Source organism: Hyperoodon ampullatus (genome assembly GCF_949752795.1).
Source record: "Hyperoodon ampullatus genome assembly, chromosome: 7".
In the NCBI taxonomy this organism is placed as follows: domain Eukaryota; kingdom Metazoa; phylum Chordata; class Mammalia; order Artiodactyla; family Ziphiidae; genus Hyperoodon; species Hyperoodon ampullatus.
Window position 1 is genome coordinate 62,420,636 of NC_136920.1, and position 72,089 is coordinate 62,492,724.

Below are 72,089 nucleotides of genomic sequence, written 5' to 3' on the forward strand. Positions count from 1 at the left end.
TTTTCCTCTTGCTATTGAAAAGCAGCTCTGCCTGATTCTCCCCTACCCTCTGCTGTCAGCCCTTTGGTCTTCACTGTTTCCCCCAGCTTGCATTGGTTCCACCATCTCCCCTTAAACAGGCAGAGAGCTGGAAGCATACTAGGATTCTTGCTTTGAGGAATGCCTTCAAAAGCTTCTTGCCTGTGAACATGCTTTGGGTCTAGGGGATGTGAAGGAAACCAGACTGTATGGTAAACTGTTCCAGGAATGCTGGCACTGCTGCCTCCAACCCCTTGATGAGTTAGAGCAGATGGAGAAGAGTGGATCCAGCTACATTCAGTGCTGTCCTTCTAGTCCGGAGGAGGATACTAGCCTCCACTGCTGGTGCCATCACTTGTATACCCCATACTCCAATCTTCTTCCCATACAAGTCAGGCATGGTGGCTTCCCATATGACCCAGCCTTGGTCAGTATCCAATTGGCTCAGTACCTCCTCTGTGACTCCTTTTGTTATGGTACAGATTTGGTGGCCATGAGAGTGAGTACATAAGGATATAAAATACTCATGTGAGTATATCCATGATGTGTAGATGTCTGTGTGTTTGGTGAGATATTGCTTGTGAAGCTGATTGAGTAGGTATATGTAGCATTGTTGTGTGTGTATGACAAAAAATAATTCCCATGTATGCAGGTGTGTGCACGTGAGACAAAGTCATTAAGAGACGATATCTGGATAAGCCATACCGGTTGCAATGTTATTAGGGCCTCAGAGGTATAAAAGATTCATTGCCTGTCCTTTTAGTTTGGGGAAACAGCCAGACTTATAGATCTCTTCCTGTAGTCCCTTCCTTCTGCTGCTTTTCTCCACATCTCTGGATTCCTGTTCTCTATGTTCAGCTTCCCCTCCCTGCTTGCTTCTAACTTTTGTTCCCATTATTTTATTTTTCCTACCCATTTTTCTTCCTAATTTTCTCTCTGTATTAAAGAGAATTAATCAGTCAAGTTGACAAAGTTATATGAAAATTTAGAGTGTGAAAGAATAATTATCCCTGACCTTCCTTGGAATACAAATGATACTACAGTTCATCTTATTTGGCTCCTTTTTCACTCAGGTATCTCCTTTCCTGCCTGGAGATTAAACCGCATTCTTCCCCAACCCACATATACACACACATGTACATTAAATATACAAATCCTACCTTTGACAGATAGATAACCATTCTTTACAGTTCTACCTGGATTCTTAGTTGTTTTTTTGTTGTTGTTGTTGTTTTGTTTTGTGTTTTTTTTGCGGTACGCGGGCCTCTCACTGTTGCGGCCTCTTCCGTTGTGGAGCACAGGCTCCGGATACGCAGGCTCAGCGACTATGGCTCATGGGCCCACCCGCTCTGCGGCATGTGGGATCTTCCCGGACCGGGGCACGAACCCACGTCCCCTGCATCGGCAGGCGGACTCTCAACCACTGCGCCACCAGGGAAGCCCTGGATTCTTAGTTTTATTGTGTGTTAAAAGTTTATCAATGTGGTAAGGATGTTATTTAAAGGAATCACTGAGAGAGAGAGAGAGAGAGAGAGACACACACACACACACACACCCATACATGTTATTTTGTAACCCACTTTTTTAACTCAATTGTGTGTCAGACATCTTTCTGTAGAAAATATCGATCTACTTACCTTTTAATGGCTTATGGTTGTTGCATCATCATCATTATCATCATCATCATAACCATAGCAGGCATTTTTTTAATGTAGCTGCCAGACATTGAGCAAACTATTTTCCATTAAGTTCTTAATTAAATCTTTACATTTGTACAGTGAAGTTGTGATGTTATGTTCATTCTACATTAGGAAACTGTCACATACAAGCAAGAGCTAAATAAATTGTCCAAGGATACAGATCTAAAAAACGAGGTGAAAAGGATCCAACCCATGTCTGTGTGACTCAGACATCTTCACTTTTACCTGTTTCTCTGTACTGTATAGATTATGTTAAGTAGGAAATCTAAAATTTATTTAACATATCATCTATTGTTAGACTTTAGGTGTTTTTTTCTGGAAACATTTCTATATGTGAATATCCTTTGAAACAAAAATTTTGCATATCTATAATGCTTTCCAAAATATAAAGTCCTAAAATTAGCATTGTTCAGAAAAAAAAAGCTTATTTTGGAATTTTGTAATATTTTCAGATTACCTTCCAGAGAGATTTTGTAAATGTACATGCCTACATAGTTCATGTCTGTTTGCCCCACTCTCCAATATAGAGTGGGTGGTTTCAATCTATTTTCACCTTTGCTAATCTTCTTATACAGGATTACATTCTGAGCTGGCTGTTGTCCAATGTCTGAAAGTGACTGTTCTATACTTTGTTTTATATTGGGGGTTTTTTTGTTTGTTTTTTAAGATTTTTTTTGATGTGGACCATTTTTAAAGTCTTTATTGAATTTGTTACAATATTGCTTCTTTTTTTTTTTAATGTTTTGTTATTTTGGCCATGAGGCATGTGGGATTTAGCTCCCTGCCTAGGGATCGAACCCGCAACCCCTGCGTGGGAAGGCGAAGTCTTAACCACTGGACCACCAGGGAAGTCCCTTGTTTTATATTTGCTTCTAGCAAGATGGCTAGTCCTATACCACTTACTTTATCAAGGCTAAAAGTAGAAGCAATAAAGTGACTTTAGTTTAAAGCATCCTCAGTTAAATACTGTTGAGATTTTCCTATTTTTATATTTTTCCTATATTGTAAATTTATATATGGCCTTTTAAAGAACAACTTTAAAGCACCAAAACATTAGAAAAGAAGAAAAATAAGCCACCTATAATTCCATACCCAGAGTAAACCACTCTCAACATTTTGGACATTTTTTGTTCAGTCTTTTCTGTACATTTTGAATATATATATTAGCATTGGTCCCTAAGGCACTAGCAAAACCACTTTTGGTAAGTACCAAAGGAAGATTATTGTCATCATTATTATTATTGATATTGATAACCATTATTTGTAGGGTACAGAAGAAATGGTGCTCAGATAACACCTAAGCAACAAGAGAAGGGAAAAAAGAAAATGACAGACTTTACTTTGAAGCTGACAGTGCTGAGAACAGGTAAGTTATTCCCTGTGGAATTTCAGAAACAATTGTGGGAGAGGAAATTGTTCTTTGAATAACTGTAGGAACTATGCTGTACAGTACATCTCTAGGACCTACTCACCTTGTATAACTGAAGCTTAGTATCATTTGACTAATACCTTCCCATTTCCTCCTCCCCATGGCCCCTGGCAACTACCATACATACCACTCTTTGCTTCTATGAGTTTGACTATTTTAGATTCCTCATATAAGTGATATTACGTAGTATTTGTACTTCTGTGTCTGGCTTATTTAACTTAGCATAATGTCTTCTAAGTTCATCCATGTTGTCACAAATAGCAGGATTTCCGTCTTTTTTAAGGGTAAATAATGTTCCATTGTATGTATATCCAACATTTTCTTTATCCATTTTGTATTGAAGTATAGTTGATTTACAATATTATATTAGTTTCAGGTGTACAACATAGTGATTCAATGTTTTTATAGATTATACTCCAATTAAATTTACTATAAAATGTTGGCTATATTCTCTGTGCTGTAAAATATATCCTTGTAGCTTATTTACTTCACGCAGAGTAGTTAGTTCCTGTTAATCTCCTACCTCTGTCTTGCCCCTCCCTCTTTCCCTCTCCCCTTCAGGAACCACTGGTTTGTTCTCTATATCTGTGAGTCTATTTCTGTTTTGTTATATTAGATTCCACATATAAGGTTGCCTATCTCCACTTCATTTAATTGTTTTTCTGGGCTTTTATCTTGTTCCTTCATCTGGTACATAGTCCTCTGCCTTTTCATTCTGTCTATCTTTCTGTGAATGTGGTTTTCGTTCCATAGCCTGTGGGATGGTAGTTCTTCCTGCTTCTGCTGTCTGCCCTCTGGTGGATGAGTCTATCTAAGAGGCCTGTGCAAGCTTCCTGACCGGAGGGACCGGTGGTGGGTAGAGCAGGGTGTTGCTCTGGTGGGCAGAGCTCAGCAAAACTTTAATCTGCTTGTCTGCTGATGGGTGGGGCTGAGTTCCCTCCCTGTTGGTTGTTTGGCCTGAGGCAACCCAGCACTGGAGGCTACAGGCTCTTTGGTGGGGCTAATGGCAGACTCCAGGAGGGCTCATGCCAAGGAGCACTTCCCAGAACTTCCGCTGCCAGTGTCCTCATCCCCGCAGTGAGAAACAGCCACTCTCTGCATCTGCTGGAGACCCTCCAACACCAGCAGGCAGGTCTGGCTCAGTCTCCTATGGGGTAACTGCTCCTTCTCCCTGGGTCTTGATGCACACACTACTTTGTGTGTGCCCTCCAAGAGTGGAGTCTCTGTTTCCGCCAGTCCTGTTGAAGTCCTGCAATCAAATCCCACAAGCCTTCAAAGTCTGATTCTCTGGGAATTCCTCCTCCCATTGCCAGACCCCCAGGTTGGGAAGCCTGGTGTGGGGCTCAGAACCCTCACTCCAGTGGGTGGACTTCTGTGGTACAATTGTTCTCCAGTTTGTGAGTCACCCACTCAGCAGTTATAGGACTTGATCTTGTGATTGCACCCCTCCTACCATCTCATTGCAGCTTCTCCTTTGTCTTTGGATGTGGGGTATCTTCCTTGGTGAGTTCCAGTATCTTCCTGTCAGTGATTGCCCAGCTGTTAGTTGTGATTCCGGTGCTCTTGCAAGAGGGAGTGACTCAAATATTAACCTTTTATCTGATATATGGTTGGCAAATATTTTCTCCCATTCCACAGGTTACCTTTTCATTTTGTTAATTGTTTCCTTTGGAATGCAGAGGCTTTTTAGTTTGATGTAGTTTCACTTGTCTATTTTTGCTTATGTTGCTTGTGCTTTTACTGTCATATCCAAGGAATCATTACCAAGACTAATGTCCAGAAGCTTTTTCCCTATATTTTCTTCTAGGAGTTGTTTTAATTTATTTTGAGTTAATTTTTGTATATGGTGTGAGATAAGGGTCCAATTTCATTCTTTTGTATGTGGATATCCAGTTTTCCTGACACCATTTATTGAAGAAACTATCCTTTCCCCATAATGTATTCTTGGCACCTTGTTGACCATATATGTATGGGTTTATTTCTGGTCTCTCTATTATGTTTCATTGGTCTGAATGTCTGTTTTTAACCATTATTTCATGACTATGATGTGATAAAATATTTTCTTGTGAATATTTTCTGCAATTTAGAGTATTTATTTAGAATGGACTCCTAGAATTGGATTTAGAAATTGGGGTAATGTTTGCGAGTAGTAGATGATATTAGACCTCGGGGATTCAGGAACTCCTAATACTACTCTATTCTTAGTCATTCCTCTCTTTAGAGTTATACAAAAGAAATGTGAAGTAATGAAAAATAAGACACTACTTTTTATTAACCAAGCTAGTCCCTAATGTCACTGAAGTTCAGAGCTCTGATAAGCATGGATTGGGCTATGTGGTCTAGTCTACAGTCATTTAAGACTCCCTTATGGCTTAAATCCATATTGTATCATCATATTACCTTCTGGCTGGCAACATGATACACAAGAACAAAGTGATGATGAGTACACCTAGGAACTATTCAAAAATGAGAGAATAGAGCAAGTAAAGTTCTTAAGGGGGACCTTGTTCAACTTAACAGTCCAGTCCCGGGAAGAAGAGAAGTAGAAATGTGCATGACGTTTTAAAGCGCAGTAATCCTACCCAGTAGTAATCATGGACCAATCAACATCCTCAAATGTTATAAATCAGATTTTTACTCCTCATGGGGAGGAAGGACTAGTAAAAAAAAAAAGGAATTTCTCCCTTACCCATACTATTGAGAACTGGGTCAAAGCATATGAATATTTGAGTCATTTAATATATTTGACAAAATTGTTTCTCAGAAATGTTGTACTAACTTTCCTACTCACTTGCATTGTACAAAAATGTCTTTTTCTCTGCACCTTGATTATACATTATACAGCTAATTAATTCTGCCATTTATTAATTGCGTGATTTAACCTCTCTTTGCCTCAGTTTTCTTATCTGCAAAATAAGATAAATAGTGTCTACCTCATAATGTTATCAGGACAATATAATAATATAAAACCCTTATAGAAATGCCTGACATGTATTAAATGCTCAATAAAATACTAGTTATTATTTTTTGTTGTGATGTTGCTATTAAAATCTTAGCTAATTTCCCGGGTAAAAACTGTATCTCTCACTGTTGTAATTGTATTTAGTCATAATAATATTGAATATTTTTCTTATATTTAGTAGCTATTTGCATTTCTTCTTTGTAAATAGTCTTTTCATGTCCTTGGACCATTATTTCTTGGACTCAACAATTTTCATAGTGTTTTATATGGAATCATAATGTAATAAAGTATTTTAACTTTTGTCTGATGTCTCCCTAAAATATTTTTCTCAGTTTGTAGTTTATCTTTTAATTTTATTCATGATATTATTATCTCACAGAAATCTTTCAGTTTATGTTGTAAACTCTACACATGTTTTCCTTCATGGTTTCTTAGAAGGCTTTTATGATTTTCAAGTCTGATCCTATCCATATATCACAACAACTTTAACCTATTTTTCCTTTTTTGTATTGTTTTACTTTTAATATTTCATTCTTTAATCCAAACAGAATGGTCCTTAGTGTTGATATGCCAAAGCTTTGTTTTTAAACCCAAGAAAATTTTGTTGTTTTTTAAGAGGTCAAATTAAATTGATGCCCCAAAACTGTTTCATGTTTCTCAAGCATATGTTATAATTAAATATGTGGTATTTTGAACAGTTAGTGGTGCAGTTTTATGCAAGGTGGTAGTCCTAATAGTATACATGGTCATTTCCTAATAATATGTGTATAGCAATTTAGTAAAATCCATAGGAACTCTAATATCCTCATATCAGAAGTAGCCAAGAAGGCTTTAACAACGTCATATTCTATCTATAAATAAGAGGCACTGGGGAGAGGAGATTTGGGGAAAATGAGGTGGATTTAAATTACAATCAACTAATAAGAATAAAAATATTCTACTTAGTATCAATTAGAACAAGCTGGATAGCAAAAAGCTAGAAATATCTAATTGGGTTTTTAAATTGAGCTTTAAATGAGCCTCTTCTACAGGACTTGATGTCATAAACCCAAAGTCTGTTCTTTTTGTTTGTGCCAAACAGGTAAACAAGCATAAATCTCAATGGGAGAAGAAAACCAGACTTTTATGGCTGAGTTTATCTTCCTTGGCCTTTCACAGGACTTGCAGACCCAGATCCTGCTGTTTATTCTTTTTCTTATCATTTATCTGTTGACTGTGCTTGGAAACCTGCTCATCACTATTCTCATCTTCATGGATTCTCGAATTCACACCCCCATGTACTTTTTTTTTTTTTTTTTGCTGTACGCGGGCCTCTCACTGTTGTGGCCTCCCCCATTGTGGAGCACAGGCTCCGGACGCACAGGCCCAGCGGCCATGGCTCACGGGCCCAGCCTCTCCGCGGCATGTGGGATCTTCCCAGACTGGGGCACGAACCCGTATCCCCTGCATCGGCAGGCGGACTCTCAACCACTGCGCCACCAGGGAAGCCCCCCATGTACTTTTTTCTAAGAAATCTCTCTTTCACAGATCTCTGTTTCTCTACTAGTATTGTCCCTCAAGTGTTGGTCCACTTCCTGGTAAAGAGGAAAACTATTTCTTTTTTTGGGTATATGACACAGATCTTTGTTTACCTTCTGGTTGGGGGCACAGAATGCGCACTGCTGGCAGTGATGTCCTATGACCGGTATGTGGCTGTCTGCAAGCCCCTGCACTACTCCACCATCATGACCCCACAAGTGTGTCTCCAGTTGGCCATAGGGTCCTGGGCCAGCAGCGCACTAGTGTCTCTGGTAGATACCACCTTTACTTTCCAACTTCCCTATCAAGGACAGAACATTATCAATCACTACTTTTGTGAACCCCCTGCCCTCCTGAAGCTGGCTTCAGCAGATACTTACAGCACAGAAATGGGCATCTTTGCAATGGGTGTGGTCATCCTCTTAGCTCCTGTCTCCCTGATCCTTGTCTCCCACTGGAATATCATCTCCACTGTGATCCAGATGCAGTCTGGGGAGGGGCGGCTCAAGGCTTCCTCTACCTGTGGCTCCCATCTCATTGTTGTTGTCCTCTTTTATGGATCAGGAATATTTACCTACATGTGGCCAAATTCCAAGACCACAGAATGGGATAAAATGATATCTGTGTTCTATACAGTGGTGACTCCAATGTTGAACCCCATAATTTATAGCCTGAGAAACAAGGAAGTCAAAGGAACTCTCAGGAAACTGGCTGGAAGAAAGCCCTTTTCTCAGAGACGGTGACCTCTAGGTCTGACTTTTTGAGCTATAGTAACATCCTTAAAAGAGGAGCAGGATTTCAGTCGACAGTTACAAGTTAGGTCATTTCAGGAAGAAGCATAAAAGTAAGGAACATGTTCCAGAAACTGTGAATACACCACCCTAAACATAGGGAAGAAATAAAAGGATGAAAAGTTAGGTTATTTCTTGATTATGAAAAGCACTAAATGCTATTTTGAATGAGTTTTTGGTTAATTCAGCTAACGTGGACATGTTTTAAGCTTGACCACCCTTGAATTTAAGAGATTTAAACTGGATTATCCAGAGATAATGTCTAATATGAATTAAATACATGATTCTAACATTAAAGACATTTCAAGTTTGGATGTCCCAGTCATACAAAACCAGGAATAGTCTAATCAAAACCATCAATGTATTTAATACTGGTCTCATTCACGGCCCAAAGCATTTCAGCTTGTAAAAAGGTACCAGAGGCCACACTACTTCCTAGTTCATGATGTTATCTCCTGAAAGCTCCAGAAAATGAGTTTTTATATCATCACCCCAAAGTCCATATAAACACAGACTATCAGAGTAAAAAGTGAATTAAACCACTCCATAATATTGCCATTGAGTAATTGTCCAGCATTTGCATAAACAAGAATGGTATAGCTAGTGCTCTATGTTCTAGGATCATTCCCTTTCATATGTAGATAGTTTTCTTACTGTTAGAAAGATCTTCCTTATGGTAAGTCAAAATCAATTTTCCTATATCTTCAACCCACTTTCCCTAGTTTTACTCCTAGAATAATTTTCATTATCCTTCTATACCACAACTCACTGAAGTCAGTTTCTATATTTGTCCAACTTCAGTTTTCACAGCCAACCACCCACTTGTTCCTTTAAAATTCCTTTATCTAACATGCTTTGGTATCCAATATTCATTCAGGTCATCTTCCTCTGTATGAACCCAATTAACCCAATGAATATCTCTTCTGAAAGCAAAATGAATTAGAATTTTAGAAATTGGAGTTTACCATCCCTAGACTGACCCCTTAAGCTTAGATGCCTCTAACCACATTTCACTGTGGCTCAGCTTGTCTAGAATGGTCAATTCTAGAGTCCACTTTAGGTTCTCATAAACTCTTATTCCAAATAAACAGACTGACAGCTGCTTCGCTCTTTTTTTTTTTTTTTTTACTCTTTATAATATAACATTTATTCACTTAAAAATACAGTAGATACAAAAAATAAAATGAGGGTTTCCCTGGTGGTGCAGTGGTTGAGAGTCCGCCTGCCGATGCAGGGGACACAGGTTCGTGCCCTGTTCCAGGAGGATCCCACGTGCCGCAGAGCGGCTGGGCCCGTGGGCCATGGCCGCTGAGCCTGCGCGTCGGGAGCCTGTGCTCCGCAACGGGAGAGGCCACAACAGTGAGAGGCCCGCGTACCGCAAAAAAAAATAAAAAATAAAAAAATAAATAAAATGAGGGAGGTGGAGGGAATGGACTGGGAGTTTGGAAGTAGCAGATGAAAACTATTATATATAGAATGGATAAACAACAAGGTCCTACTATATAGCACAGGGAACTATATTCAATATCCTGTGATAAACCATAATGGAAAAGAATATGAAAAAGAATATATGTATATAAATAACTGAATCACTTTGCTATAAAGCAGAAATCAACACAACATTCTCTATCAACCATACTTCAATAAAATAAGTTTTAAAAAATTGAAATTGAAAACAAAAGTTTCCCGTCAGATAACCCTTGTTGTTTAAAAAGCTACAAAAATATAGAAGTAGAAATTTTGAATAGTACAGAAAGATATAAAACAAAACATGATAGCCACTCCCTTCTTCCCATGTCTTTCTCCCCATAGATCAATACTATTCTGGGAAAGATAATTTTCTTGCTCATTCTGTCTCTCCCTTTCAATTTTAATTGGAAAATAGAGCACATGGCTTATAAAATGGGGATATGCCCCTCTATTTTTGTCATAGTTTTTATATGACTTTTAGATAATTTTAGAAAGTCCTTTTTTGTTTGTTTGTTTGTTTACTTTTATTTTTTAATTTTTTAGAAATATCTTTATTGGAATATAATTGCTTTACAATGTTGTGCTGGTTTCTGCTGTATAACAAAGTGAATCAGCTACATGTATACATGTATCCCCATATCTCCTCCCTCTTGCATCTCTCTCCCACTCTCCTTATCCCACCCCTCTAGGTGGTCACAAAGCACCAAACTGACCTCCCTGTGCTATGCAGCTGCTTCCCACTAGATATCTATTTTACATTTGGTAGTGTATATATGTCACTGCTACTCTCTTGCTTCGTCCCAGCTTACCCTTCCCCCTCCCTGTATCCTCAAGTCCATTCTCTACATCTGCGTCTTTATTCCTGTCCTGCCCCAGGTTCATCAGTACCATTTTTTTTTAGGTTACATATATGTGTTAGCATATGGCATTTGTTTTTCTCTTTCTGACTTACTTCACTCTGTATGAGAGACTCTAGGTCCATCCACCTCACTACAAATAACTCAGTTTTGTTTCTTTTTATGGCTGAGTAATATTCCATTGTATACATGTGCCACATCTTCTTTATCCATTCATCTTTTGATGGACAATTAGGTTGCTTGGCTATTGTAAACAGTGCTGCAATGAACATTGTGGTACATGTCTCTTTTTGAATTATGGTTTTCTCAGGGTATATGCCCAGTAGTGGGATTGCTGGGGCATATGGTAGTTCTATTTTTAGTTGTGTAAGGAATCTCCATACTGTTCTCCAAGGTGGCTGTATCAATGTACATTCCCACCAACAGTGCAAGAGGGTTCCCTTTTCTCCACACCCTCTCCAGCATTTATTATTTGTAGATTTTTTGATGATGGCCATTCTGACCTGTGTGAGGTGATACCTCACTGTAGTTTTGATTTGTGTTTCTCTAATGATTAGTGACGTTGAGCATCCTTTCATGTGTTTGTTGGCCATCTGTATATCTTCTTTGGAGAAATGTCTATTTAGTTCTTCCACCTGTTTTTGGATTGGATTGTTTGCTTTTTTGATATTGAGCTGCACGAGCTGCTTGTATATTTTGGAGATTAATCCTTTGTCAGTTGCTTCATTTGCAAATATTATCTCACATTCTGAGGGTTGTCTTTTCATCTTGTTTATGGTTTACTTTGCTCTGCAAAAGCTTTGAAGTTTCATTAGGTGCCATTTGTTTATTTTTGTTTTATTTCCATTTCTCTAGGAGGTAGGTCAAAAAGGATCTTGCTGTGATTTACATCATAGTGTGTTCTGCCTGTATTTTCCTCTAAGAGTTCTATAGTGATTGGCCTTACATTTAGGTCTTTAATCCATTTTGAGTTTATTTTTGTGTATGGTATTAGGAAGTGTTCTAATTTCATTCTTATGAAATTAGAACACTCCCTAACCACTTATTGAAGAGGCTGTATGTACTCCATTGTATATTCTTGCCTCCTTTGTCAAAGATAAGGTGACCATATGTGCATGGGTTTATCTCTGGGCTTTCTATCCTGTTCCATTGATCTATATTTCTGTTTCTGTGCCAGTACCATACTCTCTTGATTATGTAGCTTTGTACTATAGTCTGAAGTCAGGGAGCCTGATTCCTCCAGCTCCGTTTTTCTTTCTCAAGATTGCTTTGGCTATTCAGGGTCTTTTGTGTTTCCATACAAATTGTGAAGTTTTTTGTTCTAGTTCTGTGAAAAATGCCAGTGGTAGTTTGATAGGGATTGCATTGAATCTGTAGATTGCTTTGGGTAGTAGAGTCATTTTCACAATGTTGATTCTTCCAATCCAAGAACATGGTATATCTCTCCATCTGTTTGTATCATCTTTAATTTCTTTCATCAGTGTCTTATAGTTTTCTGCATACAGGTCTTTTGTCTCCTTAGGTAGGTTTATTCCTAGATGTTTTATTCTTTTTGTTGCAATGGTAAATGGTAAATGGGAGTGTTTTCTTAATTTCACTTTCAGATTTTTCATCATTATTGTATACGAATGAAAGAGATTTCTGTGCATTAATTTTGTATCCTGCTACTTTACCAAATTCATTGATTAGCTCTAGTAGTTTTCTGGTAGCATCTTTAGGATTCTCTATGTATAGTATCATGTCATCTACAAACAGTGACAGTCTTAATTCTTTTTTTCTCTGATTGCCGTGGCTAAAACTTCCAAAACTATGTTGAATAATAGTGGTGAGAGTGGACAAGCTTGTCTTGTTCCTAATCTTAGAGGAAACGATTTCAGTTTTTCACCACAGAGAACAATGTTGGCTGTGGGTTTGTCATATATGGCCTTTATTATGTTGAGATAGGTTACCTCTATGCCTACTTTCTGGAGAGTTTTTATCATAAATGGTGTTAAATTTGTCAAAAGCTTTTTCTGCATCTATTGAGATTATCATATGGTTTTTCTCCTTCAATTTATTAATATGGTGTATCACATTGATTAGCATATATTGAAGAATCCTTGTATTCCTTGGATAAACCCCACTTGATCTTGATGTTTGATCCTCTTAATGTGCTGTTGGATTCCGTTTGCTAGTATTTTGTTGAGGATTTTTTCATCTGTGATTATCAGTGATAATGATTATCAGGCCAGTGTGACGTTGCACCAGCCTGAGGCTCGCCGTGCGTTCTCCCGGGAAGTTGTCCCTGCATCACGGGACCCTGGCAGTGGCGAGCTGCACAAGCTCTCGGGAGGGGAGGTGTGGACAGTGACCTGTGCTCGCACACAGACTTCTTGGTGGCAGCAGCAGCAGCCTTAACGTTTCATGCCAGTCTCTGGGGTCCGCGCTGTTAGCTGCGGCTCACGCCCGTCTCTGGAGCTCCTTTAAGCAGTGCTCTTAATCCCCTCTCCTCGCGCACCACGAAACAAAGAGGCAAGAAAAAGTCTCTTGCCTCTTCTGCAGTTCCAGACCTTTTCCCGGCCTCCCTCCCGGCTAGCCGTGGTGCACTAGCCCCTTCAGGCTGTGTTCACGCAGCCAACCCCAGTCCTCTCCCTGCGATCCGACCTCCGAAGCCCGCGCCTCAGCTCCCAGCCCCGCCCACCCCAGCGGGTGAGCAGACAAGCCCCTCGGGCTGGTGAGTGCTGGTCGGCACCGATCCTCTGTGCGGGAATCTCTCCGCTTTGCCCTCCGCACCCCTGTTGCTGCGCTCTCCTCCGTGGCTCCGAAGCTTCCCCCCTCCGCCACCCGCAGTCTCCGCCCTCGAAGGGGCTTCCTAGTGTGTGGAAACCTTTCCTCCTTCACGGCTCCCTCCCACTGGTGCAGGTCCCGTCCCTATTCTTTTGTCTCTGCTTGTTTTTTTCTTTTGTCCTACCCAGGTACGTGGGGGAGTTTCTTGCCTTTTGGGAGGTCTGAGGTCTTCTGCCAGCGTTCAGTAGGTGTTCTGTAGGAGCTGTTCCACATGTAGATGTATTTCTGAAGTATCTGTGGGGAGGAAGGTGATCTCCACCTCCTACTCCTCTGCCATCTTGAAGGTCCCTCTGCTTGGCTCTTTTACCCAAACGTTAATCAATCACGCATTTAGAGGGGATTCCATGGTAACCATTCTACAGTTACCTTGAACATAGGTCCAGGAACAACACACCTCAGATTGACTTTGCAGGGGAAGGCCTCCCCAGTGAACAGAAATCTAGTAACCAAAGTTCTTATTTCTTTCATTCATGCATCCATGGAATCATTTAAAAAGTATTTATTGAGCTCTTATTTCATTTTATCTTACCATTTTATCAGAGCAATGACTGACACATAATGTGTTTTAATACACACTTCTGCATTTGTTACTATCCTTTTAAAATTACTGGAACTGCACTACAATAGACAAACTCTAATCTGGGGTAGGAGGATCAGAGAAAACCCTCACTCAAACAACATGTGCTAGATGAGGTGATGTAGACAAGGACAAAAAATTAATAGTTGAAATTGGTGACTTGGCTGTCATTGATGATCTAGATGAGAGCTACTTCAGTAACAGCAGAAAAAATAAGAACATGTAAGAAGAAAGTACAAACACTACCTTAAATATTGCCATTACCGATCCTTGCCATCTCCACCTTCCAAATTCTGGAATCCTGAGCAAATAAAATGATGGCTGTTTTAAGGCACAGAGTTTTGAGGTGGCTTGTTGTGCAGCAATGGATAACTGAAACTCTGAGAGAATTGTGCTCCGTCACATTCAAATAGATTCCTGTGGGGCTTATTCACATTACCAGTAAAAACTACTACCCACCCTGGTGGCGCAGTGGTTGAGAGTCCGCCTGCCGATGCAGGGGACACGGGTTTGTGCCCCGGTCCGGGAAGATCCCACGTGCCGCGGAGCGGCTGGGCCCGTGAGCCATGGCCACTGAGCCTGCGCGTCTTGAGCCTGTGCTCCGCAACGGGAGAGGCCACAGCAGTGAGAGGCCCGCGTACCGCAAAAAAGCAAACAAACAAACAAACAAAACTACTACCTCTCCTGCTATGGAGGGAGAGGGGGAATAAAGGGCCAAGAAGCTTCTAAAGAATCATAATAAAGATGATGTATCAGTCAGGGTTTGTAGTTGCAAGTAACAGAAACTGACTATGCATGATTTAAGCTAAAAGGAAAAATACTGAATAATAGTAATTCCGATTCTGCAGCCAGAATCACGGGCCAAGTTCATTAACACAAATTCATTAACACAATGTCAGCTAAGGACATCACTGCCATTCAGCACTAGGTGGCGCAGTTTACACTGCCAACACCCTCAGCACAGGCCCTGCTGCTGGAGCTGCTAATTCCCTGAACCTGGAAATCGGAATGTTGCTGCTCTCTCTACCGCTGACAAAAAAAAGAGAAGAAATTGCTGACACTACCTCAGCCAGGTGACAAAGGTTAACATAAATAGTGTTAAGTCCTGTTGTTAGTGCGTTCCCTTGAGATGATATGATGGAAATAGCACTTTATGATTGGAAGATCCCTCAAACCCATAACCTCAGTCTAATCATGAGAAAAACATACAAATTCTCATACATGGGCTCCCTATAAATATACAACCTGTACTCCTCAAAACCGTAAAGGTCATCAAAAACAAGTCTCAAAAACTGTTACAGCCAGGAGGAGCCTAAGGAGACAAAACCTAAGCAAATTCAAACAAAGTATAAAGTTTAGTTAATAATAAGGTATTAATCTTATGTTCTTAATTGTAGATGTGCCATAATAATGTAAATAATAATAATAACAATGTAAGTCGATAGTAGGAAAAGGGGGGTATATCAGAACTCAATGTACTATATCTTCTCAATTTTTCTGTACGTCTAAAACTGACCTAAAAAATAAAGTCTGTTTTTAAAAAAGAAACTTTTTGATGTCCTTGCTTTTTCATGTCACTAGCTCTTAACTCAAAGTCTAGACTGGGTATATCTAATTGATCAAGTCCTAGCTGCAATGCAGACAAAGGAAGTTAATATTAGATGTATTCAGTTTCCATGGATGGAGACAGGCTCCAACTCCCTCACAAGACTCAACAGAAGATTATAATTTTAGACAGTGTATGCAAAGGATCAGAAGCCAAAAACTGACAAATGTTCATAACACATGGCCCATGAAACCAAATCACCCCTATTCATATCTTGACTATCTACAAATTCCAGACTGACCAATGCAACTCACAATCTACACAACACAATATTCTGAGGATGTTCAGAACACAGAACATTGGGTGAAGAAATACAATAGCTTAGCATATGGAATGCTTCCACTGGTCGTTAAGGCAGTCTTCATTTGATTGTGTTTACTAATATATTTTCAATTGCTAGTACAGTATTGGCCACATATTAAATTCTCAATAAAAATTGGCTGAATGAATATATAAGTGGTCTAGGAATAGTGTTGGCTTAACGCAGGTCAAGTTTTCTCTATATTTTTTTCTTAAATACAGAGAAGATCTGGATTTCACAATGATAGAAGAGAATGGAGTTTGTAGCAAACAAGTCTTTGCATCATCTTAAGGATCTAATCCCAGATGGCTTTACAATGAAAGTCATACATTGAGAGAAACCTTTAAAATTGTGCCATTAAAAAATAGCTGGACTTTAGTGAGGTGACTGCAAACTGAAAATGACCTTTCTTCAATTAGAAAGCAGTGTCTAGGCCTCTGTGGACTTTTGAAGACACGTGGTCAGAAACCTCATACCTATAAGGTATGAGAGGAAGACTGGTCATTCGCTTCATACTTGGCACCCTTTCCATTTCCCTGAAATCTTAAGTAGCTAAAGACTATGTTTGAGCCTGTTTACTGGCAATACTCACAAGTTAAAATTTTTATTTTGCCTAGATATTAACTGACTTTTATAAAGGTCAACCCCATCACAAACAATTCATGGCACACACCATACTCCTAATCTTGGAAAATATCATTCCACAATTCTGGCACATCTTACTAATGACCCTCTAAATCTTGAAGTGTTGAGTGAGTAGCAGTGGGACAAGTACGAAGTGATCTGAGCTTGAAGCTCAGCTTCGCTATCTTTTAGTTTCCATAAATTTGGGGATGATAATCTCTTCCTTATAGTGTTGTGGTGATGAGTGAGATGACATTTATAATTTGCTAATGATAGTAATGAGTACAGAAGAGGTTGGTTAAAACAAACAAAAATCTGGTTCCTATCTTGTTTGATCTAGATTTAAAGCCCCCTTCCTGGGAGACAGTCCCTGATTTACTAGTTTGAGTTCTTCCTCTGGGGCTCAGTCCTAGACTCCTCCTCCTCCTACTGTTTTCTCTCTTTCTCTCTGCAGTCTCATTCTCCCCCCCGCCCGCCCATAGTATGGAGTACCATCTACCCGTTACTGACACAAATTTTACAAGTCTGGCCCCATACACTTCTAAGCTCTCACTTACATCCAATTTGACAATGCTTCTTGGATGTCACAAACTATCTCATATGTAACAAGCCAAAACTGGACTCATGATCTTTTGCAAGATTTTCTACCGTGATGCAAAATTGAATAAATGAGTGAATGAGCGAATCAGCAAGTCAGTAAAAACCATGTTAAACCATGTTATATACAATACCATATCTTTTCAAAATTACTTCACTGTTTTTTGATTCCAAGAAAATGGGGGAGGAGGGTGGGTGGAGGTGGCCAATCATTTTGGCCAGTTCTCCTAGATGGGGATGGAGGAAGCCACAGAAGTTTGACAAGACCTTTTCCCACCTACCCTAAGCATGGCCCTCGGTTCCTGGCCTTAGGGTTGGACACAAGTCGATGAAGTGGGCGGGGCCTGGGAAAGGGGCGGGACGGGCAGAAGCCCCACCCCGTCTACTTTATAAACTTGGGCCGCGGGGGCTTCTGGGGGCTTCCACGGATGGTGCGCGTGCGCGGGAGTGCGCCGGCCTGCGTCTTGGTATTTAGTAGATACTGAGCCGGCGCTGGCGTGTAAGGGACAGGTGTGGCCCGCGCTGCTTAGTTGTGGCGTGATTACTAACGCAAGCTCCCTCTCTGGGCTGGGAGGGCGACTTCTGCGGCTCCTCTGAACTGGCTTCTGGGTGTGACTGAACCCAGCCCTGGCTGGGAGCGGTGTTTGCAGGTATCACGCGGGTCAGCGGGCAGTGAGGACGCGGGTGAGTGGAATTGGGAATCCTGCTTGAGGGCGTCCACGCGGTCTCCTCGGCTTGTTCGCTGTTACCTGGATTCCAACTCTGTGCCCTGCAGTCTCTGCGGGAGAAGCTGGAGGAGGGCGCGAGCTGACAGAGATGGAGGCGTGGGCTGTGGTAGGAAGTTAGTGCGTGAGAGAGGAGAGGTAAAGAGGGCTGGGGTGGGAAACAGGACGGTTAGGTTCCAGATCCAGGTCTACTGTCTCCTCTTCCATTCTGTGATGGGGGCAGTCTCCAGGCGTTTAATCTGGTAAATATATCTTGCTCAGCTGGTTTTGGAATGCCTGATATGGATTCCCGATCCAGTGTGACTGGATCAATCGACTGGAAAAGAAAATGGAGAAAAGTTCATTCCAACTTGCCGTGCTGTCCCACTCATTCCTGGCCACTCACTAAAACCTCTTTATTTCAGATGCTCATTTGCACACTGCTTTATGCTACTTTTTACAAGCTAATCTCGGAAAGCGAAAGATTCTCCTTACCTCAGGCTACTGCTCTGCCTATGACCTATTTGATTAAAACAACCCTTTTTCACAGATACTACCTTTCCCCCATAATTAGTGCCTGTTCAAGTTCCTTGACGCTGTAAAATCCTATGAACTTGTGTCAGCTGGTTATTTGATCTAACTCTCCAGATTCCTGCCACCTGCGCCTTAGTGAGCCCTTCCTTCCATTGGTATTGGCTCAGCGTCTTCAATCTTCATTCTGAGTCCTACCATCATCCTTAAAGGTGTCTGTTTAGTACTTTAGAGTTTAAACTTTAACAGTTCTTGACTTTGTTTATTCCACTGGTGGTCACTTACAGACCACTTAAGCTATTCTCAGTCACAGTCATACCTTGGACCATTTATCATCCAGACTCTTCCTCCTTCGAAATCTTAAGTGCTAGCATATCATCCTGAACATCTCTAACCTGTCCTCCTAGCTCTATAATTATTTATACTGAGTAATTTATTAATTTTTAACCTATAAACTCCTAATATATTTTGTTGCTTTTTCTCACTTTGAGTTGAACGTTTAATTCATCTCATTCTTGTTTAATTATATATATAAGGCTTTGCTATTGCCTAACAGCAGAACTTGAGCTATTAGATTTTGAAGTGCAGTGTTTTTAGTGTTTTTAATTTGAGTTGTTTTCTAGAAGCAAAAGTTAAATTTCAAAGTAGTTGAGATTTTTTTTCTATTTCTACTTGATGTTAAGATCTAGTTTTCATTCTGGTAATAAATGTGGTTTGTACTGCTTTTATTTACTTTATATTTATTGAGTTTTTTGGTAGCTTAATAAATAGCAGCTTTTGTAAGCATTCCCATAAGTGCTTGAATAGAAACTACATTCTTTCTGGTTTTATATATCAGGCTAAGCATGTTATTTGTGTCCTCTATACTATCAATTTTAGCTTACTTGTTAAGGACTGAGAAAGTTGCCTTAGTCTCCCATTTTTGTGGTGTTATTGTTGCTTGCATCTCTTGTTTTCTGAGGGTTTTGCTATAAATATATTTCATTGTGTTATTTGATACACTTAGTAACAGTCATATTTCATTATGAGTTGTACCTTCAATCATGTAAAGTTTCCTCTTTGTCTCATTTTATTCATTTGTGCTTTTAATTCAATATACATCTTAATTCAGTATATCCCTGCATATTATTGTTGTTTACATTTGTTTTTTTTCTATCATCCCTTTAAGCTTTGGAGTTCTTTTGTTTTGGATGTCCCTTAATTTTTTACATAGTTGAGTTTAAATTTTTACCCAGTGCATTTATTGTTACAATGGATATTCTTGTTGTTAAATCTTTTTTTTTTTAATGCTTACTTGGTTTTTTGTTTTGTTTTTAATATGTGATCTGTGAACTTTTTTTCCCTCTTTCTCCCTGTATGTTAATTCTGAAAGTATCTGGGCCCATAGTTCATTGTTCTGCTGGAACTCAGTGAGTGATACCTCTTAAGCACTTCGGAACTTTCTTTTCTTTTTTTGGTAATGAACGTGTACTTTCCTTAAGCTTTGGAAAAGGTTTGTGTTGGATCTCAGAATGTTCCTTCAGTTGTTCCACTTTGCCCTGTGTCCCCATGTAATGGGGATACTAATGAGTATATAGATGGCGTCAATACATTTCTACAAGACAGAAAGTGAAAATATGGTTTACAGAAGCAGTGTAGAAAAGGTCACAACTTAGAATATGCTAGGAGGTGACCACAGTGGAGGTGGAAACCCATCTGCCTATGAGAATCTTAAGCTGTTCCAACAGAGTATGGCAGTGAGAGTTAAATAGAACATAGGAATCGAGTGAAGGGTTACATGTGAAACATCTATTCCAGTCATCTCCCCAGCCTCCCAGCCCTCTTCCCACCTACACAGAGAAGCAGTTTAGCTCCAGTGCCTTCCTCCCACAAAAAGTTCTTCCCTAAATAAATTGAATAAACCGTCTGAGGAGAACGAAGGCTTTTAGGTTAGGTGTTGACATTTCATAGTAAAACCTTTTCACTCTGTTGTGTGGGGAGTCCACAACTTGACAGGCTGCTCCTCCACTCACCCTAAATCAAAGTCTGCCAATGTGTTTGTCTCACTGATATTCACATGGCTCTTTGTAAGTCTCCCATTCAGGGTAGACACCCATTAGGAAACCAATCTACTGATACAGAAGAAGTAGAAATTCATATGATGATCTGGAATAATCAACCTAACACTTGATGCTTAAATATGAGCAGAAAACTAGGGAATACCAGATGTCTAAAAACCAAGATAAATAGAAACCCTGACCACAGAATCAAAGGGAATTTAGGAAACAGAAAACTCAAATTAGAATCTTCAGAGAAATTTGAAACGATATTGTAACTGTACAAGCACAGTGCTATGGAAAAAGAACCACTGGCCTAGAGGCTTATAATAAAAATGACTCCTGAATGGTAAATTTCATCTGGACTGGGAGAACTGTAAATCAGATAGAAAGCTGGATCTGAACTTCCCTGAATGTAGTGACTCATAATCTGGCACGCTCTTTGGGGAACCCTGAGAGCTGCACTCGTAGAGTTGTTAGATATCAGCTCCTGTAGAAGGCTTTTCAGTCAAGATGCTTTCTGCCCAACCTACATGGTCCACATCTCCTTGCACTTGAGCTATACTCTGTGAGAACTGCCACTGAAGAAAAATTCCAGTTACTCACTCGTCTGTTAGCAAGCTTTGTTTTCTGTCCAATAGCCTTCTTAGTAACCTAAGTGCCAAATATGACCTGTGGTAGTCCTGCAATGTTTAAATGTTCTGTTGAGCCTAAGACCTCCCTGATTGATGGGCATGGCAGACTGGCTCATAGTGAATCCTAACAAATTAAAACTTTTGATTGTTATAGTCTGGGAATGCACTTTTTGACCTATCCATGTTCATTATCTGTAGGTCATATTTGTGTCTTTTTTTCAGTCTCTTGGGTGCCTGAATATTGGCTCTGCATCTGAAGCTCCTGAAACTTTTCTCACTGCATATATATGTATATAGTACACAAGTGCTTAGCCCAAGCACGAGAATTATTGGAATCCTCTGATAAGACAAATTTGAACTTCAGCGGGAGCTCTGTGTAGGAAGATGCAGCCTTTGAACAAGTTGACGGCTTTCTCAAAACCTCAGAACCTGGCTCCTCATGAACAAAGTGAGGTCCTGAGAGCAGATGTGTCTTGGCAGCCGGAATCCATCCCAGTCGTGGAGACAGATGACTGTGAAGCCTCTCGTCTAAAGTTCAGACATTTCCAGTATTTGGAAGTGTCTGGGCCTCATGAAGCCCTGAGCCAACTCTGGGAGCTCTGTCTTCAGTGGCTGAGACCAGAAATTCATACAAAGAAGCAGATCCTAGAGCTATTGGTACTGGAACAATTCCTGACAATTCTCCCTGAGGAAGTCAGGACTTGGGTGAATTTGCAACATCCAAAGAACAGCACAGAAGTGGTGAGCCTGATAGAGGATGTGATTGATATGCTTAAGGATGAAGGTGAGAATATAGAAAATTGGAGGTAGAATAGTTGACCCTTCCCATATGAAGAAAAATTATCTTTTAAAAAAAATTTTTTATGGATGCATAGTTGATGTACAGTATTTATGTGTTACAGGTATATAACATAGTGATTCATAATTTTTAAAGGTTATTCTCCATTTATAGTCATAAAATATTGGCTGTATTCCCTGTGTTGTACCATATATCCTTATAGCTTATCTTATACATAATATTTTATACCTCTTAATCCTCTATCTCTTCCCTCTTCCCACTGGTAACCACTAGTTTGTTCTCCTATATCTGTGAATCTGTTTCTTTTTTGTTACATTCACTAGTTCTATTTTTTTGATTCCACATGTAAGTGATATCATAGAGTATTTGTCTTCCTCTATCTGACTTATTTCACTTAGCATAGGAACTTTTTCTGAAGCTAGAAGGTGTCAAGGGCCAGATCCTGAAGAACTTTACTATATTAAGAAGGCTGAACTGAGATCTCACAGATTGAGTAGGGGAGTAAAATAATTTGATTTACCTTTCAAAAATACTGTGTTGCCTTCAGTGTAGAGCAGGCATCAGCAAACTATGACCACAGGCCAAATATTTTTGGAAATAAAGTTTTACTGGAACACAGCCACACCCCATTCATTTACATTTTGTCTACAGCTGCTTTCATACTATGACTAGACTTGATTAGTTATAGCAGAGACTGTATTTCCTGCAAAGCCTAAATAAAATATTTACAATCTGGATCTTTACAGAAAAAGTTTATCAACTTCTGCAGTAAAGGATAGCCCTGAGAGCTCTGAATATAGGAAAACCAATTAGGAAGTATTGTAGTAGATCAAGTGTTAGAGAATGAGGAAGCATTTGGGAAAACAGAGGAGTTTGAACCTAAAGGGTTATACATATTAGGTGTGAATGGGATAAATGTTCTGGCTTGCATGAATGGAGCGTAAGTAACAGTTTTTGTTGGAGAGGAGATTGATATATTAATTATGTGGCATGTTGAATTTGAGGTCTTTGTGGGACAACCACAGTGAATAATCTAATATATAGTTAAAAATATGGCTTTAGTGTTCAGAAGTATAGCAATTTCTGTTGCTGCTGTAACACATTACCATAAACTTTGTTGCTTAAAACAATATGAATGTATAGTCCTACAGGTTTGTAGATCAGTGGGTCTCTCTGGGCTAAAATCAAGAAAGAAAAATATGGAAACTTATAGGTATGAATGGAAGTAGGAAAACTACAAATCCTTAGGAAGAACCAGTATTTAAGAGCTGGCATAGATCTAACTACCAATTATAGAGAATAGAGGAACATGTTAAACTATACCATGGGAATGCCATTACTAAAATCCAATCTGTGGGAAACTGCAAGACAATCCAGCTTCTAAAACAAAATAATTGTAAGGGAGTAGGGAGGGTCTATGGAAGAGGGATTTAGAGATTAAAAGAAACATAAAAGATGTGTAATTGATCATGTGAATGTGTGGACCTTATAAGACATGAGGCAATTGACTGGGTATTTGACTAGGCATTATTGATTAGAGAGAGTGATGATACTGGTATTGGGATTATATTTAGTCCTTAGCCAAAAAGGAAATAAAATGAAGTACTGAGCAAAATAAGAAAACTCAGGGAAGCAAGCTAGAAAGGAGTAATCTAGAAAGCAAGGAACCAGGAAAGATTGGTATCTTGAGCTAAGAAAAAAATCTTCAAGAAGGGAGTGTTCAACAACATTGCAACAAAAAGGTCCTGTTAAGATGAGTATTGAAAATAATTTATTGAAATTGTTGATTAGATCAGTGGTCCAACATGGGTCTCCCTGGGCTAAAATCAAGACATCAGCAGGAATTCATTTCTTTCCGGGCCTCATGCTCCCTTTCCCCCATCTTCAAAGCTGGCAGTGGTGAGCCAAGTCCTTTTCACACTGCCATCTCTCTGACACTCCATTCTGTTGTCATGGTGTGTGCTGGCATACATGCACATGCTCACACTCACTCTTTCACTCTCTCTGTCTCACTGACCACAGCTGGGAATAGTTCTCCACTTTTCAAGATTAATGTAATTTAAGACCACCCAGATAATCCAGGATGATTTTTTTTTAATTTTTATTTTTTTGGCTGTGTCGGGTCTTTGTTGCTGCACGTGGGCTTTCTGTAGTTGCAGCGAGCAGGGGCTACTCTTCGTTGCAGTGCTCGGGCTTCTCACTGTGGTGGCTTCTCTTGTTGCGGAGCACAGACTCTAGGTGTGTGGCCTGCGGTAGTTGCAGCACGTGGGCTGAGTAGTTGTGGCTTGCGGGCCCTAGAGTGCACGGGCTTCAGTAGTTGTTGCGCGCGGGCTTAGGTGCTCCGCGGCATGTGGGATATTCCCAGACCAGGGATCAAACCCGTGTCCCATGCATTGACATGTGGATTCTTAACCACTGCACCACCAGGGAAGTCCCCAGGATGATTTCTTCATCTCAAGGATCTTTAACTTTAATATTGTTGAGTCCCTTTTTTTTTGGCCGTGCCATGAGGCTTGTGGGGTCTTAGTTCCCTGACCAGAGATTGAACCCCGGCCCTGGCAATGAAAATGCTGAGTCCTAACCACTGGACCTCCAGGGAATTCCCTTGCTGAGTCCCTTTTGCCATGTATCCACGGATTAGGGCATGGACATTTCAGGGGGCTATTCTGCCTATCACATGGTCAAAAAAATATGAAGTATGAGGTGGGAATGTGATAATCATTATAGACTATTCTTGAGAAGTTTGGGAAGAAAATGAGAGGTTTCAGGGTAATACAGGATTGAGAAAGGCTTTTGTTTTCTTTTAATGTGCCATGGATCCCTGAAGAACCCACTTAAAGGGTTTGCCCATATTTTACCTACCTTAGACCTCTCAGGGCTGAAGTGGCTACCTGGCTAGCATTTGTCAGAAACATTTAATGAAAAATGTGTTAGCCACTGCTACCTGGGACAGAAAATAAACAGTTGGGACAAACATAGACTAAACAAAAAGATGGGAGGAAAGGTGCTTTAGAGAGTAAGGGATTTGAAAGCTCCTACATATTCTTAGAGATCTAGAAGGCTGGGTACATGTTCAGAAAGACCTGAGAATTCCCTGATTCTCACCTCTGGCTGGTCTTCAGGCTCTGCTCGAGCAAGAAATGAAGACTAAGGCAGGGTGAAAACTGTCTGGCTAAGTATTGAAGGCATTTCCTGATGCAGACAGCCCATCTGCAAAGGTTAGGAAATGATTTTTGTTTTTCTGGTTTCAAGCATTTAAGGAAATCTCTGGAATCGCTAGCTAACCACTAAGTTAAGGAAACAGACTTAAGTGGGCACACACGACAAAGAATATAGACTTTATAAATTCAAAAAAAGGTTGAAAACATCAACAACATTGATAAAAGTTTAGCTACAATGACCAAGCAAAAAAGAGAGAAGACCAAAATAAGGAATAAAGGTAGGGATATTACTACTGACCTTGCATAAATCAAAAAGATTATAAGAGAATACTGTGAAAACTTAGATGAAATAGAAAAACTCCCAAACTACCAAAATTGACTCAACTCATCTGTAACAACAAAAGAGACTGAATCAGTAATTTAAAAAATTGCAACAAAGTAAACCCAAGGACAACATGGCTTCACTGGTGAATTCTACCAAACATTAAAACAATAATTAACACCAAACTTTCTCAGACTCTTCTAAAGAATAGAAAAGGCAAGAATACTTCCTAACCTATTCTATGTTGGGAGTTTTAATATGATGCCAAAGCCAGAGAGAGACATCACAAGAAAAGAAAACTAGTGAACCAAACCCAGCAGCATATTAAGAGGATTATACACCATGATCATGTGGGATTTATCCCAGAAATACAAGGATGGTTCAAATGTGAAAATCAACATTATACACCATACCAATACAATGAAGGGGAAAATCACATGATCATCTCAATTGATGCAGAAAAAGCATTTGACAAATTTGTATATGAATGTTCATAGCATTATTCATAATAACCAAAAAAATGGAAGCAATCCAAAAGTTCATCAACTGATGAATGGATAAACAAATTGATATTCATACAGTGGAGTATTATTCAGCCATTAAGAGGAACAAAGAACTAACACATGCTACAACATGGATGAACCTTCAAAATATGCTAATTTAAAGAAGTCAGACAAAAAAGGTCACATACCATATGACTGAATTTACAGGGAATGCCCAGAATAGGCAAATCCAAAGAGACAGCATGGAGGGAAGGGGAATGGTAGGTGACTCCTTAATGGTATGGGGTTACTTTTGGGGGTAATGAATATGTTCTGGAATTAGATAGTGGTGACAGTTGCACAACACTGTGAATGTACTAAAAACCATGAATTGTGTACTTTAGAATGGTTAATATGGTGAATTTTTTGCTATGTGAATTTTACCTCAATTTTTTAAAAAGGTAAGGTAAAAGAGATTACTGGATCAAGCTAAGATTGGATGTTAGATGTAAAGGATCAGTGTTCAAGGAATTTGAAGTCTGAAAAGAGTAAATCTGCAAGTGATTTACCCTAAAATCCAAGCTGTGTAGAAAAGAAAGTGACTTCACAAGAGGGATGATAGACTGGGAGAAAATTAAAGAAGCAATGTACTATGGTGGAACCTTGATGAAAGGATAGGAAAGCTGAAAGGATAGGAAAATATAGTTAGGGCTTGATTCTTTCAAGTTTGTTCTCAGAGTAGAACAATCTGAAGTATATAAGGACCCCAGTATGAAAAAGGAAGTAGCTTGATTGCTGATGGTTGTTAGAAATAAGGTTGTCAAGGGTCTTCAGGCTGGGTTGTTGAAAAGATTATGATTTGGTGTGGAAAGCAACAATTTTAGCTAAGTAAAGTTTTTACTGACCTAGTACAATTACTTATTTAATGTCTGTCGTTCACGTCAGACTATAGGCTCCCTGAGGGCAGGCATTTGTATGCCTCACACATGGGAGGTACTCAGTAAATACGGGCTGAATAAATGAATTTGCAATAGCTTAGTGTATTACAACATCAAGAAGGCCCTAGCTAAATGACATGAACCACTATGAAAAAATTTTTGTGTGAGCTTAGGAAAATCTTTATGAGGAAATGGGAATGGAGAAGTATGAATAAATCAAAACAACTACCAAGACCATAGTACTGGAGGATGAGAAGAGGTGGCTTTGATGGTGGCCAAGATCCATTTTAGATTAGAAGGGAGAAAGAATATTTTATAAAGAGCTAGGGAATGTATAGGAATTTTTCTTTGAATGGCATGAGAGTTTCAGAGAACACAACTGTAAAAGTTCAGGAAGGAAGTCAGCAGGAAAGAAGAGTTATGGGAAGGAAACAATACTCAGAGCAATAAAAAAGGGATGGCTGATTGAAGGCTTTTGCATCTTTTCAAGATATCTCGCATATTTCCAAGAATGACAAGAATAAGAAACAATGTGATATTCTACTATGTATAAAATAGATAATTAATAAGAACCTACTGTATAGCACAGGGAACTCTACTCAGTGGTGACTTAAATGGGAAGGAAATCCAAAAAAGAGGGGATATATGTATATGTATAGCTGATTCACTTTGCTGTACAGCAGAAACTAACACAACATTGTAAAGTAACTATACTCCAATAAAAATTAATTTAAAAAATAAAAAAATAAATCATATAAAAAAAAAGAACGTGGTATTGACTGTCCTAGGGGTTATGGGACTGAGCAAACTGAGGTTTCACAAAGTGTTATAGGCCTGAATAAAGTTAACAGACTATAATCTTGTGGCAGTATTCAAATGGCATGTTGCTGAGAAATTTGGATTTTTTTTTCAAATCCTGCCTCTATTTATAAAGCGTAAATATTTCCTGCATTGTTTCTATTTTTTCTTATTTCACCCTGAATCATTGAAAACTTCTTCACAGACCAGTATTGGCCCATAGTCTGGCATTTGAGGATTAGTGGTGTAATTAATGAATCTTGGAGAAACATTAGGAAGTAGCCCTTGGGTATACGTCTCACCAAAGGGCTGGAGAAGAGAATTGGTTGCTGCTCAGATTTTTATGTCCTGGAAGAGTCAGTAGTCCAAGGTGACCAGACTGCCTAAGTCTGTGTATAGTATACACAGAGCGACTTAGAGGAAAAGAATCTTTGAGTAGATTAATCCCCAATGTCTTTGAGAAAGTGATTGGTTGGGTAAAATATTCTTAGCTCCCAGTAGAATTACAGCCTGTGGTGGCTAAGCCTTAGTTAGGATTTAGTTTTGACAAGATTAAAGTTTTCTTTTTGGATCTGCTATAACCACAGATGAGGCATCAAAATATTATTTTGGCCTTCTCTCTGATCAAGTAGTTCTTGACCCCTGGTAGAATATGCAAGTCACTTTTAGAGCTTTTTAAAAATATAAGATCTGGGCCCCACTCCTGGAGATTTTGGTTGCTGGTAGAGCCTGACATTATTAAATTTCAAACTTCTGAAGTAGCATGTTAAATGTACTATAATTATTAAGAGTTTCTCCAAGGAAAAACTTGTCTCCCTAATGTTTTCCTTCATCTTCCTCAGGTATAACCTGCAAGGATTCTGCCCTACTCCAGAAGGGGCGCATCAAGAAAGAAAAAATGGAAGCTGACTCACTAACAGGCAAACCCCAGGTAAATTAGGATTCCACTCTATTGTAATGTTCTGCTTTTTCTTTTTAGGTCTGTGAACTTTTGCCAAACATAGTTCCATCTAAGAACATGACTATTTTAGTTGATGATACGCTGGACATTGGACCTATTTTAGTTGATGATACACTTTTTGGAAAATATTTAATTTTTGTGTATTCTCTGTGTATCTATACCCTTGAGATTGTAGATGATAATTGAAGGTATAGACATAGGGCCTACCCAGGGAATGTTAGAATTAAAAGTGAAGGAAGCCAAGGGCAGAATCCTGAGCAATGAGCAGAAGAAACCTCAAAGGATACTTGAAATGAAAGGACCAAAGTGGTAGAGGAAAACCAGGAAAATATGATGTCACTGTGAAAGCAAGGAATGACCATATTTCAAGGAGAAATCCTTTAAAAGTTCAGAAAAGTGCAGCCTGAGTAGTGTCTCTTCTCTTAACATCATGGAGATACAAGCATGCATGGGAATAGAAGCCAGGTTGCAGAGGGTTGAGGAAAGAGGAAAAGTGAGGAAATAGGCAAAACACATGTAGACAACTTATTCACAAAGACTGGCTCTGAGGTAGAGGAAGGATTTGTGTGTTTCAGTGTGATTGAAGGTAACTATAAGGACAAGGCTGAGAATGCTGGACAGAAAAGTGCAACAGCTGATGGGATGAAGGCCCTTATAACCAGTATTTATGCAGTGCCTAACATTTCTAAGGGCTGGGAATATGACAGTAAATGAAACAAAATGTCTGCCTTTGTGGAGATTACATACTACTAGAAGTAGACAAACACAAGCAAATAAGATAATTGCAAATGGTAATAATTATTAGGGAGAAAATAAAGAAACAGACTGATTAGGAAGATGGCTACTTTATTGGGTAATCAGGAAAGGCCTATCTGACAAAGTGACATTGGGCTCTGAGACCTGAAGGATGAGGCATTAGCCGACAGCATTTCTCAGTTAGAGATGCTCCCTGTTCTGCTAGGAGAGCCTACATTTTCATTATAAATTTCCCTCAAATCTGCCTTAAACTCTTCCTGTTCTGAACTCTTTCTGTGTAAATTATTTGTACTCTATAGTAATTTTTTGTTCCACAGTTATTCCAGCCGGTTTTTCTCCTCAGTTAAAATGCAAGCTAATCTAGAGTTAGGACAGCCCTTCATTTTCCTTTCGCAGCCCTCAAAGAGTACCAAGTTGATAGGCCCCTAAGATAACTTGATTTTTATCACTTAGAACTCCAAACATTGTCCTATCAATTTTTTTTTGTATATTGTTGCCACCTACCCTGTTCTTTCCAAATTCATTTCTCCTCTAGTAATATTTTTGAGACCTTTGATTAAAAAGGAACTTAATGTTTTAGGAACCAGTGACATTCAAAGATGTGGTTGTGGAATTCAGCGAGGAAGAGTGGGGGCAACTGGACCCTGCCGTAAAGAACCTGTACAGGGATGTGATGCTGGAGAACTATAGGAACCTGAATTCATTGCATAAAGGTGGCATCTGCGTATTTACCTAATCTGCCCTTTAGTAGTCTCTTCATCTACTGTTAAAAACTACTGTTGAAGTGGTTGAGAGCATTTGGGTTTCAGTTTAGGTTTCCTAATAACTTCTGGGCACAATAGCAGATTTTCTTGCTGTATGTGATTGAAAGTCTTTTCTGATGTAGAGCTAGAAATACACAGGTCCACTGGCCTTATCTTTTAGCAGCTCTTAGACTACTACTTTGGGATGGGATTCTCTTCCCTATAAAAATGTCTGAAATGTGTTTGTTTGTATGTTTTCCTTTTCCCCATGTACAGAGCATCTACTTTCCAAAGCAGTTGAGACCTCCAGGTTGGAGAGTAAGGAAAAAAGTTGGATAATGGAGCAAGAAATTCTAAGAACAACTGTTTTTGGTAAGCAACAAGTAGATCTGAGGCATTTGTAAGAAGCTTCTGTTCATTAAATACACAGATAATGTACAACCCAGGGTTTGAGTTGTTGGTTGGGAGGTGACAGCAAACCAGCTAAACTTTGAAGAAGAAAAGTCATTGCTTTTTGTTCACAGATTCCTTTTCTTATATGGACAGGCAAAAAAGTGGTGTGGGTTAGGAACACAGACTCTTTTATTTTTTTTTAATTGAAGTATAGTTGGTTTACAATGTTGTGTTAGTTTCTGGTGTACAGCAAAGTGATTCAGTTATGCATATATATGTGTGTGTGTGTGTGTCTGTATATATTCTTTTTCATATTCTTTTCCATTATGGCTTATTATAAGATATTGAATATGGCTGCCTGTGCTATACAGTAGGCCCTTGTTAGTTAACCATTCTATATATAATAGTTTGCATTTGCTAATCCCAAACTCCCAATCCATCCCTCCCCTCCCCCTTCCCCCTTGGCAACAACAAGTCTGTTCTCTATGTCTGTGAGTCTGTTTCTGTTTCGTAGATAAGTTCATTTGTGTCATATTTTAGATTCCACATATAAGTGATACTATATGATATTTGTCTTTTTTTTCTGATTTACTTAGTGTGATAATCTCTAGGTCCATCCACGTTGCTGCAACTGGCATTATTTCATTCTTTTTAGAGCTGAGTAATATTCCATTGTATATATGTACCACATCTTTACCATTCATCCGTCAATGGACATTTAGGTTGTTTCCATGTCTTGGCTATTGTAAATAGTGCTGCCATGAACATTGGGGTGCATGTATCTTTTCGAATTATAGTTTTGTGTGGATATATGCCCAGGAGTGGGATTGCTGGATCATATGGCCACTCTATTTTTAGTTTTTTAAGGAACCTCCAAACTGTTCTCCATAGTGGCTGCACCAGTTTACATTCCCACCAACAGTGTAGGAGGAGGAACACAGATCCTTAACACAGGCAGAGTTGCCTGGGGCAGCCTCCCTGCTAAGTTTCCTCTTCTGTAACGTAACAGTGTTCACCTCCACATTACTGTGAAGATTAAATGAGTTGATACGTGTAGCACACTTAGAACAGCGTCTGGCATGTGGTGTTATATAAGCAAATGTTAGCCAACCTAACATTAAATCGTATTCTCTCTTTTAAAGAAAAGGAACTGCTTTATACTAGGGTGACTCCAGTAATCTTCCGTTTTTCCTTCTTTTACCGTAGACCTCCTTAACTTGTGCCTTCCTACCTTCATCGTAATCTCTTTATTCTTATTAACATTTTGTTTGTGAGAGATTAGAAATTGTTGTGTGCTTAATATAAATTTTAGTAAAGTATGAAGAGGAATATAACTCACCCTGTTACCTCACTACCCAGAGCTATGCAGTATTAACATCGTGGTTTGTTTTCTTAAGCCATTTTCTTTGTGATGATGTGTGCCTATGGCTTGTAAATATTTTTCTCCAAAACTGGGATCATCGAGAATGTGTCATTATGTATTCTGCTCTTCTCACCTCATGTGATATCATGAACAAATACCCATTTAATTAGTCTATGAAAATGTGTTTTCTAATTTGCATATGACAGCCCCTCACATACATGTATAATAATTAACCATTCCCCACCCCAGCTGTTGGACATTTAGTTTGTTGCCAGGTTTTCAGGCATATATGATTCCTTTCACAGGATTCCTTCTTAGAAAAGGAACTTCATCATCAAAGGGTATAATATATTAACTGTCTTGTTACATTAGCTTATACTGTCTATAGAAGAACTCTGTTGTCTACTTCCAACTCATACTCACTAATAATGAGAGTGTTACTATTACTTTAGTTATTATATCTCTATTATCACCCGAGCAAACACTGGGTATTATTTACCTGAAATCTTTATTAATTTGTTAGGCAATTGACTCCATTTCTTCTTTCATAAGGTAAATCCTCTCCCTGATTATCTTTTCAACCCCATTTCTCCCTGCTTTTTTTAACTTATATTTTCACTATTTCTGCCTCATTCTCCCATTAGCTTTTTAACATTTTCAGGTCATTATTAATTTTTTAACTTTCTCTCTCAACCCTACACCCTCTTCTAATACTCTGTTTCTCACCTCTTTTTGTGTGTGTGTGTGTGTGTGTGTGTGTGTGTGTGTGGTACACGGGCCTGTCACGTTGTGGCCTCTCACGTTGCGGAACACAGGCTCCGGACATGCAGGCTCAGTGGCCATGGCTCACGGGCCCAGCTGCTCCGCGGCATGTGGGATCTTCCCGGACCAGGGCACGAACCCATGTCCCCTGCATCGGCAGGTGGACTCTCAACCACTGCGCCACCAAGGAAGCCCTGTTTCTCACCTCTTTATAGCCAGACTTCTCTGGGTGTTTTATACTTGCTTTTCTCTTTTCCTCACCTTTTATTCCTCAACCCGTTCCTGTTGAGCTCTTACCCGAAATACTAATCTTAAACAGTTCTTGTTCAAGTCACTCATGACTTTATTGGAGCGAGCTTCAGGGGACACTTTTTAATTCCTTATCTCATTTGACTTCTCAACAGCAAGTGACACTGTTAACTGCTGCTCGTTCTGAAAACACTTCTAGGTTCCTGTAATACTCCTGAGTTTCTTCTTCTCTTTCTGGCTAGTCTGTCTCTGTCTACTGCAGACCTGTCCTTCTCTACCTATCTAATACATTTCAGTTTTTCAACATTTGATCTCATCCTGTCTTCTCTTTTGACTCTGTATTTTCTTCCATCTACAACTGCAGCTTCAATTATCACACATTTATAGCAGCTTACAAGTTCATATCCCCAGCTCAGGCTTCAGCTCTGAACTAAAATTTATATACACATGACATTTCTCTTGGATGTCTCAAAGATGCCTTAAATTTCATAAAACCCAAGTGATTTTTTTCCTTTCCAGTATTCTACCATTGTTCCCTAGCTGGATGAGCTGCCATCCATCCAGTTATACAAGTATAGTTCAAGTATTATCCTTGACAGCCTCTTTTCCTTCACCTCTCTAATACTTGTTTTTTATCCTAAATATCTCTTAAATGTCTCTACTTCTCTATCTGCAATGCCACTACTGTAGTCCATGTCCTGTCATCTCTCACCTGAACTATCACCATAGCCTCTTGTCTTAATACAAGATCTTGGCTTCCCTCTTAGCTCTGTCTCCCCTCCACAACTCCAGTGTTTGAACCACACTGCAGTCGTGGAGATCATGGTTTATCATGTACTTGCTGAAACCTCTGTACTGAATTCAGTTTTGCTTACTTCACAACACACTTGTCCCTACCTACTTCTCCAACTTCATCTCACAGTACATCCTTTTTGCACTCAAACCACACTGATGTACTCTCAGTCAGCCAGCATCAAATATGTATTAGCATCTACTGTGCCCTGTGCACTCTGATAGGTGTTGGGGTTCAGCAGAGAAAAAACACTTCCATAGGGAACATATTTCTGTTGTCCCTTGAGTGTGGCTTACCCTCTCCCATCACAGGACCTCTGTGCATGTTGTTTCTTTACTTAATGCTCTTCCTCCTATCTTTGCCTAGTTGACTCCTATTCCTTCACATCTCAGATAGGTCCATATCTCCTCAGGGAAGCCTTTCTTAACTAGGTTTTTTCTATTATGTACTCCCATAGCACCATATTCTTTTCCTCTTACCACTTATCACAAGTATACTCTACATGTGTCTCTGTGAGTCTTTGTCTCACCCTAGGCTTTGTGTTCCTTGAGGGAAGGCAACATGTCTCTTTCTGCCTACATTTATATCTGTGCCTTTTGCACATATGTAGGAACCAAAGAAACAGATAGATAGATGGATATATACTGGATTATGAGAAAAGTAAAAATTATTTGTTTTGGTCATCTGTGATTCAGTAAATGGTTCTTTTATGTCTGTTATCAAGATTTTAGAGTTTTTTAATTAGTATATTACAAGCTTATGTTAAATTCTCACTATTGACCATATTTGTGGCAAATAAGATGTGTCTGAAGACATTTTTAAAAACTATTTTATTCATGGAGCCTGCCATATTTTTTATGTTATCATGTATCTCCCCCATTGTTTTATATCTGTTAATTTTATACATAAGAATTTTTCCATTCCAAAACTAAGGAACATTTTTTCATTTTATTCTGACTCCATCTACTTCATTATTTAAATATAATATACCTTAATCAATCTGGAATTTACTTCAGTAAATGTCATTTATTTTACCAGTTAATGGATTTTGGTGGATTAATGATGGCCACAAAATCTTTGTCACTCCCTCCATTGAAGTGTAGATGTTGTTTTCCCTCCCCTTGACTCTGAGCTGGCACTAGATTCTTTGATCAATAAAATGTAGCAGAAGTGACTCTGTGCCAGTTCCAGGTCTAGCCTGTAATAGGACTTGCAGCTTCCGCTTCTTTTTCCTGGAATTCAGCAGCCACTAGTTCTAGTACCCTGATATCACTATGCTTATGAGAAGCCCAACTTGGCCACATGGGACATGTATAGACACACACACAAATACACACATGCATCATGTATTTTTTTTTAAGATTTCCACATTTTTTTAAATTGAAGTACAGTTGATTTACAATGTCATGTTAGTTTCAGGTGTACAGCAAAGTGATTCCATATATATATATATATGGACTATATATATATGTATATATATATATATTCTTTTCCCTTAATGGTTATTATAAAATACTGAGTGCAGTTCCCTGTGCTATACAGTAGGTCCTTGTTGGTTATCTATTTTATATATAGTCGTGTGTATATATTAATCTCAAACTCCTAATTTATCCCTCCCCCCTTCCCCTTTGGTAACCATAAGTTTGTTTTCTATGTCAGTAGGTCTATTTCTATTTTGTATTTAAGTTCATTTGTATCATTTTTTTTTAGATTCCACATATGAGTGACATCATGATATTTGTCCTTTTCTTTCTGACTCATTTCATTTAGTATGATAATCTCTAGTCCATCCATGTTGCTACAAATGGCATTATTTCATTCTTTTTTATAGCTGAGTAATATTCCATTGTATATATGTACCACATCTTTTTTATCCATTCCTCTGTTGATGGACACTTAGGTTGCTTCCACATCTTGGCTATTGTAAATTGTGCTGCAGTGAACATTGAGGTGCGTGTATCTTTTTGAATTATGGTTTTGTGTGGATATATGCCCAGGAGTGGGATTGCAGGATCATATGGTAGTTCTATTTTTAGTTTTTTAAGGAAACCTCCATAGTGGCTGTACCAATTTACATTCCCACCAACAATGTAGGATGGTTCCTTTTTTTATTATTTGTAGAATTTTTGATGATGGCCATTCTAACCAGTGTTAAGGTGACACCTCACTGTAGTATTGATTTGCATTGCTCTAAAAATTAGGGATGTTGAGCATCTTTTCATGTGCCTTTTGGGCATCTGTATGTCTTTTTTGGAGAAATGTCTACTTAGATCTTCTGCCCATTTTTTGATTGGGTTGTTTGTTTTTTTGATATTGAGATATATGAGCTGTCTATATATTTTGAAAATTAATCCCTTATCAGTTGCATCATTTGCAAATATTTTTTCCCATTCTGTAGGTTGTCTTTTTGTTTTGTTTATGGTTTCCTTTGCTGTGTAAAAGCTTTTAAGTTTAATTAGGTCCCATTTATTTATTTTTGTTTTTATTTTCATTACTCTAGGAGATGGATCCAAAAAGATATTGCTGCATTTTGTGTCAGAGTGTTCTGCCTATGTTTTTATCGGAGTTTTATAGTATCTGGTTTTACATTTAGGTTTTTAATCCATTTTGAGTTTATTTTTGTATATGGGGTTAGAGAATGTTCTAATTTCATTCTTTTACACGTAACCTGTCCATTTTTCCTGGCACCACTTATTGAAGAGACTGTCTTTTCTCCATTGTATATTCTTGCCTCCTTTATGGTAGATTAATTGACTGTAGGTGCATGGGTTTATTTCTGGGCTTTCTATCCTGTTTCACTGATCTGTATTTGTTTTTGTGCCAGTACCATACTGTTGTGATCACTGTAGCTTTGTAGTATAGTTTGAAATCAGGGAGCCTGGTTCCTCCAGCTCCATTTTTCTTTCTCAAGATTGCTTCAGCTATTCTCAAGATTGCTTCAGCTATTCTCAAGATTGTCTTTTATGTTTCCATAGGAATTAAAAAATTTTTTGTTCTACTGTGAAAAATGCCATTTTCACAGTATGTATATAGTAGTGTGTATATATTAATCTCAAACTCCTAATTTATCCCTTTCCCCTTCTCCTTTGGTAACCATAAGTTTGTTTGTATAATGCCAGTTACACAAAATGTAATTTGATAGAGATTGCATTGAATCTGTAGATTGCCTTAGGTAGTATAGTCATTTTGGCAATATTGATTCTTCCAATCTAAGAACATGGTATATCCTTCCATCTGTTTGTGTCATCTTCGATTTCTTTCATCATCATCTTATAGTTTTCAGAGTACAGGTTTTTTGCCTCCTTAGGTAGGTTTACTCTTAGGTATTTTATTCTTTTTGATGTGATGGTAAATGGGATTGTTTCCTTAATTTTTCTTTCTGATCTTTTGTTGTTAGTGTATAGAAATGCTACAGATTTCTATGTATTAATTTTGTATCCTGCAACTCTACTGAATTCATTGATGAGCTCTAGTAGTTTTCTGGTAGCGTCTTTAGGATTTTCTACACACGTGTGTGTGTGTGTGTATATATATGTATATATATATATATATATTTTTTTTTTTTTTTTTTTTTTGCGGTACGCAGGCCTCTCACTGTTGTGGCCTCTCCCGTTGCAGAGCACAGGCTCCGGATGCGCAGGCTCAGCAGCCATGGTTCACGGGCCCAGCCGCTCCACGGCATATGGGATCTTCCCAGACTAGGTCACGAAGCCGTGTCCCCTGCATTGGCAGGTGGACTCTCAACCACTGCGCCACCAGGGAAGCCCCACACATGTATATTTTTAAGGCTCACCAAATGTTTTAGATCTAGAATAAGAATCAGTGATCCAAGTTTACTAGAGACAGTATAAGGTAAATTTGGATAGAGAATATAAAGCCAGATTTTGAAGAGTTTAACTAACTAGGTGATTTGAGAAGTTGGGAGAAATTGTTAGGCCAAAGAAAGGCAGAGGTGGTTTGGCATGGGCTGGTCTCCAGGAGAGAAGTAGGCAGAGACCCAGAATTAGGATTATAGGCTAAGGTTTAAAGTGTTTATTTTGTTTTAGGTTAGAGACAGGAACAAAGTCTTATAGATAAAGCACAGTTTATGAGTTCGGAATTAGTGGTCAGGAATAAGCCAGTGATTTGAAATCTATTAGAGCAAAAAGAGAACAGATCATTGGTTAATATTATGTGTAAAGATAAACAATGGTATTAACACTAAAATCAACAGATTCTTAGGCCTATTACCATAATTATTTCATATTTACCTGAAGGTTTTAACTAATGAAAGAAAAATAAATGAAACAAATGAGAAAATTAATAGAAAAGAGAAAAAGCTATTTGTGTATGATAACTTTCTCCTTAGAAAATCCAAGAGACTCAGTATCAAAATGATTATATCTGTTTAGAATTTCGTTAAGGTGGCCAGATATAAAATAAAAATTTTAGCAGCTTTTCTACATATTAGAACCAAGTGACTTGAAAATACATGAGAGTGATTTTAAAAATAGAAGTAAGGAAGTTGCATGAAAAATGAGTTGTACAAATATGAGGAGAACATAGATTTACTTAGGGAAATACAACTAGGAATTTTGCTATTTAATAAATACTAGAACAAAATTACTGTTTTGGTCATCTATTATTTCTAACAAATTACCCTAAAACGTAGTGACTTAAAACAATTATTTTATTAATTCTCACAATTTCATGAGTTGACTTAGGAATGCTTACATTCCATATGTTGTTCGCTGAGGATGCAGTGTTCTGGGAGCTTGACTGGGATGGAATGGCCAAGATGACTTGACCATTCCAACTATGATCACATAGATGGAAGTTGATGCTAGCTGTCACTGGGAACTTAGCTAGTCCTGTGGACCACAACACCTATACATGGCCTCTACTGAGGCAGGGACTTCTCATAGCATGGCAACAGGGTTCTGAGAGGGAACATCCTGAGAGGAATTGAAAACTGTGGGTCTTTTAAAGACTAGGCCCAGGGACTTCCCTGGTGGTGCAGTGGTTAAGAATACACCTGCCGGGCCTCCCTGGTGGCGCAGTGGTTGAGAGTCCGCCTGCCGATGCAGGGGATACGGGTTCGTGCCCCGGTCTGGGAGGATCCCATATGCCGCGGAGCGGCTGGGCCCGTGAGCCATGGCCGCTGAGCCTGCGCATCCGGAGCCTGTGCTCCGCAACGGGAGAGGCCACAACAGTGAGAGGCCCGCGTACCGCAAAAAAAAAAAAAAAAAAAAAAAAAAAAAAGAATACACCTGCCAATGCAAGGGACACAGGTTCGATCCCTGATCTGGGAAGATCCCACATGCCGCGGAGCAACTAAGCCCTGCACTTTAGAGCCCGCGAGCCACAACGACTGAGCCCATGCACAACAACTACTGAAGCCCACGTGCCTAGAGCCCATGCTCTGCAACAAGAGAAGCCACCTCAACGAGAAGCCCACGCACCACAATGAAGAGTAGCCCCCACTCACTGCAACTAGAAAAAGCACAGTGACAAAGACCCAACGCAGCCAAAAATAAATTAATTAATCAAAAAAAATATTAAAAAAAAAATAAAGTCTAGGCCCAGAAATAGCCTAGTATCACTTCTATCACATTGTGTTGGCCAAGCAGTCGCAGGATCAGCCCAGATTCCAGGGGAAGAAAAATAGACTCCACTTCTCTATGAGGAGAGTATCAGAGAAAGTGCCATAATTCTGATCTGCTATAGTCTGTCCTCTGGCCACAAATTAACTTTATTTTTCTCCCTTGTTAATTACATTTACTGTCTCCTAAGATGTCATTTCATTATGGCATCAATCTTGAAGTCCAGGAACTCATCCTCTAAATTAAGTCCAGGTTTGGAAGAGGTTCCTCTCTCTCTGAAAACCTGTAAGTTAAAGGGACAAGTTATCTGCCCCCACACATCCAATATACACTGGTGAGGTAGAGACAGGAAAGCTACAATCGATATTTCCATTATATTCCTAGGCTTCATCCTAGGAGATTCTGATTTAATTGTCTAGTTTCCAGTGTGGGTATTTTACAGACAAATAATGATTTCTCGTAGAGATTAGACTAAAGAAGGCTGAATTGATATATACTTGACAGAGCTGGATGTATCAGTGAGAGCTGCTTTGAGGTAAAAGTCATTTCATAAAGTAAAGTAATAGTACCTAAGAACAGATTAGATATGAGAGATAAAGAGCAATGGTTATCAAGTTCTCTTCATGAACTCTAGTGTAAATGTTAGAAGGCCAGTGACTCACTGAACGAAAATGAGGACATTGAGGGAAGTTCTTTCCACATGGAAGATGATAGTCTCTCATTTGTTGAGTTTTGGAAGAGAGTAGGGATGGTCAAGTAGAGGTGTTCTAGTGACTGTGTGAAACTGCAAAGCTGAAGGTCTTGCTTGGCTACCAATAAAGTATAGAAGATAAAATAGTTAGATATATCTGATGTTATGTGGAAAAGGAGAAAGAAGGGAAGTCAGTTAAATTTAATTTTTTTAAATGCTAGAATATATAGTATACTGGGTATATTTATATAGAAACTAAGTGAAAAAGGAATTTGAGAAGGAAACTGGAACTTTATCAAATGAAATAGAGAAACTGAAGGCAGGTGAAAACAGAAGAACCCAACCTGAATCAGAATAGGTAAAGTTTTGAGTTCTAGGAAACACATAGAAGTGTCTGAGCACTGTTAGAATCGGGAGTGATTATTTTGAGCCCAGGATAAGACTGGTTTCCCTGCTATCATATATTACAGTTCTTTCTGCCTCTGTTAAATGCAGGGAATAATTGCTCTGTATGGAAAATAGGGGCACTGTGATTGCAAGTTTGCTTTTAGCTGTTAAGCTATGGGGCCTATAAATTTAGGCATGATCCTGAAGAAATGATTAAATTGGTATTTTTGAAGGGCTATTATGTGGAACACCTTGGGGTAAAAGAGACAGGATGCTAGAGAAAGGAAGATTAGGTATAACTTTCACAGCCTAGTTATGAACCAGTGATGGCTTGAACTGTGATATGCCATGCCATCCCAGTTCATATGCTGATATTTTACCTAAGTTCTGTGTATTCTCCTTAGTATTCTTGAATAGCTCTCATACTTTATGATCTCCTGATCCTTTTAAAAATACTTTTATCCCATTTATTTCTTCTGTAATCCTTGTTTTCTAACCTTGCCTAACATTTCCATTCTGTATTTAAAGACCCATAAAATATGCATATACCCTTATATGGCTTAGCATCCCTTTCCTAATTAAGCAGTTTCCCTTCTTCTAGTTCATGGAATTTTTAATTTATTTTTAGACAGAGAGATAATTTCAGAAAATCAGGATTTAGTTCCAAAGCAGAGAATTTCTGGAGGAGAATCATCCCATGCAGTGATTATGACAAGACTGACTGAAAGTGGACATCCTCCTTTAGATGCCTGGAAAAGTGATGATTGGTTATATAAGAACCAGGAACACTGGGACATAAATTGGCCACAAGAAGCTTTCGTTCATAATGCAGTCTACACTGAGGAGGGAGACTTTGAATATAGTGAAAATAAGGAAAGTTTTGATGTTAAGTCAGTTAACTCAACTTTTGACACACAACAGGGAGTTCCTATGAGAAAGGGTTCCCCAAAGTGTGATCAGCTTAAAACTAACTTCGAATTTAATTTAGACTCAGTAGGTAAGCAACATTCAGAATATAACGGATGTGGGAATGCCTTGAACTTGAATACAGATACTCAGCACCCAAAAAGTCATGCCACAGTCAATTCCTATGAATGTTATCAATGTGGGAAGGCCTTCAGCCGCAGTTCGTCTCTTGTTCGACATCAGATCATTCACACAGGAGAGAAACCCTATAAATGCAATGAATGTGGAAGATTCTTCAACCGACGTACAAACCTTACTAAGCATCAAAAAATTCACACTGAAGCAAAGGCCTCCGAAGGCAATAAATATGTAAAACTCCTCAGTCAGCCTGAAGACAGTAATAAAAATCCAAGACTCTGTTCTGCAAATAATCCTTATGAATGTGTTAACTGTGGAAAATCCTTCACCCGGAGCTCCTCACTTATTCGACATCAAGTGATTCATACAGGAGAGAAACCATTCAAATGTAAGGAATGTGAGAAAACCTTCAACAGGAGTTCAAACCTGATTAAACACCAAAAACTTCATACTTGAGAGAAGTCCTATGACAGGAAGAATGTGGGATTATCTTCAGTCAGAACTCATTCAAAGTCCATGAATTTATTCTGGAAGGAATCCTGTGAATATAGTAAATGAAAGAAAATTTTTGTCGGAGATTATTCTTTAATTGATATGACTGAATTAATATGGAGATAAATCTGTTATTGGATAGAAATCTAAGGGAGCTTTTCCAGGCTTCAAATAAGGGTTCAGAGTTAAACATATAAACATGATAGTGTTTGTCATTATTCTGATATCCATTACCATCATCTTTCCCTAGTTCATAAATGGAAGCTATGGAATACTTATATTCACCTGATCTATTGATGAAGTAGATATTAGGGAGGAGCCAAGCAATACCCTTGGAGTTGACATCTAATAAAACTCAAACTTTCAGTCCTTATAAGAAGGCCACAAGAAACCAGGAACTCACAAGAATATATCCATAGAAGGACACTTCTAAGGACTGACTCTGAATTAATGGCGAAGACCACAGTGACAGCCAATTACTTCACACCTAGTAATATCCTTAGGTGTCCTGGTGTGGAGTGGAGACTGGAATTGGAAGAGGGTTTTCAACTGCAATGGTGGGTGGATGTGTTGTTAATCTACACGTATTCTCAATATCTGCATTTGTTGAAGTACTGTTTGGGATCTAGGCTTGAGAGACATCCATAGCCTTGGGCTGTCATTTATCCCAAACATTAAAAGTTGAACAGAGTGTCCTAATACTCTGTGTACCAGAACTGCCTCTTTTTTCTGTAAGCTACATCAGGATCCCAAAGGGTTCTTGAGACAAGATGTTTATCTTAATTTGCCCCCAAAGATTCATACTGGAGACATTCCCAATGAATGTTGATGGTGACTTTTGTCAGAGTTCATACGTTATCCAAAAGCAGAAAACATATTCTGGAGTGAACCCCTATGATGAGTTAATAAATGTGAAAAATTATTCTATGTTCATTTGTTCATTCTTTACATGACAAGCTGTTAAATTAAGACAAAACCCTACACAAGTATTGATAATTTATAGGGAAATTCATATAAACATAAGGCAACTTGTGGAGAATCCTAAGAGAAAAACACTTTGAACGTAGGAAATTCTTGAGGTATATAGTTCAGTCATTCATCAGAGCAGTGACATGTTTAATATAATGGATTATGACATTCTCAGTCTAATAGTTCACCTTTTTTATAAGCTGTACTTTTCTTTTGGCTGGTTGAAAGATAAAAGTACTATTTTCATTTGTTATCTTTTTTCTCAACAGCTAGCTATTTGGGCCTAAGTAAAATACTTATTTTTACTCCTAAATCTCTACACTTTCCAAAATTAAAAGATCTATATACTATTTACTAAGCTAAGCATACTTAGATTCGAAAAAACCCCTTTAGAGTACACTTAACATTTAATTTTTGCAGAAGAGTTACAGCCAGTTAACATCTTCCAGCCTTTTTCCATAAACCTATTAATAAACATTTGAATTTCACCATGTGCATTCAAAGGCAGGTATCTAAGCTGAAACATGAAGAAAGTGAAAATTAGCTAGATTGTGTGTGGTGGAGTGTGGGAATGTTAGAAGAGATGAAAAAGGAGAAACAAGGAGTACAGAGCTACAGAGTGATGAGGGCATGGCATCAGGAAACACGTTCACTGACTTGAACGTGGCACTGGAAAAGAGTGGAGCAGGAATACACAGAGGAGAAGTTAGAGGGAGACTCAAAGGCCAGATCGTGAAAGGCCTTGTAAGCCACCTTAGAAGTTTGGACTTCATGCTAAAGCTAATGGCAAAAAGTGAAATTCCTGTCACCACAATTATTCAGTGCTCTGAAAGTGCCAGTTAGAATAATGAGAAAAAGAAAATAAATGGAAATTGGAAAGGAGAAAATCATTTGCTGATGATATGGTAGACCATTAGGACAACCTAAAAAAATCAATATTGAAAAACTTAAATTTAGTAAGTTAATTCAGATATACTACATACACCCCATGTCCCTCAAAAAATACCTTGAATAAATGGAAACATGTTTCTGGTTGAGAAGATAATTGTAGAAATGTTCAATCTCCCCACATTAAACCATTCTAATCAAATATTTCATTAGGAAGATTATTTCGCCAAGTGATTATAAAGTTTATTTTGTAGAAATAACAAGTTAAAATAGCTATATACCTTTTTACTAAAGGGGGGTGATAAGAGGAGTCTTACTACTAGTAACATAGTACGGCACTAACCTAGGAATTGACATCTCTGGGACAGAATCGATTGTAACTAGACCTAGATGTTTGTAAGAATTTAGCATGTCATAAATTATCACTTCACATTGGTGTGGAAAAAAGAATAGTTAATATTACATTTATATCATATGCAGGTATATTAATTAGGTGAATATATAATATAGGCTGATATTTATTAAAATCAAAAATTAGGGCTTCCCTCGTGGTGCAGTGGTTGAGAGTCCGCCTGCCAATGCAAGGGACATAGGTTCGTGCCCCATTCCGGGAGGATCCCACATGCTGCGGAGCGGCTGGGCCCGTGAGCCATGGCCGCTGAGCCTGCGCGTCCGGAGCCTGTGCTCCACAACGGGAGAGGCCACAACAGTGAGAGGCCCGCATACCGCAAAAAAAAAAAAAAAAAAAATTAAAAGTTGAACATCAATGAAAACTGGTCTAAAAAATTAACTGTCAATTCATGATAAAAGTATAACCGGGCTTCCCTGGTGGTGCAGTGGTTGAGAGTCTGCCTGCCGATGCAGGGCACACGGGTTTGTGCCCCAGTCTGGGAAGATCCCACGTGCTGCTGAGCGGCTGGGCCCGTGAGCCATGGCCGCTGAGCCTGCATGTCCGGAGCCTGTGCCCCGCGGTGGGAGAGGCCACGATGGTGAGAGGCCCACGTACTGCAAAAAAAAAAAAAAAAAAAAGTATAACCAATAAACATGGAAAATACTATCTTCACCAATAATAAAAACATAGCACTTGGGGCTAATAACATATGAAAGGAATATTAAAGCTCAGTTTTAGCAGGACTGTCCAAATGGCAACTCATAACCACTAACAGGAGTGTAAATAATTCCTACCTTTTTGGAGAGCTGATTTGATGTGCATGAAGAGCCTTTAAAAAGTCAGTACACAGAGGGAACAGATCAGGAGTTACGGATTCAGGTACCTCAAGAATGCATGTGTTTCCCCAGAGGGCAGCACTGGATGCACAGTCTACAATAGGAAAGTGCAAGAAAGTTGCAGAAAGGACCAGGCATCCAGCCTACAAAGCAAGGGAGTAATTGCAGAGCTCAACCTGAGACAGCAAAAAAGAACAAGTATGACTCGAGAACCACCAGACTCAGCAACAGCAGCAGCAACAACAATCACTGAGGAACTAGGTCAGAGATGAGCTAGGGGTGGGGCTTCCCTGGTGGCGCAGTGGTTAAGAATCCGCCTGCCAATGCAGGGGACACGGGTTCAATCTCTGGTCCGGGAAGATCCCACATGCCGCGGAGCAACTAAGCCTGTGCACCACAACTACTGAACCCATGTGCCACAACTACTGAAGCCCACACGCTCTAGGGCCCATGTGCTGCAACTACTGAGCCTGCACTCCATAGCCTGCAAGCCACCACTACTGAGCCTGTGTGTTGCAACTACTGAGCCCACGTGCCACAACTACTGAAGCCCATGCACCTAGAGCCCGTGCTCCACAACAAGAGAAGCCACCGAAATGAGAAGCCTATGCACCGCGACGAAGAGTAGCCCCTGCTAGCCGCAATTAGAGAAAGCCCACATACAATGAAGACCCAACACAGCCAAAAATAAATTAAAATTAAATTAAATTTAAAAAAAGATGAGCTAGGGGCAAGGCAAGCATATCACCCAGGCTCTCTTACATATACTTAAATATATCAATAAGCACTTAAATATTTGTCCATCTGTTTCATATTTAGGAAGCTGTGGTCAAGTTGTTATTGGCACAGATTCCTCTGGATCAAACAAAACACTGTTAATTCCTACCCTCCTGTAACTTATTGCAGTAATTATGACCCTTTGTCTCTAACACATGCCCACCATCTGTCATCTGCCACTTTTGAGTTATATGATTACCGTTAAGATCAAGAAACCCATTTCCATTGCAGCAATTTTCACCATCATCTCTAGCCTACACAGAACAGACACAGCAAAGCTCTTCAAGAATGTCTTTGCTTCTCTTTCAAAACATCCCTTAACTCTGGAGAAGAGAGTAATAATAAATCCTTTCCAATATTCTATCACCCTGCACCTCTGAACACTATTCCCTATGGTATTCGAGAAGTTATGTTATTAGAAATAGGTCAAGTTTGATTCCAGGTTTTAATTACCCAGTTTAACAGAATAGGTTGCTCTTTCAGATGTTTAAAGCAACATGTTAAACTCCAGGTTCCAGATGTTTGCACCTATGACGATGAATTCAACCCAAATGTAACTTACATTTGGTCCATCATAGACTCCCACATTTTCTCTCCCGGCTTTTGCTAATGTAATTACTGAGGTCTTCTAATTCGTACAGTACTAATAGGTATCTACTCTAGGAGCAGGGAATGCTTGCATTTTTTTCTATCAGGGTTAAGTTGGGATCTAAGTCTCATTATGGGCCTGGAGCCACTGACAGTGGTGGGGAAGAGCACTGAAGAGATGTGGTGTCAGTTTGTGAGGCAAATGCTCCAGATGTAACGTGAATGGAGTGGAGGTCTGACACCCTCAAATAAGCAGATAAGGGATATTGTTGTTATTGACAAGAGAGGTTCAGAGGAATGGGGTGGCCGTGTTCGTAGCCTCACTACCCAAATGCCTATCCATTGCTCTTCATCAGTTCTCTTACCATATCTCTGACCAGGTTATGAATTTAATTAGTGCTGCAATTTTGCAACCATTTCAGTCAGAGTGTGATTTGGTTCTCAGCCGTATTTGCCTTGCAGCCGTTGATAACAAGCGCTAAAAACTATACTAAAAAAACCAAAACAACAACAACAACAAAACGGACAGACAGAACCCTAGGACAAATGGTAAAAGCAAAGCTATACAGATAGAATAACACAAAGACGCATACACATACACACTCACAAAAAGAGAAAAAGGAAAATATATGTAAAAAAGGAAGAGAGCAACCAAATCAATAAACATCTAATGATAATAAACTCTAAATACTAAACTAAGATAAACATAAAACCAGAAACCAATTAGATGCAGAAAGCAAACCCCAAGTCTACAGTTGCTCCCAAAGTCCACCGCCTCAATTATGGGATGATTCGTTGTCTATTCATGTATTCCACAGATGCAGGGTACATCAAGTTGATTGTGGAGATTTAATCCGCTGCTCCTGAGGCTGCTGGGAGACATTTCCCTTTCTTTTCTTTGTTCGCACAGCTCCCGGGGTTCAGCTTTGGGTTTGGACCCACCTCTGCGTGTAGGTCGCCTGAGGGCGTCAGTTCTTCGCTCAGACAGGATGGGGTTAAAGAAGCCGCTGATTCGGGGGCTCTGGCTCACTCAGGCCGGGGGGAGGGAGGGGTACGGAGTGCGGGGCGAGCCTGCGGCGGCAGAGGCCAGCGGGACGTTCCACCAGCCTGAGGCGCGCTGTGCGTTCTCCCGAGGAAGTTGTCCCTGTATCACGGGACCGTGGCAGTGGCGGGCTGCACAGGCTCCCGGGAAGGGGGGTGTGGATAGTGACCTGTGCTCGCACACAGGCTTCTAGATGGCGGCAGCAGCAGCCTTAGCGTCTCATGCCCGTCTCTGGGGTCTGCGCTGTTAGCCGAGGCTCGCGCCCGTCTCTGGAGTTCGTTTAGGAGGTGCTCTGAATCCCCTCTCCTCGTGCACCCCGAAACAATGGTCTCTTGCCTCTTAGGCAGGTCCAGACTTTTTCCCGGACTCCCTCCTGGCTAGCTGTGGCACACTAGCCCCCTTTAGGCTTTGTTCACGCAGCCAACCCCAGTCCTCTCCCTGGGATCCGACCTCTGAAGGCCTCAGCTCCCAGCCCCGGCGTCTGAGCAGACAAGCCTGTCGCGCTGGTGAGTGCTGGTCGGCACCGATCCTCTGTGCGGGAATCTCTCCGCTTTGCCCTCTGCACCCCTGTTGCTGTGCTCTCCTCCATGGCTCCGAGGCTTCCCCCTCCGTCACCCCCGGCTCCGCCAGTGAAGGGGCTTCCTAGTGTGTGGAGAACTTTCCTCCTTCACAGCTCCCTCCCACTGGTGCAGGTCCCGTCCCTATTCTTTTGTCTCTGTTTATTCTTTTTTCTTTTGCCCTATCCAGGTACGTGGGGAGTTTCTTGCCTTTTGGGAGGTCTGAGGACTTCTGCCAGCGTTCAGTAGGTGTTCTGTAGGAGCTGTTCCACATGTAGATGTATTTCTGATGTATTTGTGGGGAGGAAGGTGATCCCCACGTCTTACTCCTCCGCCATCTAGAAGGTCTCCTCCCAGCCGTTGAAAATGAGGCCATAGGGACCTTTTGGTGATCCTCTTCTGTTTCTTAATTGTATGCTCACAGCTCTTGTTTACTCTTGTTCTCTATGTTTATTCTCGAAGGTGACAGAGAAGCTAGATGGCTCCAAATTTTTAAAATCATTATTTTCATCATAGCAACTGAATGTCATAGCCACTTGATCTCTCAACACCTTGCCCTCTACCTTCACTTTTCTTCAATTCTGCCACTAGTGATAATTTGAGAAATCTCTATACCCTAAAATTAATTTTTTCCCCCAGCAAGGAGGTTGTCTCTGTGCTGCGCCCAGTAACCCAATCCTGAACCCCATTTAGAGGATCTATTTTCTAGGACCACTTTGGTCCCAATAAGTATTTCAGTCTGGGTCCCAGCAGGAAACAGTTTCTAATTTTAAAATAATTTGATAATAGTTTAACAATCTGGGACTGTTTAAAGAGGTGTGGGCAGAGTTTAGGGAAACCACAAGAAATAGGGAAGTATTCCAGTGGTAGTAACAAGGGGGTGTTTTATTCCTAGGCCTGAAGAGGCAAGAGGAAGAGGAAGGAGCCATCTCCAGAAACTGGAAGGGAGAAAGTCATGTAAAGAAGGCACTTTGGTAAGAGCTGTGACTTCAGATCTAGAAGAGCAGCCAGTCAAAATTAACCCTCCAGTCTGTCAGGGCTTCCCATTGGCCAAACCTAGTCAAAGCCAGAGGGCTCGGGAGCCTATTGATGTAGTCCACTTAGGCCAGCCTCCCAATGTTGGTGAAGGATAGGAGTGAATTTAGAAAGGCAAATGGAAGATGTCTGATACAGAATCCAAAATGACTTGATGAGGGACTTTTAGTGGACCTTAGTCTTCCTGAATATATCTATGATTCACATCCTTGGGAGTCCAGCTCTCCTTGGACTAGCTTCTGTACCCAATTAGGTTATCTGTAGCATAAGTAGAAGTATTTTTGTTTGTTTGTTTTTGAGATACAACTGACATATAACATTAGTTTCAGGTGTACAACATAATGATTCAATATTTGTATATATTGTGATCACAAGAAATATAGTTAACATCCATCACCACACGTTACAAATTTTTTTTCTCGTGATGAGAACATTTAAAATTTACTCTCAGCAACTTTGAAATATACAATACAGTATTATTAACTATAGTCTCCATACTATACATTGCATCCCCAAGACTTACTTATGTTATAACTGGAAGTTTGTGCCTGTTAACCACATTCACCCATTTCACCCCCCCTCACTCTTCACAACCACCAATCTCTTCTCTGTATCTATGAGTTTGGTTTTTTTTTTTTTAAGATTCCACATATAAGTGAGATCATACAGTATTTGTCTTTCTCTGTCTAACTTACTCCCCTTAGCTTAATACCCTCAAGATCCATCTGTGTTATTGCAGATGGCAAGATTTCCTTCTTTTTTATGGCTGAATAATATTCCATTGTGTATAAATATACATACTGCATCTTCTTTATCCATTTATGCATCAGTGGACACTTAGGTTGCTTCCATGTCTTGGCTATTGTAATTAATGCTGCTGTGAACATGGGAGTGCAGATATCTTTCCGATTTAGTGTTTTCATTTTTTTAGGATAAATACCCAGAACTGGAATTGCTGGATCATACAGTAGTTATATTTATAATTTTTTTAAGAACCTCCATACTTTTTTCCATAATGGCTGCACCAATTTACATTCCCACCAACAGTGCACAAGGGCTCCCTTTTCTCCACATCCTTGCTAATACATATTATTTCTTATCTTTTTGATAGCCATTCTAATAGATGTGAGGTGATATGTCACTGTGGTTTTGATTTGCATCTCCCTGATGATTAGTGATGTAAAGCTCCTTTTCATGTACCTTTTGTCTTTGTAGAGACGTCTTTTCCAATCCTCTACCTATTTTTTAATTAGATTGTCTGTTTTTGCTATTGAGTTGTGTTTATATATTTTGGATATTAACCCCTTACCAGATATACTGTTTGCAAATATTTCTCCCATTTGGTAGATTGCCTTTTCATTTTGTTGATGGTTTCTTTTGCTTGGCAGAAACTTTTCAGTTTGATGTAGTCTCACTTATTTTTGCTTTTGCTACCTTTGCTTCTGGTGTCAAATCTAAAAAATCATCTCTAAATCTGAAGTCAGATAAAACTGTGAGTTGCTTAAAGTGTACATCCTGGTGATTTGATATGTATACACTGTGAAAGGATTCCCCCCATCTAGTTAATTAATACATCACCTCCAGGCCAGCCAAACTTCTTGAAGGTGTTGTCCATACTGGCTCTGTACTGATGATCCCACTAACACACACCAGTACTTTTTTCAAGTTTGTGTATTTCTATTGTTTGCACTAAATTATGACTGGATTATGAACAGTGGCCCTGACTGGGATCTATTCACTATTACCTTAATAGATGTCATCTTTGAACTTAGTAATTTACCAATACTAGTTCTGCTCTGTCAATTTTCTCCAGGGACTCCTTGATAGTCAAGTTGATTTCTCTTGCCCTCATTACTTCATTTTGATGTTGTAATGACTGAAATGGGTTATTTCTTAAAAGAAGGATCTACTATTGTTTGTCAGAGACATTAACTAGGTACCACTCTAGCAAGTGAGGAAAATCATAAGAGATATCACTTACTAAATATATGTGACAATGAGTTTAGTGGCTAAAAAAACAGTTTCTGAGAAATAAAAATATGTAGGATTAGTATTTTGATTTCCCTTTTTTAATGAAAATGCTTCTTATAAAACATTTCATCTCCTAATATAGTCTTAAGAGATATGGAAAATCAAACTTCTAGGTTTTAATCCTGGATTTGCTACTAATTTGTCCTATAACCAGTTATTTAACTTGGGACTCTGATTTCTCACCTGAGAAGGGGGATAACTGGTCCACATTTTGATTGTTATACAGCTCAAATGAAATAATATATTACGTATTACTGAAGTAAAAGAATTGCAAATGAAGTGCAAATATATAATTTTCATTATTATTAGCACTCAGTGATCTAGCAGTGTTTGGCTCATGGTAATTGCTCAAAAGTCACAGCCATTATAACTATAATAATTGACCAAAGAAGCAATAGCCTGGCTCAGAAATTAACAGTCAACCCTCCAAAACATCAAATGCAATAAATTCTAGTTCCAGGGATGAAGGATTACTCAGCTGTGTGTGTTCAGGCTTTCTAAGAGTCAAACTTATTTTTCTGTGGAAGAACCTGTAGCACCAGAATTCATCATAGATAGAGCAGTTCACGTTTAGACAGGGATAAATCCCACCCTACCCCACCACCTACTTTAATATATTGATATTTTCAATTATGAAATGCTTGGAAATTTTCTTTCAAAAGGAGAGAGGCGTGCCTTTACTTTTCCCATCTATCATTGAACCAGGAAAGGAAGGTAACAACTCTTGGAGACCTATTCAGAGCTAAAATATAAACTACGGAAAAATCCATTCAAAAATCCTGTGCCTGTGTTAGTACTCTCAAATATCTGAATGTGTGTGTCTGTGTTTATACATGTGAATGCAGGCTTACCAAGGATAGCAGATACTGACTAGATCAAAGCAGTTATTTCTAAAACAACAAAATCCAGCAAAAACTAACACTTGGGAGCATATTCACCAGTTGCCTGACAGTCTAAAGGTGGGTACTGATGGGGATCTGCCCAGGTGGAAGACAGCAGGAGAGCAAAGGGGGCCTTTTGCCCACTGGAAGATCAAACCAAAGATATCTGGTCTAATACTAAAATATAGGCATAACTTGGAGATTTGTGGGTTCGGTTCCAGACCACCGCAATAAAGAAAATAATGCAATAAAGCGCGTCACGTGAATTTTTTTTTTTTTGGTTTCACAGTGCATATGAAAGTCATGTTTACACTATACTGTAGTCTATTAAGTGCACAATAGCATTATTTGTAAAAGAAACAATATACATACTTCAATTTAAAAATACTTTATTGCTAAAAAATGCTAACCATCATCTGACAATGCAGGGTTGCCAGAAACCTTCAATTCATAAAAAAACAAACAAACAAAAAACCTCATCATTTGTGAAGCACAGTTAAGTGAGGTATGCCTGTATACACGTCATAGAGGAAACCAAGTAATTAAAAAGGACAGGAGCTAGAAGGGTTGAGGGAAGAAAAGGAAGAGGCTATTAGAAGATTAAACTTCCAGGAATAATGGAATTTTCCTTTGTGTCTTCATGGGTACGAAATGGTAACATCTCAATGGTTTTGATTTCTGAATGAAAATGTATAACTTTTTGGAATTAAAAAAAAAGTCTAAATCCATATTCTGCATCAGCTACTATCTGTTTGGCTCTTTGATCCTAAAATAATTCCTTCATGTTCACTATTTAGTGGATAACACAAAAGGAGAAGGCTGCCATGAGGACTACCTGCACAGTGACTTGCTTGATGCTGTTTTAAAGTTTCATTTCTTGTCAATTGCATTATAAATATAAAAAGAGTACTAGTTTAAAGAGGAAGGGAACTTTTCAATCAGATTTCTCTTCCTGTGACTCAGTTTTCATATAAAAGCAACTGGAAGGCTTCCCTGGTGGCACAGTGGTTGAGAATCCGCCTGCCAATGCAGGGGACATGGGTTCGATCCCTGGTCTGGGAAGATCCCACGTGCCGCGGAGCAACTAAGCCCATGTGCCACAACTACTGAGCCCACGCTCTTAGAGCGCATGCTCTGCAGCAAGAGAAGCCACTGCAATGAGAAGCCCACATGCAGCAATGAAGACCCAACACAGCCAAAAAAATAAAGAAAAAAAAAAGCAACTGGGAATACTACTTCTGTATGGGGCATGTGTAAAAATTTTAATGGATTCTTTGTTCCTAAACGCCAAAATTCTAAATTTTTTTCTCTCAATGGACTTGAAGTCATTTGATGATGTGAAGTTATGATGATACTGTCTCTTCAACAGTATCCATCCCTTAAACATTTATAGTGGGTCAACACTGTGCTAGAAGTCAGAGACACTCCAGGAACTCCTAATACCTATATAGAAGGTACTATAGAAATGATGTGAAAGCACAGGATTCCAGAGACCAGATTTGACAATGTTTAAGCCTCCAGCGTGGGGACAAGATCGCCGAGATGACTCTGAAACTGCGTTTCCAGATGGAGAAGAAACGCTTACTGACCTGAGTCCTAGCTATGAAGGGCTCCATCCCTCCTCTTCTGTTCTCTTCCCCTAGGGAAGGGCAGAATGGTGGGAAGACAGCCGGTAGAGTGTAGGGACTGTCACTTTTGTAGTCTGAAGAGGTCAGCTTCTCTAGAATAGAGCGCTGTAAACCAGCCCGGACCCCCACCCCCTCCAGAAATTAGGCAGATCCCAAACCATTCGCACCAGCTCCCAGAATAAAGTCGGCCCAGCTCAGCCGAGTGGTCTGAGCTCACTGCTACCGCGCGAGCAGTAGGAGTTCCGTATGAGCCTTAAGAGATCTTCACTAAAGAGCGTGTGCAATTGGTAGCTTCAGCCTATCAACAAAAATAAGAAATCAAGCTAAACCTCTGCTTGTCCTCAGGAGTCCCTCCAGTCTGAGAGTTGGGCAGGCCTGAAGGCTCGGATTGCTTGCCAAGGCAGTAAGGATACTTGAGTCCTCGCCTAAGAAACAGTCTAGCCACTGCAGCCTCTGGACGTATCCCTCCGGGAGGCACCACCCCTTGCGGCCCCGGTGGAGCGGTTTGGCACGAGCACAGTCCACTGCTGCGTTAGTCCTCCTGCTGTAGAGCAGTGGGGCTTTCCTGGCCAGGTCGCTCATGTATTCTCTGCGGATCCCAGAATCCACACATTTTCCCATGAAAACTGGGTAACTGTTCTGTCCTTTGGGCTTCTCTTCAATTGCTATTAGAAGTGTCTGGTGACCTCTAGTCTCCAGTACTATGAAACAGACTTGCCATTTGGTGCCTGGAGACTTGGTGAGATTTCCAGCTGGGTCTCACCACTTGGTTTCCTCGGACTAATCGTGAGCCTTTCCAAGCCACGATTTTTCTTGACTATAGAGTGCACTTAGTAGGACCTTTCTTGACGTGATTGTGAAATTAAAATGATGTTAAACTTTTGAGAAGACTTCCCGGCAATAGTGTCCTGTGAAAATCAATAGTTTACTATGTAGTATGCACTATTCTAGAGATATAAGTTCACAAGAGACCTTAGGACTCTTGTTATCTCAACCCTTTTAATTTACAGCTAAGCATACTTAAGCTCAAAGAGGTTAAATGATTATCCCAATTCCGTATCATCAATAAAAGGTAGATCTTGGATCAAATGCCAGCAATTCTTCAGTTACTTAAGCTACTGTGCCTTTCACTGTTCACTAGGAAACCTTTTCAAAGAATGTTAAAGTTCTAAATCATTTGCCAATTAATTTTAATATTTGGTGAAAGACACCTGTACACATGACTCAGGGTGGTCTGTATTCTAAGTTGTAGAACCTAAGAAGATGAACAAAAACATACTATAGTGTTACCTTTTTTACTGGATCATATAGTTTTTCAGGCTAGTATACAGTATTCAATAGATATTAGGATTTAGTCAGTTAATTTGGTAGGCATTCCTGACAGGATCTGCCTGACTCTGATAACTTGGCCTACATAGGATTGCTGATGACAAGACTCCCAGTTCACCCTGACCCAGTGATTGATTATAAAAGTTCGTTGACATCAGGTAGAAATATATGCTGTTTTCATAAAAACTGATCTGAGCTCAGGCATCCTGGTTCTTAACCACTAAACTCTTATTCTTAAGACTGCGTATTTTGCTCACTCTGCTTGAAACACTTACCAACCTCCCTGCCCCATCCCCTGTCAAGTTACTTCAGTTTATTCGGGACAAAGATTAAAACCACTCTCTGGAATGCCTCCCCTGACTCTTCCCCAGGGTTGGGCTTAACTATCCCCATGGCACAATTTGAGCTTTATATTATCCAGATGAAAAAACCCTAGACTTTTAGGAGTAGCTCAAACCCCAACATGAAGTCGTTAATTTGGACAGACTGATTTCACTGTCCCTAAAAGACGATGTACTCAACTACACATTTTTATAAGCAATTCCTCCTGTCTGTAAACTATTTTGTCCTTTTTACCTATTGAAATTCCATCTAAAGTCCAAGTTTAAAACCCCTTCTGATATATTCATCATACTCAAAGTATATCCAAAATTTAATTATTTCTCTTGCCTCCACTGCTAACATTATGTTAACACCTTATCTTTCTTAGGCATCACTAAAATACTTTCTAATTGGAATTTATGCTTTGGCTCTAGCCGCTACCTTCAGTTAGTTCTTAACACAGCATTCACAGTGACCCTGTTAAAATTTAAATTTAGACCATGTCACTTAAAATCTTCTAATGGCTTTTTATACTATCTTTAAACTCATTTTTTTAGTGACTGTGTTTTCCAGGGCACACTGATGAAGTGAAAAATAAATCCAACAATTAAAAAAGGAAACTGAGGACTTCCCTGGTGGCGTAGTGGATGAGACTCTGTGCTCCCAGTGCAGGGGGCCTGGGTTCGATCCCTGGTCAGGGAACTAGATCCCACATGCATGCCACAACTAAGAGTTCACATGCCACAACTAAGGAGACCACATGCTGCAACCGAGGAGCCCGTGAGCCACAACTAAGGAGCCTGCCTGCCACAACTAAGACCCGGCACAACCAAATAAATAAATATTAAAAAAAAAAAAAGGAAACTGCCTCCTACTATCAAAACTCATTGACACCACCTCATTGTCTTGTCTACTATATGGCTTCATGACCTCCGTTCTTGCTCTTTCTCTTCCCCTCACTCTACAAAATATCCAGTCTCTGGATATCCAGTCACTGTTGTTGAAGTCTTTTCCAAATGACATACTGTTGTTCCTTTGTTTAAGATTCTTTAATGTCTCTCCATGACCAATAGAAATTTTTTAGCTTGGCACAAGAAGTCCTTCATGATCTGGCCATCCTCTAACCTCACCTTTCGCCTTTATATTTTATAATCCAACAGTGTGAAGTACTTAGCTTTGATATTGTTGTCAGGTACTTTGACATTACTTGTAGCTTGCTGTATACATCATGTAATTTCATTATTCCATTTCTTTGCACAAATTATACCTTCTGCCTCCTATCTTTTCTTTTTTTTTTTTTTCTCGGTACGCTGGCCTCTCACAGTTCTGGCCTCTCCCGTTGCGGAGCACAGGCTCCGGACACGCAGGCTCAGCGGCCATGGCTCACGGGCCTAGCCGCTCCACGGCATGTGGGATCTTCCCGGACCGGGGCAAGAACCCGTGTCCCCCGCATCGGCAGGAGGACTCTCAACCAGTGCGCCGCCAGGGAAGCCCCTGCCTCCTATCTTTTAACCCAATAACTGAATATAGAAAATCATTATAAAAATTACCTAAAATAATTGAAAACTTCATATATAAGTACATTTATGGCAGTTCAATTCATGATATAAAAATTAAAAGTCTAAATACCCAGTAATATAGTGGTAAGTATTATGGTACAGCCACACAATGGAATGTCATGTAATCATTAACACTTTAAATAAGTTGTATGTAAAATTTTATTTTTTTTTGAAAATAAGACGCCAATAAAAATATAAAAAATACAGAAAAGCATGAAGAACATAAAGATAACCAAAGATCCTCTCAAAGAAACCCACTAATAACATTTTTGTATATATCCAATGTTTTCCCCATGGAAATATCTGTATAAATATAAATAGAATCTTATCCCACATAGAGTTCTATATTTTGTACTCTAAACACCATAAGTATATTCTTATTATAACATTCTTGGAAAATATAAGTTTTAATGACTGCATAAAATTACATCATATAGATGAACCATAATTTATATGACCTTTCCCCTATTTACGGGGGAGGGCAGCATAAAAATATTTTAATAAATATCTTGAACATTTATCTGTGTATGTGTTCTAATGTGGTTCAGAATGCTTAGCCCAGATCCACCACTTTCTGGAGAAACCTATTTGAACATCAGCCCTTACAACCATGTTATATGCCTTATCACTTCATCCCTGGGCATGTCTGAAAGCACCAGAGTGAACATCTGATACAAAGCTAGCCAATCCAAAGGCTTACCAGTAGTCTATAGTTTGGCCTGGCCTCAAAGACTTGTCAGGAGGTAGTAATTATAAGTTGAGCCAATCATCTTCCCCTACTCAGAAATCTAAACAGAGACCCAGAAGTTACAAGTTAGTGGTGGGCAATAAAATTGAAAAAATATATTCAAGGATGTGGTGGCAATTATAAGCATGTACAGAGTGAGTAAACAGGAGGTCAATCTGTAGAGAGGAGAGGATAACCAAAGAGAAACAAAAGTGCTTGAAAGAGTAGCCTCCTTGTCTAATGGCTTTCTACAGCAAATTCTCATATTGAAGCTTCTGTCCTTGTGTTTTTTCTTTTTTGGTGAGAGTTTAAAACATAATGTTATATAACTCAATTTTTATATGAAATAACCTAAGTGGATCTCTGTTCTTTGCAAATAGAACTACCCTAATAACACAACAATGTAAAGCAATTATACTCCATTAAAGATGTTTAAAAAAAAAATGAAGTACCCTAATAGAGTGTAACTCTATTTCCACAGGATATACACTAGATATGAAATCACTATAGGACAAAGAGTAATAACAATTTTAAGGCTTATAATTGGCCAAATAGCTTTTCCAAAGCATGTCAATTTACCCTCAACATAGTGTGTAAGTATCAATCATTCTGTACTCTCACTGAAAATAGCTATTACAATTTTTGTTAATGATAGTGGTATTTTCATTGCTTTAATCTGTTGATGTCCTTTGCGATTTTTTAAAGTAGGTGTCCATCTCTTGTATTAACTTATAAAAGTTCATAACTACCCTAATCAGGGCAAATATTTTCCCTGTTGTCTTGACTTCCACATGTTCTTAACCTATAGTTAAATTTTTTTTAATGTGGTCAAATTCCTAGGTATTTTTTCTGAGTTCTTCCATTTCATCAAACTCTCAAAAAATGCATGTGTGTTTTCAACCATGTAAAAACCCACTTTGGTGAATTTTAAACATTTTATGTTTAAAATGGAAGAACCTCCTCTAAAAGAAAAAAAAGAGAGAAAGAAATCTTGTGCTAATCTTGAACATGAATCAGAAAAGATGGGGTAACTTGTGGCTTTGTTTTTGATGAACCAGCCTTCATGAAACCATATGGAGGTTCATGGAACACAGCTTGAAAACCTGTGCTTTAATCAATATATATTAGATCAGTATATATGATATAGATCATGAGACGAAAGCCTAATTCTGTTTTTCACAAAAGAGTTGAATAATTTTCTCAGCACCATTTACTGAGTAATCCTATTCATAAATCTTTTATCATATGTAAAGTATTTAAGCATATCTACTTAATGTTTTATGTATATATATGTAATCTATATACTGGTTTATTTTTAAGCTATTTAGTAATAACTGAGCATCCTGAACATTTTTTCAAATGTACAATCAAGTTCTCAATATTTTAACTTCAATATATCATTTATTATATGTTAGGGCAATCTCATTAATCTTTCTTATAATTATCTTTGCTCTTCTCCAATATCTGTTTTTCTTAAAAGACTTTAGAATACTTTTTTCAATTTCACATCTCATTGGGATTTTGATGAGATTGGAAATAAATCTATAATTTAAGAACATCCCCTCTATACAAGTCCCCTTTTATTTTCAATTAAATGTTTTTTCATTATTTTCATTCTACATTTTTGCTATTTGTTCCTTTTAAAATTTTAGTATTTCAAACCCTTTTTTGCACCCATTGTATTTTTCTGATTATTACAAGAGTTTAGGAAACTATTGGTTTTTATATTATTACCCACCTTAATGGATTTAATTAGTTCATTTTTAATTAACCTTTAAAAGCATATTGTAGGCATGCTTTTGTTTGCCTAATAAACATTTGCCTATTCTTTTATATCAATAAATCAATATTGAGCAATCAATCAATTGAAAATTGGTCAATTGACCAATATCATTTTGCTTTAATCTTTTCTGTTGTAATAGCATATAAGTAAACTTTTAATTCAATCAAGGGTTTTCAAAACTTTTTAAGGGGAGATTTAACCTATTTTGATAAATTTGATTTTCTCTCATCTTAATCCATGTTCTCTCATTTTTTAGATCATCTTTTGTTTTTGTTTTCTGTCTTTTGCTATAGGGACTGAATATTCATTGCTTTTATCTTCTCTGTTTTAAAAGAAATATGTTTTTAGTTATTTTAGTTGCAATTTCTAACTTTGTAAAAAAATATTTAGACCTTTATTTCTAGAGTTGTTAAAGTCAAGAAGAAAATGTAATGAATCCATGCTATTTAAGGTCAGAGATGTAGCACACTTTCTTTTGCTGTCCTTCCCTTATCTGGTTGCCAGATTTAGCAAATAAAAACACAGGGTGCTGTTAAGTTTGAATTTATATGAACAAATAATTTCTTAGTATAAGTTCCATGTAATATTTGGGACATACTTATGCTAAAAAATGATCATTGTATATCTGAAAATCAAACCTAACTGGGCGTCCTGGATTTTATCTGATAACCCTACTTTCCCATCCAGACTTTAACATATAATGCTTTTACACTCAACATTTGTATATTAAATATTTTCTTATACAACTATTTAATATTTTTGAAGTTTTGTAAACAAATTAACAATTATTCAAGACTTAACTGCATGTTTAACTGATTTTAGTGTTTGTTACCAGTTCTTTTACACTACGACTTCCACATTCTTGAGCTCTCTTTAAGAAAGGTACATATTTGATATGTTTTCTGTTTTCTTGCTTATCTGTTACCTACAAATGTAAAAGACAATTTAGTTGATAAGATAAACTATGGGCGATAACAGATTTTTCAGCCTCACAATTCTGAAGGTGTTATTCTGTTGTCTTTTGACAATTACTGTTGCAGAGGTCTTTATCCATTTTCCCTCTTTGGTTTTTTAGAAAACCAGAATTTTTCCACACCTCCTAGTGTCTGAACCTATGAATAAATGTGGAAAACTGGGAAGGGGAATGGGTGAGAGTGTATTATGGTAACCTCATAGTGCAGCACCCCGCAACAAAAGGCTGGTTCTTGAGTTTTCTGGGTGACAGAAATAACATCTCTAAGATACCCTATCTTGGATAAGGGTCATACACTGTTTTCTGAATTTACTGGCCCTTTAGTTAGTTCTTCAGCACTTGAGAACTTGTTGTCTACCAGTTTGAGTTTCAAATTTTGTGTGTTTTCATTTTTTTTCTATAGCTTCTTAGGGACTTTACAGGTGAGTCAAGATGCTATTTCATTTATAGCTAGCCAATTTCAATTCAAACCAAAATATAAGAAAATATTTTGAAGTCAGTGAAAATATAAAATTGAACATACAGTATGACTTCCTGCACATGAAAATGCACAGGAAAAAAGGCTTAGAATGAAACAGGATGAAAAGTTTTCTTCTTGACTCTTCTGTATATTTTATAATGACTATGCATAATATTCATTGTAGAAAAAGAAAATACACTTTAATTTAAAATATCCTTCTAAGGATCTCCTCTTGAAGCAAATGATTCTTAGTAGGAATTAGGGGAAACTATAAATGTTGCTTGGGATTATTTGGGTTATTTATAGAATTTTCTTCCCAGCAGCATTTACTGGGCTTAAGGTGAAGCTTTGATTAAAGCTGTTATAACTAAATGAACAGAATTATAAGGTTTTTCTTCTGCGATTACTGTGAAGATGTGAATTCTGATCGAACCCCTTATAATACTCATGGCATTTATGAATTTTTTCTCCCATGTGGACTCTTTGATGAATTCGAAGAGCTGAGCTATGGCTGAAACCCTTACCACACTTAGCACATTGATAAGGCTTCTCTCCTGTGTGGACCCTCTGATGAATGTGAAGATTTGAGCTGTGACTAAAGCCCTTTCCACAATCATCACATTTATAGGGTTTTTCTCCTGTATGGACTCTCTGATGAATGAGAAGATGTGAACGCTGACTGAAGCCCTTCCCACACTGTTCACATTTATAGGGTTTCTCTCCAGTATGTACTCTTTGGTGAGTGTGAAGTTTGGAACTCTTGCTGAAGCCCTTCCCACATTCATGACAAGTATAGGGCTTCTCCCCTGTATGGACCCTCTGATGAATGCGAAGATCTGAGCTGTGACTAAAGTCCTTCCCACAGTCGTCACATTTGTAAGGCTTCTCTCCTGTATGCACCCTCTGATGGATTTGAAGATTTGAGCGCTGGGTAAAGCCCTTACCACAGTCATCACATTTATAGGACTTTTCTCCCGTGTGGACTAACTGATGAATTCGAAGATTTGAACTCTGACTGAAGCCCTTACCACACTCATCACACTTATATGGTTTTTCTCCTGTGTGGACTCTCTGATGAACATGAAGTACTGAACTCCGACTAAAACTCTTACCACACTGATCACACTTAAAAGGCTTCTCTCCTATGTGAAGTCTCTGGTGAATGTGAAGTAATGAATTTCTACTGAGGTCCTTATTACACTGCAGTCTATAGAGTTTCTCTTCTGTGTGGACTCTTTGATGACAGTGAAGACTGGAGATCTGACTGAAGCTCTTACTACACACATTACATATATAAGGTACCTCCCCTGGATGGACTCTCTGATGAGAGTGAACACCGAAGCTCTGACTAAAGTTACTGGCAACTTCATTACATCTGTACAGCTTCTTACCTATGTGGATTCTTGGATGTCTATATAGGTCTGATCTCTGAGTGAAGCATGCTGTGCTGATGGAGCATGGATAGAACTTTTCTCCAAGTTGATTTCTCTTGTAAACACATTGTGAGTTCCAATAATAACTTTCTTTACATTTATTACATCCACAGTATTTCTCTTCCACAGAGCCTTTCAGCAGGTCATTTTGGCATATCTCCCCAATGTACTCTGGAAGGGCTTCCTCTCCTGGGATATAAGAATGCTGACCTATGAGCTTCTGTTCTCTTTCCACAGAGAGATTTTTCCTGGATATGCCAACATAGTATCCACGTCCTTGAAAGCCACGTGAATCACTCACATAGATTTCTCTACCATTGTCTCCAGTGTGTTTTGTTTCTAAGGATTGACAAGGTATAAACTTCATATATTTTAAGTTCCTGGGAATTTTGCCTTCAAAAGTCAGTTCATAGTTCCCAAACCCTGGTACTTGTGTGAAGAGTATTAACCATTCTTGACAGTGAGAAAGGTGTTGCTGCTTTAGGTCTTTGGAATCTATACCTTGAACCATTTCCACATAGTTTTGACTATCATATATCTGAGTGCTGGCATTCCTCCAGCCTTGCCAGCAGGAAAGATGTTCATGTTCAAAATATCTGAATCTTTCTTCTTGGAGTCTGTAGCTCTCTTTCCAGTTTCCTAGAAAAATAAGCAGATAATCCAGTGGTAAGATGAAAGCTGTGCTTAAAAATTTCCAAGTATCTCAATCAACAAGCTCCAGAATTACAGGAATATATGTGTGGGTGCAAGTGGGAAAGAAGTGTTATGACTTAGGCTGCTCCATATTTGGGTGTGGAATTCGTTTGTTTTTTCATTCATAGATGTATTCATTCATTCAGCAAACATATCTTGAGCATCTACTACTTACCAGGTACTGTTAGAAATAAAAGAGAAAGTCTGACTGGTTTCATGGAAATAGTCTTAAAGACTGAGATTTAATTAGATTACTCTATTTGGGACATTATTATAAGAAATAAAATATTGTTTCTATTTTTCTGTTCTAAAATAGTGTAGTAGATTGTGGGAAAAAACTACTTTATCTACATCTTTGGGTGTTCCCCTTACACACTGACTCTAGGCTTGGCTGTATAATTCGCTTTGGCCACTGGGACAAAAGTGAGACAAGCAGAGATTCGAAAAGTGCTCGTGCATTGGGGCTTGGCCTCTCTTGCTGGTTTTGAAAGTCCTGTGATCACCACCATGTAAATGAGCCTGGGCTGGCCTCCTTGAAGAGAGACATATGGTCAATACAGGCCTGTTATAACACTGATACTGACCAACTGCCATTCAGGCTGTCCAGCTTCATCTTAGACCCTCCAGCCCCAATCAAGTCAGTCCATGATAGAAGATCCATCTAACCAACTAGAATCATGAAAAATAACACAGTTTGTTTTAAGTCACTAAGTTTGGGGTAGTTTGTTATATAGCAAAAGCTAACTTACAAATAGAACATGAAGAGAGAACAAATTGAGGACTGCACAAAATTATGGGCGGAAATCTGTGCTTTAAGTGTAATCCAGAAAATAAATAAGAATCACAAATACCTATTAATTACATAGCCAAAATGTTTTGGAAGATATCTTGCTTTCTTTATCTTCTATTTGTCATGTGATTTAAGACCCATTTTTGAGAATGTTTCTTCTACCTCAATACAGCACCCTAATAAAGAACCAAAATACTCAACAAAACTGGTCCCAGAATAAACTAACCTTATTCCCTAAGAGTTGGGATAATTTACCTACTGACGTGACATTTGTGTAGTTCTCCCACATGACCTCTCTGTAGAGCTTTTTTTGAGAAGAATCCAAGAATTTCCACTCCTCCCAAGTAAAATTAACAGTCACATCTTCAAATGTTACTGCCATCTGGTCGAAGATCAGGCTTTCCAGGAAGAAGAAATCTAAGTGAGAAGATGGACAAAGAAAAAGACATTCAGCAGGTAACATAAGTGGTAAACCAAAAAGAAAAAGAAATAACTCCAATAATAAAGAAAAACAAGAAAGGTAAGAGGAGACATAATAAGAGGTCAAGTAGTTAAATAATGTATCCAATCACTGAACACCATCACCATCATAAGAAACATTTATATAGCATTTGTCTGCTAACCACTGGGCCAAGTACTCTTCACATATATTTCAAGTAATCCTCACAGCAATCCTATGTTGTAGATACTATTATTATCCTCATTTTACACATTAGTAATAATGGTTGAAAAAGATTAATTCCCAAGATCATGGACCTGGAGGTACTGCAGCTAGGACCCAGGTCTACATACTCTGGACCAGAACTATTTGCCAACTGTAACAATACTGCTTCATGTTGCTTATATTATTGCTTCATGATTGATCATTTTAGACTGTTTACTTCCCACTGTGAGATGAGGAATTAGATTACCACCCGTACCTCCACTCCTCATCCTCCTATAGCATTATCACTAATTTTCTGGTTAAATCAATAAGCAGTGCTTATATAATTTTGAATATGATTATATACCGTTTTTTGTGGGGGGGAATTACCTGTTTAATTTTTACTTAATAAATTTACTGTCCTCAATTTTTTGATTTTTCAAAAGGCTTTATATAATCTATTTTATCAAGTGTCTCATCCCCTCGCCCACCCCTTTTATTTTGGAAAAGTCCATCATCCTGCTCCAGTCAGGGCCGGCTACTCTTTAGTGCTCCATTTCAAGACCATATGACTCTTCTTCTTTTGTGATTTACTCCATTAATTGGGAGGCACATAACAACATGAGTTCAATCAAGCCTGTGAATGTTAAGCCTATGGCCATCGAAAAAAGCAAAGGTGAGAAACAGGCGAGGTTTTCTTCAAAGGAGAATATCCAAACACGGTTACTAGGAAAGATTCCCAAGAATCATATGAATCACTGTATGCCTTAAGTCTTTATTACTATCCCTCATAAGTGGCTGGGTGTAGAATTCGAGAGTGAAAAGAATTTTTCTCAAAACTGCTTCACTGTTTATAAGCTTTTAGTGTTGCTAAGACTGATTTAAATAATAAACAAACTAATTCCTTTGTGGGCAACTTTTTCTTTCCTCTCTGGAAATATTTTAGGGTCTTCTTTTGTGGCTGGCCCTCTGCCCCAAATGGTGTATGGATTTGAGCCTCTCCAAAGTTCACAGGGCTCATCAGTTCCTTTCTTGTCTGTATTACCCTGCTGAGTATTCTAGGATGTAACATCTTCAGCCCTGTGTGGCTCTTACCACTATTCCTGCTGTTGCCATCCAGGATTTTGTTGAAATTTCTCATTTGCTGACGGCTCTTCGGCTTCATCATTGTAAGTTCATAAATTTCTTGGTTTTTTATTATATATATGCAGTTTTAGAAAGTAGAAGAGAGAAATGCATGTATTCTAACTGTCTAAAAATATTTTAGTAGAAAGAATAGATCATAAGTTGGTTATGTGACAAATTCATTTTATTTCTTTGATGACACATTCTCAACTGTAAAGTTCAATTTAAAATGTTCAGTAAATACTAAGAATAAAAGAAATAGTACTTTTGGACTTCCTTGGTGGCGCAGTGGCTGGGAGTCCTCCTGCCAATGCAGGGGACACGGGTTCGAGCCTTGGTCCGGGAGGATCCCACATGCCACGGAGCAGCTAAGCCCACAAGCCACAACTACTGAAGCCCACGTGCCTAGAGCACATGCTTCGCAACAAGAGAAGCCACTGCAATGAGAAGCCTGTGCACCGCAACGAGGAGTAGCCCCCGCTCACCACAACTAGAGCAAGCCCGTGCGCAGCGACGAAGACCCAATGCAGCCAAAGATAAATAAATAAATTTATATTTTTAAAAAGGGGAGAGATAGTACTTTTAAGGAGATTACAATAAAATGGAAGGAAACTAGATCATCATCATACAAATATAATCATAGCAGCAGCTAAATATTATCTAGCAGTTATGTGACGAAGGCTTTGTTATCTCATTTACCATCACAACAATCCAGTAAGGTATTATTATCAACACTAAAGGAATGAGGAAACTAACATTTAGCAAGATTAAGTAACTTTTACAAGGTCATGTAGTTACAAAGTAGTGGTTTTTAAACCCAGGCCTACGAACTAAGTGAAAGAAAAGTTAAAAACAACTTGTGAAGGGTTGTAAATCAAGATTTCCACATACAGCCATATCGTGTTAATACATAAGGGCAAAAGGAAGATGTACTGAAATATTCAAGGAAACAGCTACTGTCTCCGAAATAAATAAATCCACGCCTAAAAAATGAAACATTAATTAGAAATACGAATTCAAGAATGAGAAAATTCAGTGCTGTTTATTTTTAAATGTTTATAAATGTTAAAAACTATAAAGATAGTAAGTCTACTTTAACACATATGAATGGATAAATCAAATAAGAAAATTGGGCTCCTCAGAAGCTGAAAACCTGGTGTCAGTGTGAAAAATAAATGAACTCGTTGGTTCTTCATTTTTTAAAAAGTACAGTAAAATAAAACCCAGTCTGTTGTTATTGCTTTTGATTGTCATTTTAACAAAGATTTAGGAATTTATTTTTAAAAATATACTAGAGATTAGGAGCCTTGTTTTTTTTTTAATTGAAAGTAAGTCCATAAAAATAACAATGGTGAAGTAATGTAAGTAAAAATTAAGTCTACCCTCCCCAAATAATTTAAGAAATAACCACTATAGTTTTCACTGTGTCCTTTCGGACCTTTTTTCATACATACATACCCCACTAATGTTTTTTTCATAACACAGACATAATTCTGCAGTCTGCTTTTTTCACATAATATATAGTATACAACTTCCCGTTTCAGTACATATAGGCCTATGTTATTCGTGGTGATTTTAAAATATGTCCAGAAATTATTTGATACCTTTCCCTTCAAAAGGTGGAGCCTAATTCCCCACCCCTTGAATGTGGCCTGGGTTAGGGACTTACGTCTGATGAACAGGAAGAAAAAGCAGAAGGGGAAGCAATGGTGTGCAGCTTTCAAGACTAGCTCATAAAAGGCACTGCAGCTTCCTCCATGCTTTTTTTCTTGGATCAGTCACTCTAGGAGAAGCTACCTAACACACTGTATGAATAGTTAGGCAGCCCTACAGAGAGGCCCATGTGGTGAGGAACTGAGGCCTTCTGTCCTCAGTGAGAAATGAGGCATCTGCCAACAGCCATGTGAGTGAACCATCTTAGAAAGTGGATCCTCCAGCCCCAGTGAAGGCTTCCAATGAACTGTAGTCCTGCTGACAGCTTGACTGCAACCTTGTGTGAAACCCTGATCCAGAACCACACTGCTATACTGTTCCCAGATTCCTGACCCTTAGAAACTGAGATAATAAATGTTTGTTGTTTTAAGCTGCTACATATAATTTATTATGCAGAAATAGATGGTTAATGTATTGTTGTAAAAGTTGCATAGCATTTCGTGTTATGATGTTCCAAAATTTAACTGTTCCCATACTGATGAAGATTATTTCCAGTTTTCTGGCTATCATAATACAGCAGTGAACAACTCTCTTAAATACACCATTGAACACTCATAATATTTCTAGAAGATACATTTCCAGAATTAGAACCACCAGGCATGTTCATTTCAGTTTACTAAAAAACACTGTAAAACTTTGAAAATATTTTTTAAAATTTGTTAAAAATATTTTCCCCAAGTAGAAAGTTAAAAGCGGAATACCTACATTCAAAATTAGTAGGTACAAGTCTATAGAGGAAAAAAATTATAGAAAGCATAAATTAAGATGGCAAGTAAAATTATTAATAGACAAAAGGATACTAAAACAGTTTTAAAAGATAGAGGCATAGGGCTTCCCTGGTGGCGCAGTGGCTGAGAGTCCGCCTGCCGATGCAGGGGACGCAGGTTTGTGCCCCGGTCTGGGAAGATCCCACGTGCCGCGGAGCGGCTGGGCCCGTGAGCCATGGCTGCTGAGCCTGCGCGTCCGGAGCCTGTGCTCCGCAACGGGAGAGGCCACAACAGTGAGAGGCCCGCGTACTGCAAAAAAAAAAAAAAATATATATATATATATATATATATATATATATATATATATAGGCATATTGCTTAGAAGACACTCCAAACTACTGAATTCTAGAAGATTAAAAATGAAAGGACAGGCTAATCTATAACAGAAAAATATAGACAAAAATAAAGTAGGTTTTGTAATATTAATATTACATAAGATTACATAAGGTAAAATCAAAGGAAAAAGTATTACCCTAGATTAACAGAGTAATTTTATGAGAAATGAAATTATTGCTCTTGGTGTACCACCCACCAGAATTAAGATTTTGTCAGAATTGCTCCAAGACTGTATATCAGAAGGTGGGGGGGTGAGGGGAGATGGGGACCATATGATAGCAAAAATAACAGTAATTATAATAAATGAATAGCTTAATCTCACAGATTAAAAGACACAGATTTGTAGGTTAAAAAAATAAGATTCAACGTGGTTTAGAAGAGACACACTAAAAAGATAAAAAACATGGGAATAAAAGGATGGAAAAACATATTCCACACAAATATGAACCAAAAGAAGGCTGTAATAACAAACTTAACTTCAGCTGAGATAAAATTTATGGCAAAAAATTTGTAACTATGTGTGGTGATGGATGTTAACTAGGCATATTGTGGTGATCATTTTACAATATATACAAATATAGAATCATGTTGTATACCTGAAACTAATATGTCAGTTATATCCCAATAAAAAATTTATGGCAAAAATATAAGGGACAAAAACACAGGTTTTTTTTCATTTTTTTAAAAATTTAATAAGTCAGATCTCTGCAAGTCTAATTTTTTTTGAAAAGATGATTATAAACAAAATACTGGACAAAATGAGGAAATAACCACAGACATAAGACTTAAAATAATACAAGAGCATTATGAACTATATGCAAATATACTTGAACATCTATATAAAAGTACAAATTCCTAGTAAAGTACTCAATGCCAATATAAAATGCCAAAATAGATTTTAAGAGTAATATAAAATTACAGACCAGTAAGTATTAAAGGGAACTGAAATGGCAGCCAAGATTCTTTCTCCCTCCCCAAAAATCAAAGGCCCAAAGAGTTTTACAGTTGAGTTCTAGCAAATGTTCAATTAACAGTTAATTACTATTACAATCAAATTATTTTAGAAAATAGAAAGTGAAAATTACTAGCTCATTATATGGCCCAGTGTAATATTGATTACAAGACCTGATAAGAACAATACAAAAGAAAACTATAGGCCCATTTTTAGGTTTGATAGATATGTAAAAAATCCTAAATAGATATTAGCTAACTGAATTCAGATATGTATGAAAAAATGATAAAGCATAATTTATAATAGGAATGGAGGACAGTTCAACATGAGAAAATTAATCAACATAATTCACTATACTAATAGACTACAGAAGAAAACCACAATTATCTCAACTGATGCAGAAAAATTGTGTGATAAAGATCATAATGTTCACTGCCTATAAAGGTCTTAAAGAAACTTTTAGCCAACTAGAAATAAAAAGAAACTACCTAAATTGGTAAAGGTTATATATTGATACTAAGAATCTACATCAAACATTAAGCTTAATGGAGAAATTTTATACGTATTCCCTTTACGATGGTAACAAGATAAGAATGCCCACCATCACCACTGCTTTCAAAATAGTGCTAAGGGATCTGACAAATACTATAAGAAAAGAAAAAGAAATAAGAAGCTAAGGATTAGAAGAAAAAACATAAAATGTCATTATTTGCATATGTTATGGCAATCTACCTAGAAAAATAAGAGTATGTGGATAAACCATAAACTGATGAAAAAGCTCAGCAAAATTACCAGACACAATAAAGCAAAAGCATCACGGTATCAGCAATCAACTACCAGAAAACAAGATATCATTCACAACAGCAAAAAAACCCCAAAAAACAAAAAAAACAACTCTCATATAAAAAGATAGTTGTATCTTTGAAGACAGCTTTCAAATTCCAATAAAGTAGAAAAAAAGATTATCTGAATAAAGGGAGAAGCATGCCTCCATGTTCTTGGATGAGATGACTCAAATTCAATATACCTCCAGTCAAATTTCTAGCTGGATTTTTTGAGGAACACGATATACTTTTTTTCCCTAAAGTTTATAGGGAGGGAAAAGAAGTCCATAAAGACTTAAGTAAACCAAGCAGGAAGACTTGTTCTACTAGATACTGACATACCACCAAACTACAATAGTAAAATCAGAACAAATAGACCAGTAGAACAGAATTGAGGACTCAGAGCCTAAGCAATGTACGTGTTTATATATGAAAACTTATTAACAATAAAGATGGCATTAAAAATCAAAGAAGAGGGCTTCCCTGGTGGCACAGTGGTTGAGAGTCCGCCTGCCGATGCAGGGGACACGGGTTCGTGCCCCGGTCTGGGAAGATCCACATGCCGCGGAGCGGCTGAGCCTGTGAGCCATGGCCGCTGAGTCTGCGTGTCCGGAGCCTGTGCTCCACAACGGGAGAGGCCACAGCAGTGAGAGGCCCGCGTACCGAAAACAAAAAAAAATCAAAGAAGAAAGAATGGATTATTTATACTAGATGGTGGTGTGAAACTGATTAACTATATGAGAAAAAATAAAGCTGGATTCCAACTTGATATCATATACAATGGGACACTAGATGGATTAAACACTTAAACGTTAAAGGGAAAGTTACAGAGTTAGTAAAAGAAAATGTTAGGATTGAAAAACATTTACCATTGTTAAATGAATCCAAGGGCCAGTTCTTTGGGGGGAAAATATTAACAATAAAATAGATCAATCCCTGACTAGCTATAAAAGAAAAGAAAAAGGGGTGGGCACAAACAGAAAAAAGTTAGAAATGAGATTAGTGTAAAAGCAACAGATAAAAATTTAGTTGAACGTTAGGTGGGCACTTTCCACCATTCTTTAGAACATAAATCTGAAAATCTGAATGGGAAATGTATTTTTTCCTAGAAAACCATTTGATATAGCCCCAAGAAAAGGGAAAAATCCTGAACAGATCAGATATTTTGAAAGAAACTGGTCAAGTTATCAAAGAAATGTGACCTTCACAATAACAACCCAAAAGTTTCCTTAAATGAATTCTTTCAGATTTTCAAAGACCAGATTATGTGATTCTATTGAATTATTCCAAGGCATATAAAAGAATTATCAAAAAATTTAAGAAACTCAGGAAAACACTGAGACAGCAAAATCAGAAAACTACAGATCTATATTACTAATGAATATTGACATAAACTTCAGAAATAAAGTAAAATATAAGGCCAATAAAATGCAGCAACACCTGTATTTATAATCTACTGCCATACAACTAGTTACTTCAAAACTGAGTGGCTTAAAACAATAATTATTATCTTTCATGGTTTCTCTGGGTCAGAAATTCAGGGGTAGCTTGGCTGGGCAGTTCTGGTTTGGACCTCTCATGAGAGTTATGTTGAGCTGTCAGCTAGTGCTGCAGTCATCTAAAAGGCTTGACTGGGCTGGAGGATTCACTTCCAGGGTGGCTCACTCACATGGCTGGCAGGTTGGTTGTGATTGTTGATGGAAGGTGGAAGGTCTCAGTTTCTTTCTACTTGGTCCTTTCGTGTGGCCTGGGCTACCTCTCAACATGGTGGCAAGTTTCTTGAGAGAGGCAAGCAAAAACTGCATCCTATTAATGACTTAGTCTGGGAAGTCACATAGCATCACTTCAGCTGTACTCCATTGGCTGAGGCAAACACATGCCCCCAGCCAGATTTGAGAAAAGGGGACACAGATGACACCTTTTGGTGGGAAGAGTGAAAGTCACGTTGTAAGAAGAACATGAAGGATAGGATGAATTATAGGTATGACTATCTTTGAAAAACGTAAACTGCTATAATACCAAAGTATATTATAGCATGATGAAATGGTGGCTAATTCCAAAAGGCAAAGGAAGGCTCATAAGAGAAAATATATTAACTATAAGCCATCATAATTATGTCAAAAAAGAAAAGCCATATAAT

The 72,089-nt window shown here is 38.5% G+C and overlaps 2 protein-coding genes across 3 annotated transcripts; both read left to right on the forward strand.

Annotated features, from left to right (window-relative positions):
• Positions 1 to 7,171: 7,171 nt before the first annotated feature.
• OR2D3 (olfactory receptor family 2 subfamily D member 3) lies at positions 7,172 to 8,370 on the forward strand (the record flags this gene model as incomplete). The annotated part of the gene is made up of 2 exons (XM_079707559.1): positions 7,172 to 7,410; positions 7,620 to 8,370. Exons 1-2 carry the CDS (start codon positions 7,211 to 7,213, stop codon positions 8,368 to 8,370), a joined length of 951 nt encoding a protein of 316 aa, XP_079563685.1. The 5' UTR covers positions 7,172 to 7,210.
• Positions 8,371 to 21,566: 13,196 nt separating this feature from the next.
• On the forward strand, positions 21,567 to 41,862 carry ZNF215 (zinc finger protein 215; the record flags this gene model as incomplete). Of its 2 annotated transcripts, none has more annotated exons than XM_079708037.1 (5): positions 21,567 to 21,966; positions 28,525 to 28,613; positions 29,980 to 30,112; positions 30,419 to 30,514; positions 40,991 to 41,862. In XM_079708037.1, the coding sequence occupies 5 exons, from the start codon at positions 21,567 to 21,569 to the stop codon at positions 41,860 to 41,862; spliced, it is 1,590 nt and encodes a 529-aa protein (XP_079564163.1). The 2 variants fall into 2 exon arrangements, with proteins under 2 accessions (XP_079564163.1, XP_079564164.1); XM_079708038.1 differs by having other exon boundaries at positions 41,024 to 41,862.
• Between the last annotated feature and the right edge of the window lie 30,227 nt (positions 41,863 to 72,089).